This window comes from Euphorbia lathyris, chromosome 4 (assembly GCF_963576675.1).
Source record: "Euphorbia lathyris chromosome 4, ddEupLath1.1, whole genome shotgun sequence".
Lineage (NCBI taxonomy): Eukaryota > Viridiplantae > Streptophyta > Magnoliopsida > Malpighiales > Euphorbiaceae > Euphorbia > Euphorbia lathyris.
Window position 1 is genome coordinate 58,071,490 of NC_088913.1, and position 72,089 is coordinate 58,143,578.

The 72,089-nt window shown below is 37.8% G+C and overlaps 2 protein-coding genes across 3 annotated transcripts; one reads left to right on the top strand and one right to left on the bottom strand.

Annotated features, from left to right (window-relative positions):
• The first annotated feature begins 27,312 nt into the window (after positions 1-27,312).
• On the top strand, positions 27,313-33,247 carry LOC136226483 (OVARIAN TUMOR DOMAIN-containing deubiquitinating enzyme 9). The gene is made up of 11 exons (XM_066014986.1): positions 27,313-27,492; positions 27,892-28,297; positions 28,392-28,591; positions 28,927-29,000; positions 29,505-29,559; positions 29,656-29,730; positions 29,855-29,928; positions 30,315-30,363; positions 32,416-32,500; positions 32,727-32,783; positions 32,882-33,247. Exons 2-11 carry the CDS (start codon positions 28,000-28,002, stop codon positions 32,935-32,937), a joined length of 1,023 nt encoding a protein of 340 aa, XP_065871058.1. The 5' UTR covers positions 27,313-27,492; positions 27,892-27,999; the 3' UTR covers positions 32,938-33,247.
• Positions 33,248-37,525: 4,278 nt separating this feature from the next.
• LOC136226004 (pumilio homolog 4) lies at positions 37,526-49,663 on the bottom strand. Of its 2 annotated transcripts, XM_066014254.1 has the most exons (10): positions 48,710-49,660; positions 46,718-47,555; positions 46,068-46,626; positions 45,839-45,980; positions 45,653-45,760; positions 44,332-44,544; positions 44,143-44,253; positions 38,251-38,445; positions 37,868-38,042; positions 37,526-37,765 (listed from the first exon to the last, which is right to left on the bottom strand). In XM_066014254.1, the coding sequence occupies exons 1-10, from the start codon at positions 49,424-49,426 to the stop codon at positions 37,728-37,730; spliced, it is 3,096 nt and encodes a 1,031-aa protein (XP_065870326.1). In that variant the 5' UTR covers positions 49,427-49,660; the 3' UTR covers positions 37,526-37,727. The 2 variants fall into 2 exon arrangements, 1 of the variants encoding a protein (XP_065870326.1); XR_010687422.1 differs by lacking the exon at positions 37,526-37,765 and having other exon boundaries at positions 37,906-38,042; positions 38,178-38,445; positions 48,710-49,663.
• Positions 49,664-72,089: the final 22,426 nt, after the last annotated feature.

A 72,089-nucleotide genomic window follows, 5' to 3' on the forward strand; every position in this document is an offset into this window, starting at 1 on the left:
TTAAATGATTTCAAGTTTATAATAAAAAATAATCTGGATGATAAATAAATTAATTATCGATGTTCAAATAAGTGCAATTAAATAGTTGTTTTTTCTATTTCTTTTATAAATTTTTTTTTTTTTTTTTTGAGAAATTGCTTGTAATTTCATTAGATGAAAAAAAAAGTACAACAAGCAAAATGTACCACGAAAGGATGAAAATGACTACAAAAAGTAAAAAGAATCCATAAAAAGCATAAAAAACACAAAACAATAATATATTTCTCGTAAATCCAAATTTGTAGAAAGACATCTCCAGTCCAAACTTCATCCTTTAGACCATTCCGAACATTCGGATCTGAATCTTTTTTTTTTTTGTTGCAACCACGTAGATTTATTGATATTTGATTATATGCAAGTAGCCTAGCCAAGATGGGATCATTATCTCAAATTTATTAAATTTAATTTGATAGTTGAAAATATTGAGGAAAACTATTTATGGTAACTTTATAAATATATTAACTCAATTAATTTGTAAGTTTATAAAAACTATGCTACGTACATATATACGTCTAAAAAATTATGATGCATTTCGGGATTGGATGAATTTATGTATTCCGTGCATGGCATAGGTTTTTAAACTAGTTTTAACTGAATTAAAAGTTTATAATTTGCACACAAAGGCTTAAATTGACAAAAAAAAAAAAAAAAAAAAAAAAAAAATCAATCAATGATCAAAGGCTTAGGCTTAATTAATGTATCTAAATAAAAGATTATCCTAATGTTTTTTTTTTCTTTTGCCTATAATCTAGCATTAGAATTTTGACATGTATTGGCATGATGTTAAGTCAGTTATTTTATTGGTACTAATTGAATTTTTGTGATCATAGTAAAATAATGGCAGTAGTTAATAAGCCTAGTAAAACATTGGTAGTGTTTGAGTAAATGTCGATGCTTTAACCTTTCACCATTATATGTTAAATTGAACATTCACTTCAACCCATTTGTTTGGATTATAAGGTGTTATCAAAATAATGTAAAATAAAATGAATAAGGTGAATTATGATGGAATACTATAAAGTATCTAATTGTGTTTAGAATAAATGTTTAATAATACTGTTATGTTTGGTTAGAAATTTGAAATTACATTAAAATCACTATTATATTTCTAATATATAAAAAAAATGTAGAATTAATTAACCGAACTTTTTATGTAAGTTGAAAGGGCTATCAGGACACTTTAAAAGTTTAGGGGTCAATCAAGCTTTTTGGACAAGTTCAGAGGCAAATGATGTATTAAGCCAAAAAAACAACAAAGATATATGTTTTGAAACCTATAACTAGGGCTGTAAACGAGCCGAGCCGAGCCGAGCTTTGGCCTGTTCAAGCTCGGCTCGCTATAAAATTAACGAGCTCGAGCCCAAGCCGAGCTTGCTATAAAATTAACGAGCCGAGCCCGAACCGAGCTTTGGCTTGCTCAACGAGCTTGAGCCGAGCTTCGAGCCCAAAATACTCTTTTGGACTTGGTTCATTAAGAGAATTATATAACCATGAATTGTTTGTGAATAAATTGTTAATTATATTTGTGAAGTTTGCTCGCAAATAACTCTTTAATTGTGTACATAAACAAGCTCACAAGCAAAGTTCGTGAATAAATAAACAAGATGCTTACAAATAGTTCGTCTATTACTCATTTATTATGTTTGTGAACGAACCCATCTAATAGCAAATGAAATAATATTAAGTTTGGATATTTGTGAACTAACACAAAACTATATAGTTTTCTACAAAACAAAAATTTGTTCAGAAATGTTCTAATCGAGCCTGCTCGCGAGCTTTCGAGCCGAGCTTTGGCCTGCTCAAGCTTGGCTCGTTTACGAACCGAGCCAGTAAATCGTGTTCACGAGCGGATCGTTTACAAATCGAGCCGAGCTTTTATCGAGCCGCTCATGAGCAGCTCTGTTCATTTACAGCCCTACCTATAACAAACTATAGGTGTGGTGAAGCAAAGTTTGTAATAGTCTAGCCCAATACCATATATTATAGATATTAGGAGCTTTGGCCCCAAATCCAACGCCTTATAACTTTAAAACGTGTCTGTATATATTGAATACACACCTACTAATAAGTCATGACCGTTCTCTCTCCATTTTCAATGTGTGATTCATTCCAGCCCCCGTCTCCATCCCTTAAGGTCGCTTCGGGCTCATTCTTTCTACCCCGGTGTCATCCACACCGGACCATAGGCCCACTAGATTATGCTTGGTTTGGCCTCGAACCACACATCGTACATGGAGAGTTGGCTCTGATCAGGGGCGGAACTAAGGGGGGGGGGGGGGGGGGTTAGGGGGGGCTCGAGCCCCGGCAGACGGCCGGAGAATTGAGAATTTTTTTTTTTAGTAATGGTGACTGGTAATATTTTGGAAAGAATTATATTGACTCTATGTAGTATTATTTCAATGTTTAAAGGTAGATGAGATGGTTAAAGATGCTTATTTCTATTTGGGAGGTCCTATGTTCGTTTCTTATAACCTCATTTTCTTTTAAAAAATTTTTATTTATTTTTATTTTATTTTTCAATAATTATAAAAACATGTTACCATTATTAATTAATTTAAATGGACTTTTTAATATGTCTTTACCATTACAAAAAAAAAGTAGACATATTTAATATTCATTTTTATTATGTCTTTACCATTAAAAAAAAAAAGTAGACATATTTAATATTTATTTTTATTATGTCTTTACCATTAAAAAAAAAAGTAAACATGTTTAATTTTCTATTAGTTCAATGCTAGTTTCTAAAAAAAATGATAACATTTTTACAGTTTTAATGCGTTGGAGGCTAAAAATTTTTTGCCAAGCCCTAATGGGATGGGCTTTGAAAATTTACCGTCAACCGCACAGTTAATTTTGATTTTTTTTGACGTTTTGAAATTTTTTTTACTGATATTTTGAGCGCCGGGTCATTCGGGGTCCTAGTTTCGCCACTGGCTCTGATACCAATTGTAACAGCCTACTTAATACCATGTAAATTTTGTCCGCTTTGACCCAAATCCAACACCTTAGGTCCTATGGCTTTAAAATGTGTCTACATGAAGTCTCAATCACACTCTCACCATTTTCCATGTGAGATTCAGTTCATTCCTTTCCCCATTATCATCCTTAGGGCTCTCCTTGCCCATATCTTCTACCCTAGCACCACCCACTCCGGATTGGGTTGTTACTGTGTCAGAGATTACTATAAGATCTATGATTATGCCTTAACTATAAGCTTGAACTTTTAGTTCAAACGGGTCCATGACATGGTATCAAAGCCTTTAGGACCAAATGGTCGAGGGTTCGAATCCTGGCAACCTGTTTATCATATGCCATATATTAGCATCGCTTCAATGGCAACATTTTAAAAACCGTTGCCAATGGCCGAAAAAACCATTGCCAAAGTCATTTTTTTTTGGGTACTACTAGTGACTGCTTTTGCATTAACGCCATGTATCTCTGGCTTTGTTTTTTTATGTATCTTTTGATTGTGATGCTTAATTTGTAATGGGTTCCGGGGCAACTACCCATATGAATCATTCCATACATAATATATAAGTGATGTAAGGTTTTCATCTTGAAGTTATTTTGTAAGTGTTGTTGTATTGAATTCAATACAACCTATTATACATTGTCCAGCTGCTTCAGGATCATAATGTGAGATTTATTTTTACACATACTCAATCTCTGACACAATATTGGCTTAAGGAGTAAAAGATAGAATCTATACCAGATCACTAGATCATTTCCTATTAATTGTTATTTTTTTTTTTTAATCTTTTTTCCAAGGTTCATTAATCGTTATTTCATATTAAAAGGGATTAAACGTATATTTTCTGAAGATCTATCTACTGTTGCAAACGAAGTGCCCACATAAAAATCAAACGTCTTCACGAACACAAAACAAAACAAAAGAAAGACGTCAGTAATCAATCCATGAATAGCAATTTAAATCTAAATTGATTGCTTTTAAAGGAATCAACACGAGATCAAAGAGAGAGTAAACGAGAGAGGTAATTTTTCGAGTGGAAATCGAAAGAAGATTTTCTTCCCCAAAGCGTGTGTTAACCGAATTCCTTAGGTAAATGTTATTTATATTATTCCAATTCTTTAACCCTAATCTGATTAGGTTAGAACAATTAATTAGAATCTCGGTCTAAATATGTTTTCTAATTAGATAAATAAATATAATTATTAATATTGTCTGTATGGTGCCTTCTATGGTTACTTTGTTTTTGATAAAGTACCATTACTTGGTGTGTTTTCACCATTGGATGATGAATTAGAAAATTAATCCAATGGTAAAAACACACAAAGTAAGACTTACTTTGTTAAAAACAAAGTAAGCATAGCCTTTACCTTGTCGGTATCTAATATAAATATAATTAATAATTCATATCCTAGTCTCATTAGAATATTTATATTAGGATAGTAATTTAAATCATTAACTATATCCTCTCTCTCTTTCTATATATATATATATATATATATAAATTCACAATTCTAATCAAATTAGAATTTATATATTTCCTAATAAATTATAATCCTATAATTATATTTATCTAAATAAATCAATTAATCCCCTACTATATAAATTTCAGCCTCCATGTGGTTTTCACTCTCAAATTACCATTCCGTCTTTCAATTCGAAGTCCCATGTGACCCAATAGGTTCTTACTGTTGGTCCCATGTAACGTGATAGTATTAGTTCCAATGGGGGAGGGGGCTAGGAACTAATTAAACTTTTTACTTTAAAGGCTAACTTATTTTAATTTTGATGTTATTACTCAGTTTCTAGGTCAGCGCCGCTGAGTGTGTTTTGAGACAGCTTTAGTCAATTTACTAACTAGAGTTGTTTCAGTTGTGAGTTGGGAAGCAACACTTAAGTCAGTTTCCAACTCAGCACTCGGATTAATCAGCTTCAGCGTGTACAGATTATTTTACTGAGCAATGTTAAGCAAGTGATACATACATAAATATATCAAGAGAAAGGGTTAGAAGTTACTCAGCAGACTTATCCTGGTTCGGCCTCTCCGCCTACGTCCAGTCCCCGGAATCCTTCCGAGCTTTTTCAATCCTCTATTGAGCTCTTTAAAGGTAGAGCACAAACCTTTTACAATAGCAACTGAGTATGCAAGAGTACCGTCCTCTATTCGTCTACTCAATCCTATCTACCACTGAATACTATAACCGAGTACTCAGCTTCTCTCTACCACTGAGTACTATAACCGAGTACTCAGCTCCTCTAACCTTTTACAGATGATACAAGAATTGTTATCACTTAATGGAGAACACTTTAGATGAATAAAATCACTCTAGACTTTTACACAATGATTGGAGTTTGGCGTAAGAGCTTGCTTTTTCTTTTCAGACAGCTTCTATTTTGGATTTTGCAAAATGAATTGACTTAGTGAAGATTTGCTTGTCTGTCTATATCTCTTGTAAGTGATCCAAGTGATGAATTGGCCTTTTATAGTGATCTTTGGGGCGCCAATGATTTGAATTCCGACATAGCCGTTGTGGGGAAACGGTCTCCTTTCGTCATCACTTGGTCAGCTTTCAGAGCTGCAGGCCAATCTTGTCTTCTGTTTTAGACAGGAGCCAAGTTTGTCTTCTTATGCCAAATTTGTCTTCTTACGCCATGTTTGTCTTCTAGCAAAAGTCAGATGGTCCATGCTCTTTCTCGAAAAATTCTTCAAGACAGATTTCTGAGGCTTCTGATTTGTTTCAAAAATTTGTCAGACCTTGTCTTCCAAGTTGACGGATCATTGACGCTGACCTGACGACTACTCAGCTTGACTCAGCGGCTTCGCCTTCAAGCTTTTCTGAAGAAGACATTTCTTTCCTTAAAGCTGAGTTGCATTCTTACTCAGCTTCGGCTGTGTGAGTCTTTTCTGCTGACTTCGTCTTGACTTTCTCTTATAGATTCTTAGTTCCTGTTCTTGTTAATTAACTTACTCAACATTGAACAAACTCATTAATACAATTAAATCAAAGCACTTAAATTTAATTATTGGGATATCTTAATCATGGGATTAACTTAAATAATTTTGTCGAATCAAAATCATGTGGAAAGGTGTTTCAACACTTACCGCTACCAGCTGTATACAGTTACTGGAATTAATTTAAACAAATTAATTTCAACTAAATGTAACGGAATGAGTACGCAGACTGTTACTAACAGAACCGTAAACATTCTCCCAGAGCGATAAGAAGCTAGGTTGATACTAACGTTTACCTTTCCATATTAGGTCCAATATTATCCTTCATCAGCTATATCCTTAAACGAATCCGTAAGTATGAAATATATCAAGTTACATATAATGAGACGTTTGTTTTACTTGTCCATGTAAAATTAATTAGACAGGTTAAGTGAAATCTCCATTTCAACTCTTAACACTATCACCTCAAAATGGGGGAGTTTGTTGAAACACATTTCCACACTAATTTTGATTATGACAAAAATATTAAAGGAAAACAATATTCCCATAACAAGTAACACATTAAAATTAAATGTTGATTTATTTGGACTAATGTGTTTGTTAAGTGTTTTATTAAATTAAAGTGCAAGATTAAAAGAAATAGTCAAAGGCCTTAGAAGATGGATCAAAGGCCCATGGATCAACTTCAGCCTTATAGCAAGAAGTATCCAGAAGCTCAATACTATACCTCAAGAGAAGACTTATTCGGAGGACCGAAGATCAAGGCACAAGAGACAAGATCAAACGTTGACTTTTTGAGATTGACATTGTATAACTAAATAAGAAAAGATTCAGAAGCTCCAAACGGCTTGTCCCCTGCTCAATTTGGAAACTTTACCTGATTTGGTTAGACAAACAAACTGCCGCTATTGAAGATCAGAAGCGTGGCACCTCGGACAAAATAACGGAAAAAGAAAGAAGATCATTGGCTTAGGACACCGGGCTCTGAGGATGAAAGGGACAGAAGAGTCATTTTCCTCCAACGGTTATTTCAAAATTCGAATTAGCCAGCCCTCAAGGTGTCACTATAAAAGCCCCATTATTTGCTGCATTTATGGACGACCATCAATGCTGAAATTCAAAGAGAATCTCTATTGAAGTCCCAAAAGTAAAGCAAAAATCATATACACACTCATTGTATTTATTTGTGTAAAAAGTTCTAAGTTCACACATTGTGTTCCGTGTTAGAACAAAAATTATCAATAGCTTAGAAAGTTCAAAAACTCTTTTGTTTGCTTCGGTTATAAGTAGACAGGAAGAGAGGAGAATAGATAGCTGACTGTGGAGTGTAAAGAAAGCTACTTTACAGAACCTTTGTATCTATTGTATGGGGTTGTGCTCTACATGTGAAAGAGTTCGCTAGTGGATTAAAGCTCAGACGAAGGTACTCTGGGGACTGGATGTAGCCAGGAGGTCGAAACAGGATAAATCGTTGCGTAACAATCTCTCTAACCCTTTACTTCTGATATAACATTGCTTGCTTCTGTGCATAAATTATATAACTTGTGATTTTGACTGTTGTACTCAATAACATACTTAATCAAGTCACAGAAGTGCTTAAGTCCAGAAGCAGAATCAAGCTTAGCTTCTGTTCAAAACAGTAAATTATGTTTGCCTCTGATTCTGAGTGCCTTATGCTATAAAATTAATTGTGAGAAAATTTATAAAGCTTTAAATTTAGGGAAAAGTACAAAAATAAACCTTGTGGTTTGGCCCATTTTCGAAGTGCACCCCTATGGTTTAAAAGTTTGCAAGTTGGTGCCTTGAACTTCATTCCGTTAGCAAAGAGGGGTAAATCAGGGAAACGCCGTTAGAAGTGATGATCTGGCAAAAAGGTCACGTGACATGCCGGGGGCACTTTCGGAAGACAAAAGATTGAGTGGTAAATGAAAAGTCTTTATTCCTCTTACCTTTTTCATATTAACTGTCATCCCTAACCTTTTCATTAACCAGAAACCTTTCATCTTCAAGCTTCCATCACATTTAAAGGATCAAACGCATTTGAAAAAGGTAATTCTTTCAAACTCCACATCGCAGACGAACCATCTTTACGAAGAAGAACATGGTGGTTGTGTAAGAAAAGCGAGGATTGTTTTGCTACTGGTTCAGCTTACTCTGTTTTACAAGGTTCGAACGCATACTCTGTTTATTTTTTATTCTTTCTACTTGTAGTGATTGTTTTGCATGTTCGGTGTTATAGATACAAATGGGTTTCAAAAGGGGGGGAATGGGTTTTGCAAGGTGATAATATGGGTTTTGTACAGTGATTAAGTGTGTTACGCAATAATTTTCATTATTGTCGATTGAACTCCTTTTGCTAAATGTTGTTTTTAACTATCGATTGAACCTGTATTAGCCGTTTCAATGGATTAATCGCTTTTTTTTGTTTATCGTTTCAATCGCGATGTTGTTTTGTTTATCGTTTACCGCGATTATCGTTTCTATACTGTTGCTTAATCGATTGAACCTGTGTTTATCATTTCAATACGTTTGATTATCGTTTCATACTTTTGTTTATAATATAGCATGTTTAATGTCTTGTTGGATAAGTGTTTCTTTGTTTCAAGCCAATGGGCACTCTGTTTAATGTTAGTTTATGTTTGTATAGTTGATGATGCTCTATTTGGATATGTGATTATTTGTTTATGTTTACTCATTTTGACCAACTGCTTGTTTGCCTGTTGCTGAGTAATGTGTACTCATATTGGACAATTGGTTATTGCTGAGTATGGACAATTGCTTGTTTGCCTGTTGTTGATTAATGTTTACTCTTGTTGGACGATTGCTTATTACTGAGTATTGATGTTTACTCTGTCTATTGATGATTTATAGTTGGATATCTGTTGCTTTGTTAGTCTTGGTTAATGTTGGTCTTGGTTAATCTCTTTATGGATAATTGCAATTGTGGTTTAAAAATCATGTTTATTGCGTATAGGTGGTGATAATGTTTGAGTATGTCAAGTTAATCATACATCATGGAGGCAAATGGGACATTACAGAGGATGATATAGTCTACAATGGGGGTAGTATCAAGATAATAGAGGAGACGGACATGGACTACTTATCATTATTTGAACTACAAGCTATTGGGTTTGAGCTGGGTTATGCAAATTGCTGTCAGATATGGTTTAAGATATGGGGACTGCGAGGTGAGATAACGTATGAGGAAATAACATCGGACAAAGACATATTCAACATGTTTGATTACAATAAGCCGCTTAAGACGTATGATCTGTTCTACCAAGAAGTAGTGCCTGTTGCAGTTGTCAATGAAAACCAACCAGCCCCACAGCCAAACTATCCAGAGCCACAACATGTTGAGCCACAAACACCAATCCATCCAGAGCCACAACCCCAAGAAGCACAATCACCCCCACCTATGCAAACTGAACCACACTCACCACAACCTTTTGAAACTGAACCACAATCACCTATGCAAACTGAGCCACAAACACCAATCCATCCAGAGCCACAACCCCAAGAAGCACAATCACCCCCACCTATGAAAACTGAACCACACTCACCACAACCTTTTGAAACTGAACCACAATCACCTATGCAAACTGAGACACAAACATCAATCCATCTAGAGCCACAACCCCAAGATGCACAATCACCCCCACCTATGCAAACTGAGCCACAATCACCATTTCATCAACAGACACAAACTGAACCACAAACACCAATTGGGACTCAGCAATCACCACAACCTTTTGATGATCCACATGAAGATCCATCTGAGCAATCAAACAATGATGCTAGCACTGGGGAAGATGATTCCGATGATGGCGACTATGACTATACTAGGGATGAGGTTGATAGTGACACCACTGATGTTGAATTGGACTTGAGTGAAGAGTTTGTGGATCTAGAGGGGAGTGATGATGACATATTCCAAAACTACACAAGATATGTTGATGGAGCAGAGGGAGATCGATAAGAAGGTGAAAGTCAAGCTGGTGCTGAACCTTCCCTGAATGAAGAAGACTTTCAGGAATTCAATGAGAGCCTGTGTGATGAAGATGACTTGCACAGCTTGAGTGAGTCTTCTGATGATGGTAACCCTAAATTTGAAGAATTAAATGAAGTCACAGGGATGGCAGATCCTAAGTTATCTTTGGGTATGAGGTTCTGATAAGGGTCAAAAACCCCTATCTTTGGGTATGGTTTTAGGACGGGTTTTAGCGTTATTTAGTTAATAAGCGAGCAATTCTCGCATTTAAATGCTTTTGTGTGAGTTAGTTAGAATTTGGAAATGTTTTATTTACTTTTCGTTGTTTAGGCTCGTTTTATGATCAATTTAGGAAAATACGGCCAAAATGGCATGCATATTATAATTCCGTTATCTTTTGAAGCTAATTGATCCGTCAAAAGTCGCACCAAACGAAGCGTTTGCTCAAAATAAGCGATTGGCGGGTCAATTTAGCCTTTGGACTAATGTTATCTGGAGTTTTTATGCATACGCATGGATAAGTTCGGACGAAAGACGAAATTATTGGCATTCGGCGACCGCGCGGGGGCATACCGGGCAAGACTGCTCGACGAACTGGCCTATTTAGGCCAGCTCGCTGAGCAGGCCCTCAGGGGCCTGCTCGGGCGAGCTGGCCTTCGTAGGCTAGCTCGCCGAGCAGGCCCTCGTAGGCCAGCTCGCCAAGCAGGCCCTCAGAGGCCTGCTCGGGCGAGCAGCTCGCCCTGCTCGGCGAGCAGACCTGCGAGAATTGGTCAAAAAGACCAATTCCGCCCCCACGACTTCACGATCGGCCCCACTACTTCCTACCTGCATAAGGACACGAAATAGGTCAAGAAAAGGGCCCGAACCACGCCTATAAATAGGATTTTTCCAATGTAAATTAGTTTCTTTTATCTTTTGTAATTTTCTTAGCTTTTCATCTTGAGAAATCCTCTCCACCTCCTCCATATCCTTCAAACTTCCATTGAAGACACCTCCGAAGCTCCGCTCACCGAGGATTGCTCAAGCTCCATCCTTAAGTCCTAGGAAGACGCCTGCATTGGTAGACAGGTTCCCTGAAAGGGATTTTTCTTCTTTTATATTCTGTCTAGCCTCTGATCCATGTTATGAATCCTAGGCTCACTGTATCTTCGTGACAATACCTTCATCTTTGATATATATTATAGTTTTTGTTCATTCAATTGTTTTAATGCTTTAATCTTTGTCTTACGCTTTGTCTGATTGGTTTAACTCATTCGATAATTCCAAAATTAAGTTGGCACATATTGCGAGCTGAATCTGACCTAGTCAGTGCCTATAGGATTGACGACCCTATAGAAGATTAAGCCCAAATTGCTGAGCCTTAGAGCTAGTTTCGGCCTTACAAGGGAATCACGAACTAGGGACCTCAGGAGGATAGGTAGGGTTAATCGCCTCGGACACAAGTGACTTAGATTTTAATTCAATTGCTTAAACAATCTATTTTCATTATCATCGTATCCCTTCGTATTCCTTCAGATAATTGCATTGGTAAAAGATCAATTAGGAGTAGTTTAACTTAATTAGGGGTAAAGTAGCTTAATTAGGCGTAGAATAACTTAGTTAGAATCAGATAACTTAGCTAAGAGTAGTATAATTCAACCTAGGAGTAGATTAACTTAAGAAAACCAACTCAAAACCCCCTAAGCCTAGATAACACCTGAAACCAAGTAACTCGATACTTGCAGAAATAAATCTTGTGGATGATACCTGGACTTTTCCAGAAATTTATTACTTGATAACGACCGTACACTTATCCCTAAGATCGGCCTCACTCATGTGAGGCCGCGTCAAGTTTTTGGCGCCGTTGCCAGGGATTTATTTCTTCTGCAATATCGAACCAAAGGTCGATTTGTTAGTTTAGGCATTCATTGTAAATATCTTTGTTTATATCATCTATACTTGTTTATATTATTTATACTTGTATATACAAATACTTGTTTATTCGTTTATACCTAAGTATATATGACCTTTGTATACTTGTTTATATCTACCCTGTTTTCTCATAACATGCGTAGTTGTTCATACATATTCTTATTTATACTTGTTTATATAAACGTATATTTGTATTTGTTGAATTCATCTATACTTGTCTGTCTGTGCCTGTTTATACCTTTTATACTTGTTCATTCTTATATTTAGGTTTGTTCGTATTCTGATTCATACTTATACATACTTACTATCTCTACTAGTCTGTACCATGTACATCAATTTATATCTGTCAATATAAACCCATAGGAATACTTGTATAAAACTGTGTGACCTTGTAGCATGTGTATAATCTTCTTTCATAGGAAAATTTTCTGTTTTCATTTATTTCTTGTATTTATTTCTTCTCAGCATATGCCTACAAGATCAGCAAGAATACCGTGTGTCCCTCTTAACCCTGAACTTGAACGTACTCTTCGCAGGAGCAAACAGATTGGAAAACTGAAGCAAGACGAGATCATCGAGCCTATCAAGATGACTGACAATGAATGGAACAATGAGAACACTGGGCCAGAAAATGACACTCGTCTGATGAGTGAGATCCTGGCACCACACCGACACCACCATTTGTCCGGCATTGCCGCTCCGAATATTCCGGCTAATACATACGAAATCAAGTCCGGTATAATTCACTTGATCCAACAGACCAGATTGTTTGGAGGGGAAGAACATGAGAGCCCGAATGATTATCTGGATCGCTTCCTAATGTGCGCAGACACCGCGAGAACAAATGGGGTTCCCCAAAATGCTGCTAGGCTGAAGTTGTTCCCATTTTCCCTAACTGGGCAAGCTTTGGAATGGCTGAGAACACTGGAGCCCGGATCAATCACGACTTGGGCAGGATTAGAGAAGGAATTCTTGTCCTACTACTTTCCTCCTTCGAAGACAGCAATGCTTAGGGGTGAGATCACATCCTTCCACCAACCCGAGCACGAAGCGCTCCACACATCTTGGACCCGATTCAGAAAAATGCTGCGCATGTGCCCTCATCATGACATACCTAAGCATCAATAGGTGAGCGTCTTCTATCACGGATTGACACCCACCAACAGGGCTATTGTAGACTCCGCAGCGGGTGGAGATTTGTTTAGGAAGACAGCAACAGAGGCGTATGACATGATTAACGAGCTGGCTAGGAAGAGCGTGCAGTGGTAAGAGGAGAAACTCACTGGCCCCACAAGGCAGCGGGTGTTTGCTGTGGAAGAAAAAGAACAAAATCTAAGTGTTGCGGATATAAGTAGGAAGATGGACGTCCTGTTGGCTAAATTCAGCCAACCTCCCACCTGTGTGCACTGTGGCGGCGACCACCATGGAAAGGACTGTCAGGCAGGAAGCCCTTTCACTGGATATGGGGTGGAGATGGTCAATTATGTTGGGGGGCAACCGAGGTACAACTAGAACTATAACAACTACAACCCCAACAACCACAACTCCTACAACAACAACAACAACAACTATAGGAGGCCTCAGCACCCGAACCTATCTTACGGGAATTCAAATCAGAATGTGCTTCGACCTCCCAGCAGTTTTGTTCAGGAACATAGAGAGCAGGGGCTTGGCATGCCCCCATATCAACAGCAGAACCAAGGGCCAATGCAACCTCCTAAGGAATCTGACGAGGTGGTTACTCTCTTAAAGGAGATCTCGGCTAGGCTTGCAAACAATGAAGCTTTCTGCAAGGATCTGAGCAATCAGGTAGCCCAAATCAATAGGGACAGGCAGGAAATGCCACAGGATTCTCTCCCAAGCACAACAGAGAAGAATCCAAAGATCCTGAGAAAGGATTGAGTAAGGGGGAGAAATCGAGTTCTCCTCGGTTTAAATTCAAAGCTTGAACAATTATTTCTGGATTTTTTTCCTTTCTTTTTGTTTTGGTTAAATTTGGTTGTTAGTTTTTAATTCGTATTTGTATTATATTGTCAAGCTTTGCACCCCATACTCTCTCTAGATTAAAAAAAAAAATGCCCCAGCTCGGGCGAGCAGGGCACTGACGCCCTGCTCGCCAAGCTGGTCGGCAGAGCCAGCTGCTCGGCCGACACAGGCTGTTCGGGATTTTAATCCCGAACTAAAAAAAATAATAATAAAAAAATAAAAATAAAAATAAAAAAAATAAAATAAAATAGAATAAAGATAAGGATAGTCATCCCCTTCCTTACCTTCTTCTTTCTTTCTTTTTATTCTCTTCTTTCTTTCCTTCTCTCTTTTTCTTTTTCACAAAACCTAAACCTCAAATCCTCCATACTAACCCGAATTCAACAACTAAGGTATGTATTCTTACCTATTTTTTATTTCTAATATGTTTCTAGGTTTAGATTTTAGTTTAGGGTGTTAATTTTTGAGATTTGGGACAAAACCTAAGTTTTGAGTTTTTTTATCTTTTTTCTCAAATAACCTTTTACTTGCTTTTAATTCTTGATATTCTTGCAATATATAGTTACATTATGATCAATATGTGGTTTGGGTATGATTTTTGTTCTTAATTTGTGAATATTTGGAGAAATTGCTCGATTTGGGTAAAATCTCCATTTTAGCTCAAAGTTCAACTATTCAGTTTATAGTTGACAACTTGCCAATAGAATTCTATATCACATTTTAGTCACTGGGCATCTCTAATTTTGCACGAATTTAGAATTACGGGTAAATTACTTAGGGACTGAAAGCTTATGGTTTTGGTCCCTAAGTTTCTAAACTATGGTTTTACCTATTTATTGGTTATTTGGAGGTTTATGTTTGTGAAGAAATTCTAACTAGTCCGTTTGGTCTATCTCTCAGGCACTATGGGAAGGAAAGGCAAGGCCAAGATCACAGTTGACAATGAAGCCGACTCTGACATCGAATTCAGTGACGCTCTGCAAGCTAAGTATAACCCACCTTTTGGGCTAGTCGATGAGAGAGAGGGGCTGTTGTATCATTGGTTTTCTAGGCAAGAACTTGCCACTCTAATCATTGTTGACCAGAAATATCTAGCATCTATAGGTCTGGAAAAGGATTTCAATGAAATCCTAAAATTCCACGGTTGGCATAGACTCGCCACAAAAAGGACCCTAGTGTATTACAATTTCACTGTAGAATTTCTGACCACCTTGAAAAAGGAGTTGCCTGTGGGGTGTGGTAAGCATTCTTTCAGACTGAACGGTGTACCCTATCGTCTCAGTGACACTACGTTAGCAGCCTTGATGGGAGTCTATAACCATCCAGAGGCAGTCTCGGGTTTTGAGGAACCCATGACAAAAGATAAAGCTTGGGAATAATTAACAGGCTTATCAGAATTTGACTCCCGCACTGCTAGCCCAATCCACCTCTTAGACCCAGTGTTAAACCTTGTACACAAGTTTGTGGCTCACAACTTGTTAGGCAAAAATGAGAGCAATAAAATCTCAAAGACAGAATTGCTCATACTATGGTGTGTGGCCAACCATAAACCCGTTAATAGTATCAAAGCCATCTTTGAAGGCTTTTCAAGCCAAACAAGTAAAAAATGCGGGTCCGTTGGCCTTGGACATTTGGTTACCAACTTCCTTGATAACCAATTCAAAGATTTGGACATTCAGGAAGATGGTTTCCACCCCACCTTGCTTAACTCCACATTTCTGGGGAAATCTACTTTCCATTCAGTTTTGAACAGGAACCCATCTGGAGGAGCAAGCTCAAGTGGGAGGGCAAGAAAACGGGCAAGAAACCCACTACGACAAAGAGAGGGAGAGCACGATGAACCTAAGGAAGAAGAAGCTGCTGCAGCAGATGACCAAACGGAACACCAAGGGCCGGGGACGGAGGCCCAATTCCAAGCCATTAACACCATGATGGCAGAAATGAGAGACCTTAACCTTCGGACCTTCAATACTGTTCAACAAATGGACCAATGGTTCACTACCTTCGAACAGAACATGGACTGGAGGCTCACGGGCCTTGAATATGTAGCGGCAGACTACTGTGAGCGCTACAACATGCAGTGGCCACCTCCCCCGGCCGATCAGTAAGTTGTCTTCTCCACCCTAACTTTTTACACTTGTTCTTTATGGTTTGTGATGCAATGTTGGAACTTATTGCATATTTTTAGTGTGAGGAGGAGGGGTAGACAAACTTACAAAAATTGTATAATTTTTAAATTTTTGTTGCGTCGTGTCTAGTTTAGTTTTGCGTTTTTCGGGTTTTGTTTATGTTTTTCATGTTTAGGACCTAAAACCGTGAACCTCCTTCGAATCTAAACTTCGTTATTTGTCCTTGAGGGCTGAGAACCGAATCTAAGATTGCATGACAACTAGTTTAGGTGTAGGACACAATCCTTGTATCTGTAAAAGCATGAGCTAAAGTTTGCATTTAGACCCTGCTTTTGAAGAAATGCTAAAATCATTACTTAGGTAGATAACTTAAGAATTGAAGGCATGTGATGTTAAACTTGAGTTTGGGGAGAACTAGTAAACACAAAATTGAAACCCAAAGAATTGTGAGTTGAATTTGAGTCTAAGAGCGAACATCAAAAATCTCTTTTTCTTGACATTTTTGTGTGAATGCTTTGACTTGTGGAAAGATTACAGATTTTGCACCCAATATTGTGTTGAACCTACATGCAATGATTTGAGATGATAAATGATGAATCAACCTCATTAGAATTAACCCTTTTCTTTACCTTATTTTCTCTTTTTCAACCACTCTAGGAAGCCCCTTTGAGCCTATATTTTTGTAGTTTATAGATTTTTCTTTCGTTCTAACCCAATTTTTGCGAACCATCACTTGGTTTGCTACTTAACCCTAAGTTTTTGCAAAGCTCACATCGAGCCTTTGTCGTTCTAGCGCTTTATCTTTGTTTATGGCATCATAGTAGCAAGCCAAAAGGCTAAGAAGTGAATGAGCATCACTATCCCAAAAAAAGAAAAAAAAGAGAGAAAAACAGAAAAAAAAGAAAAGAAAAGAAAAGAGAAGAGACGAACAAAAAGGGGAGAACTTCATTCCCCAGTTCTTTAAATCAAAACGTCTCAAGAAAAAAAAAATAATGAATAAAAAGCTCAGTCACTTCGTATTTGCTAAAGCCATTTTAACTTTGTTTTTTCTAGCGCTAGAACTATTAACCCTTGCTGTACCTTTAACCCTCTAACCACATTACAACCCCAATTCGAGGCTGTTTTTGATATCATCGGAGTCATGTAGCATAGTAGAGGAACTCGGATGAACGTGCAAAATCAACGTAATCCTAAGCAAGAACATAAGCCGAGAGTAAACACTTTAGCCACCAAAAATTGTGTGAAATGAGTGAACTACCTATGGTGAGGTGTTTTACTTAGCGATCCCCTCAAGCTCGTTTAATTGAACATGTGTCCTTTTTCTTAAAACATATGACCTATGATAATTGAAATGCGGCTTTTGGAGATCGTGTCTCTACTTTGTATTTCCGAATGCATGTGATTACAGATGCTCGAAATTGTGTCAAGCACCTAGTCAAACCGGGAGGTTTTCTAGCTTGCTTATGATTGCGGGTTTAGTTTTTTAGTTTACTTGGGGACAAGTAAAGTTTTAAGTGCGAGGAGGTTTGATAGGGGTCAAAAACCCCTTTCTTTGGGTACGATTTTAGGACGGGTTTTAGCGTTATTTAGTTAATAAGCGAGCAATTCTCGCATTTAAATGCTTTTGTGTGAGTTAGTTAGAATTTGGAAATGTTTTATTTACTTTTCGTTGTTTAGGCTCATTTTATGATCAATTTAGGCAAATACGGCCAAAGTGGCATGCATATTATAATTCCGTTATCTTTTGAAGCTAATTGATCCGTCAAAAGTCGCACCAAACGAAGCGTTTGCTCAAAATAAGCGATTGGCGGGTCAATTTAGCCTTTGGACTAATGTTATCTGGAGTTTTTATGCATACACAGGGATAAGTTCGGACGAAAGATGAAATTGTTGGCATAAGGACACGAAATAGGTCAAGAAAATGGCCCGAACCACGCCTATAAATAGGATTTTTCCAATGTAAATTAGTATCTTTTATCTTTTGTAATTTTCTTAGCTTTTCATCTTGAGAAATCCTCTCCACCTCCTCCATATCCTTCAAACTTCCATTGAAGACACCTCCGAAGCTCCGCTCACCAAGGATTGCTCAAGCTCCATCCTTAAGTCCTAGGAAGACGCCTGCATTGGTAGACAGGTTCCCTGAAAGGGATTTTTCTTCTTTTATATTCTGTCTAGCCTCTGATCCATGTTATGAATCCTAGGCTCATTGTATCTTCGTGACAATACTTTCATCTTTGATATATATTATAGTTTTTGTTTATTCAATTGTTTTAATGCCTTAATCTTTGTCTTACGCTTTGTCTGATTGGTTTAACTCATTCGATAATCCCAAAATTAAGTTGGCACATATTGCGAGCTGAATCTGACCTAGTCAGTGCCTATAGGATTGACGACCCTATAGAAGATTAAGCCCAAATTGCTGAGCCTTAGAGCTAGTTTCGGCCTTACAAGGGAATCACGAACTAGGGACCTCAGGAGGATAGGTAGGGTTAATCGCCTCGGACACAAGTGACTTAGATTTTAATTCAATTGCTTAAACAATCTATTTTCATTATCATCGTATCCCTTCGTATTCCTTCAGATAATTGCATTGGTAAAAGATCAATTAGGAGTAGTTTAACTTAATTAGGGGTAAAGTAGCTTAATTAGGCGTAGAATAACTTAGTTAGAATCAGATAACTTAGCTAGGAGTAGTATAATTCAACCTAGGAGTAGATTAACTTAAGAAAACCAACTCAAAACCCCCTAAGCCTAGATAACACCTGAAACCAAGTAACTCGATACTTGCAGAAATAAATCCTGTGGACGATACCTGGACTTTTCCAGAAATTTATTACTTGATAACGACGGGGTACACTTATCCCTAAGATCGGCCTCACTCACATGAGGCCGCGTCAGGTTCTCGAACGTTTATGTGTATAGGAAGGCACTGAAGGAGTGGGCAGTGAAGCAAGGATTTGATTATAAGTTGAGCAGGAATACTAAAACAACTGTCACTGCCATATGCAAGCAGAAATGTGGTTTTAAGGTACATGCATCTTCCATGAGAAGGACAAGGACATTCCAGATAAAAACTTTCAAGCCAAAACACGAGTGTCCAAGGGACAATGTCAATCGATTGGTTAGGTCAGCTTACATTGCTGAAAAGTATAGGTCAGATTTGCGGGAAAATAAAGACTGGAGCGTGGAGGCAATGCAGATGAAGATCCAGAGGGAGTTAGGAACTGAAGTTAAACCTTCTAAATGCTATAGGGCAAAGAGAAGGGCCGCAAAACACTTTTGAGGTGACCTTACATTGCAGTATAAGCGGTTGTATGATTATGCGGAAATGATCAAGGTATCAAATCCTGGAAGCTTGATCAAAATTCAGATAGAGTTGCAGTTTTTGGAACACACAGGTGAAGCAAGTGCATCAAATGTTATACCTAAGGAGATTGTTGTTTTTCAGTACATGTATGTGCGGTTTATAGCTAAAAAATAAGGGTATTTTGCTGGAATGAGGCCATTAATTGGTCTGGATGGATGCTTTCTCAAATCACCAATGGGTGGCCAACTGTTATGTGCTGTTGCTAGAGATGGTAATGAGAACATGTTCCCATTAGCACTTGGATGTGTGGACATAGAGTGCAAAGCCTCTTGGCAATGGTTTTTGGAATTATTGGTTTCTGATTTTGGTACACCACATGAGACCAAATGGGTCTTCATGTCAGACCAGCAAAAGGTACGTCCTTAAATTTGATTGACTATTGTAATTAATTAGATATGAGTGTTTAATGTCATTCATTGAATCTGATTACTTTTGGTTGTTTATTGTTTGGTCAATATTAGGGGTTGGTAGAGGCAATGAACACAGTCATGCCAGGTATAGAGCACAGGTTTTGTGTAAGGCATATGTGGAAGAACATGAAGTTGCAATTCAAAGGGACAGAATACAAGAATCTATTGTGGAGGGCAGCAGGAGCTGGCACTGAACGTTCATGGGAATTCCATATGCAATCAATTAAAAACCTTGACGAGTCTGCTTTGCAATTGGGTTATGAAGCATGATCCAAAGACATGGGCACGATGTCATTTCTCTACTCACACGAAATCGGATGCGTTGCAGAATAACATATGTGAGTCATTTAATGCATATATCAAGTTAGCTAGGAACTTACCTGTTCTTGCAATGTTTGAGTGGATAAGAAAAAGGATTATGAAGAGATACCATATTAAGTCAGAAGGGATGAAAAGGTACAAGGGGGATATTTGCCCTACAATTCAAGAGCAATTGGAAAAGCTGAAGATTGAAGCTAGAAACTGTTTCTGTACTGCAGCGGGTCAAGATAAATACTCCGTGGATTGTTATGACACCACATCTGTTGTGGATTTGGGAGCCAGGACTTGCAGTTGTAGGTTGTGGAAATTGTCAGGAGTGCCTTGCAAGCATGCTATCTCTGCCATATACACTAACAGAGAGAAGCCTGAATCTTATGTTGATAGATACTTCTCCAAGGATGTGTACTTAGGAGTGTATAGTCATGTAATTAACCCTATCCCTAGTCCTGAAGAGTGGGTGAGGACTGAATTACCAGACATACATCCATGGGTTGTTAAGAAACCATCAGGGCGTCCCAAGAAGAAGATGAACAGATAAGCAGATGAACCACGCAACCCATTCAAAGTTATAAGGGCTGGTGGTAAAATTCTATGTGGTAGATGCAAGATGGAAGGGCATAATTCTAGGGGATGTAAGGCAGCCATTACTGGAGAGACAGCTTGGCAGAGACGAATCCGAAAGGAGAGAAATAAACGTTTGGGTAATACCGGAGAGGTACGTGCATATAAATTTGTTTGTGTGGTTTATATGAAGTTGAAATTGTTGAATGTTTGTGGATTAAATGGTGAATTTATGAGTTGATTGCTTATGTTGTTTACATGTATATTTACAAGGTATCTCCATTAAGGAGGAGAGGCAGACTTAGGAGGAACCAAACTACAACTGGCCAATCTTCACATGCAGGGCAATCATCACAGCCAGCTCCAACTGTATCAGGCCATGCTTCATAGCCAGTTCAAACTGCAACAGGCCAAACTTCACAGCCAGTTCAAACTTCAACAGGCCAAACTTCACAGCCAGCTCCAACTGCAATAGGGCAGGCTTCCCAGCTAGTTCCAACTGCAACAGGGCAGCCTTCCCAGCCAGCTCCAACTGCAACAGGGCATGCTTCCCAGCCAGCTCCAAACGCAATGCAGTCTTCACAGCCAGCACGTACCACAAGGCATTCCTCACAACTAACTCCTACAACAAGTGTGTTCAGAAACTTCCGAAGGGCAAGTGAATTACTAGGCATTGCCAATGCTAGCGGACAGAAGAAACAGAAGACCAAGAAAAATTAGAATGTTATATGATATGCTGTTTTGTTCGATTTTGTAGCTACTTTCTAGCTATTTTGGTTCCAATGTGGATAGTTTTTTTGTTTTGTAACCCAAATGCATACTTTGCTATGTTTGGCATGCTTGAATTGTGGGAAAGTCACATGTATTGCGTGGTACCCGTTTTTTTATGTTGAACAGTTGTGTTGAAGTAATGCAAATGGTCATTTCTTATCTTAATTGTGCTGGATATTTGCTCTGTTTTTGGACGAAGCTATGCACAAAGCTACTTGTCCGAATTGTAATTCCACAAACCTATACACAAAGCATCTAAATTGCACAAAAATGAACCTATGCACAAAGCATCTAAATTGCACAAAAATAAACCTATGCACAAAGCCATTACTCTCAAATGTAATTGCACAAATAAACCATATACCATGATCACAAGCTGGACATTAACCATTACCACTAAAGCCATTACTCACAAAAATAAACCTATGCACAAAGCCATTACTCTCAAATGTAATTGCACAAATAAACCATATACCATGATCACAAGCTGGACATTAACCATTACCACTAAAGCCAATAGTCACAAATGTAATTGCACAAAGCTGAATCATAAATATTACCAAAATTCAGATTCAAAACACATTCATCTTGTTTAACACCCTAAACTTTTAGTCTAGCAACTTCTTCATCACCTCTACCCTTTCAATATTAACACCCAACACAATTGCTATTATAAAAATTGCTAAAATGAAATATCCACTAAACTTCAGGCTGTTAACTACATCAAATTTTCTTTTCCTAGTAAACTCCAACTTCAGTGCCTCTGTTTCCTCCATCTTCGTCTGCAGCTCTAACTCCATTTTATGATTTAGAACCTTACACCTATTGAGTTCCACCTCCATCTCCGCCACCCTTGCATAAGCTTCTTCCATCTGTTCCTCACAGTCCTTCATTTTTTGCTTCAGCTGCTGAATAACCTCCCTCCCTCTGTCACATATTGGATGATCTAACCATACGAAATAATCACATTTCGCTTGTTCTCTGTATCTGCCACAACCAACAAATCTTCGACCAAAATTAGCATTAGTTGAAGATGTTCGAACAGGGGATATCAAGCCACATCGACATTTCATTAAATTCTCAGTGTTTGTTCTGCTACCCAAAGACGAGTCAACACTTGAAGCCATTGCAGGCTATCGATTACACGCACCAATTCAAAGACCGTATCAATCATAACCCAGAAGAAGTTGAGAAGAAATCACCAAGTAGTTAAATTAGGGTTGAGAAGAAATTACGAAGCAGTTAAATTAGGGTTTAGCAAACATACCAGTTCGTCCCACCTTCGCTATATGATTTCAGCAGTAGAATCGACTCCGTTGTTTTGTGATTTTTTATTTTCAATTTAGGGATTTCACAGACTTGGATTTAGGGATCCGATTTTCATAAATTGGGGGTTTATTATTTGTAATCTCGTGTATTTATAAGAGTTACCCATATTTTGTCTTCCAAAAATACCCCAAGCAGTCACATGCCTTTTTTTGCCAGATCATCACTTCTAACGGCGTTTCCCTGATTTACCCCTCTTTGCTAACGGAATGAAGTTCAAGGCACCAACTTGCAAACTTTTAAACCACAGGGGTGCACTTCGAAAATGGGCCAAACCACAAGGTTTATTTTTGTACTTTTCCCTTAAATTTATTCATAGTTCCATTCACCCCATTTGGAACTAGATTCTATCACACAAGAACAAGGTCCCTAATCTTAATGAACTCCTTCACTGCATCCATATAACTGCCTAGATATATGACTATCTAAAGTGATAAGCTCTATGTTCACAATAGAAGGCACTGTTACATGTAAGTCTCAACAGTATTATGTTAATCCCTAAACATATTACTTGACTTGGGGCAATTTAAGTTTATCAACTTATTAGTATAGTCTCACTTCATGCTTGTATGAACACTTTATGATTGCTTATATAAACTTGAGATTTTCTTTCATTTAACTTATTTAGTTGTTATAAAAGATCAATGTTTCTATATAGTTAAACATATTATATCTCATAAAATAAATAATAAAAGAACAATTAGTTTACAATTAGTTTATATTCTAAAACAATTGGTTATAGGGCATAAAATCTCAACATCTCCCACTTGGAATAAAGTCAATTGTTTCTAAAAACATCCCCATAAGCGTCCGCATGGCGATCATGAACCTTTTGGGATAAGGCATTCTTTAAATGGATATGCAAGATTTTCCCTAACGGGAACTCTTTAATTCTCATATCTATTCTAGTTGTTATCTCTCAAAAAATATAGTAACGACTGCGGTAGTGTTTGGACGTATTATGAGACCGTGAGCCCTTATAGCTTGTGCAACAGCTCTATTGTTGATCTCATTAACAATGTTAGGTACCACGCATTGTTAAGTAATGAACTTTCATTCCAAACTTCCTTTTTAGCTACTTCCGAAGCTGCTACATACTCTAATTTGGTCTTGGCTCGACTATGGTTCCCTACTTGGAACAATTCCAGCTAATCGTACCTCTCTCCAGAATAAACTTGTATTTTGTGAAATCATTTTTATCTGTTTGATGACTTGTATCTGAAAGTCTGCAACTTTCAAATTTCCATCTCCATATACTCGAAACATACCATTAGTCATTTTAAATACTTAAGAATGTTTTTGACAACAATCCAATGACCATCACTCGGATTGACCTATAATCGACTTTATCATGTTTAAAGCAAAAGTTCAATGTATGTAGATTGGGAGGAGTCAAACAATCTTCTCAATCTATCTCCATAGATCTTAATCCTTAAGATATAAGTTGTTTCTCCCAAGTCCATTATGGAGAATTTTGTCCGATAACCAAAATTTTCACCGATTGCATGATAACTATGTCGTTTTCCATTAGTAGAATATCATAAACATATAAACGATTAAGCTCCTACTAGTTTTCATGTACAAACAAACAAGAGCCTCCTCATAAGTCGTAGGTTCATCGTCTAACATGGAAACCTCTTCGTTGTTTCCTACTAGAAATCCAAATCTCTTTGGGATTTGACGAACTGAACCAGACCTATGAGGTAGTAGTGTCACCAGTACTGGTGCATCCCGTGATATTCCGGTTCCACCATCACTTTCGTTGTTTTAGTCAATCCCTCTTCTTAAACTTCATCAAGTTCAATCATGCTTTCTACTCGTTTATTTTTCAACTATTTTCATTTTAGACTCGTTATTTTTTTAATTGGAATTCATTTCAGTTATCTTTATTTTAGTATGTGAATATATTCATTTTAGACTAGCTTCATTTTTCAACTACTATTTTATTTCAATTGACAGTAGTTTGGCCTTGTTCATTTTTCCACAGCATTTTTCATTTGTCCGGTGGAATAAAGTTTCTTTAGACTTTATATTTTAGAATTAATTTTAACTTTTATTAGAATTAATTCTAAGTAAACGTAAATTATTGTGTGGACTATGTTTTTAGGTTTTTGGGACTTATATTGGCACTTATTATTTTACAAAAATTGTAAAAATTAGAATAAATTGGTTCGGTTTTGTTCAAACCAAATTGAAAACTGAAATTGTTAAGAAATCAAAACCGAACCGAATTAAACTAAATTATAGTTTGGTTCGGTTTTTTTGGTTTTGGTTTTTATTTGGTTTTGCCCATCTCTACGGCCATCCATAAAAGAGAAAAAACGAAAATGTACAAATAAAGAAAAAATTATCAAATCTATCATTTGATAAATTTATTAAATAAAGAAAAAACAAAATAAATCAAACAAGGGATTTAGTTCCTGACTAAAGGAAATTTTCAAAACCTTGATGAAGAAAATGAGATTTTATTGGCAGCTAAACGGGTGTTTATTTATTCAATTTTGTACTTATATTTATCTATTCATATTAAAAATATGAGTTTTAAATGCTTGGTTATAAAGTTTATATTATATGAAAGAAATTTTTTTTGCTTAAAAAAACAATTTTTTTTAATAGCACAACAAACTGTAACGGTAAATTACAAACAGCAACAACAAACAAGAGTTAAATAAATGGATCCTGTAACGGTTTGGTGTTTATGTCTGGAGGAGGGCCAATCAGATCTACAATTTTTGGTTTGCACGCAAAATTAATTGCAATTTTCTGGTCTTTACATGTGGTTCGGGATTATGAGTATCAAAGGATATTGATTGCATCGGATTCAGTTTCAGCTATTAATTTACTTAAAGGTAACCAAGTTCTGTCAAACTGGTTGGGTGTAATTCTAGGAGATATTTATGAGGTTGCTCGAGCATTACCCTCAGTTGAGTTCATCTTTGAAAGACGTCAAGTGAATGCTGTTACACATAATTTAGTTGCTTGGGCGCACTCTCTTTCTCATATGGAAATTCTCATTGAAGATTTTTCTATCTGTCATCTTATATTCGGAATGATGTTATGCTTCTTGCTTTGTAATTGTTTATAAAAAAAGGACCTAAGTTTGACTAACCTTTAACACTTGTTTGTGAGGGGGTTAATGAAAGTAAATGAGAGTAATAGAAAGTTAAATATTAAGTTAATCTTGTTTTGGAGTTGTATTTTCTAAGAGTAAATGAAGGTTAATGAGAGTTAAATGTTTACTTCCTTTAGTCTTTGTTTGGAAGTTTGGAGGTTAATGGAGGTGAGAGTTAAAGGAGGTAATGGAAAGGGGTGGAAAGGAAAGTTAAAAATTAACCTTGTTTAGGAGTTTATAAGATGTAAACGAGGTTAAATGTTTAACTTAGTTTGAGAGTTTAAACATGAAGGAGAAGGAAAGTCAAATTTACTATGCATGGACAAGAAATTTTAAAAAACTTTACGTTACTTCCATTAACCTCCAATTTGGAGGTTAGAGTTTGGAGGTTAGAATAAGTAAACATTTAACCCTATTAATCTTCATTTACTTTAAAAAAATAACTTTCAAACAAAGTTAACTTAATACTTAACCTTCCACTACTCTCATTTACGTCCATTAACCTCCTTCCAAACAAGGACTTAACCTCCAAACTTCAACCTTTAAATTGAGAGTTAATGGGAGTAACGTAAAATTTTTTAAAATTTTTTTATCTTCGCAAAGTAAATTTAGTTTTTCTTCCCCTCCATATTTAAACTCCGAAACGAAGTAAACATTTAACCTTATTTATATTCTATAAACTTCCATCACTTCCTTTCTTCTCACATCCATTAACCTCCGAACTATTAAAAACTGAATATTGTAGTTAACCGTTATAAAGTATGTTATTGATTTTAGGTCTAACCTCTTCCCAGCCCCTTAAACTTGTAACTTTTTTTCATTTAGCCACCTAAACTTAGAGTGTTCCCATTTAGCCACTTAAACTCAACAAATGAGACACATTTAGCCCTTATAAGCCTACATGGCACTTACGTGTCACTTGTTTAAACTTGTAACTTTTTTTGATTTAGTCACTATAACGGTAAAATTTCACCATTTAAAGTATCACAAAAACCCTCAAATCCGGGAAGATTGTTTTATGGATGTCCAAATTATGGGGGTTAGTTGTTTAATAACTTAATTGGTTATGATAAATTAATAACTGCATTTAACGAATTGCTAATTTTTTAAAATTTTGATTTGGAAAAAGAGGCCAAAAGAGTTACAATATTTGAGTTTAAGTGGCTAAATGGGAAGACCTAAAGTAAAAGTGGCTAAATGAAAAAAAGTTACAAGTTTAAGGGGCTGAGAAAGGGTTAGGCCTTGAGTTTAAGTGACTAAATGGAAAGACTTAAAATAAAAGTGGCTAAATGAAAAAAAATTACAAATTTAAGGGGCTGTGAAGGGGTTAGGCCTTTATTTTATAATCCGAAAGTTATTTTCAAACAAACGAATTCTTTTTACACGTGTGATTGACATCAAAATTAATAATACACGTATATATTTAATAACAAAAAATGGATATTTTCAATAAAGAGGCGCTGTTATGTCACCGTATCAATATCTTTTCCGCCTAAACTCTCATTCTCTGTCAATTCCTTCCGAAAAAGCCCACCTTGTTCGACCCTACGGAATCGCCATTCTCTTTCACGGGAAGGGAAGGATACTTTTCTTATTTTTTGAAAATTCTCCGATGCTTACAATCTCTCTACATTTTTCTTATTGACGGTATGTGAAATCCTATCCAAATTAATGGCCTTCATGTTCTTGATCATCGCTTTTCTTTTATCGATTTCAAGTTTATTTTTTCCGGTGGGAAGAATTGAAGCTTTAGGATTATGCCCAGACTTTGATTTGTTTGGTTATTTCTTTTTTTCCTTCTTATTCTTTGTCTCCAGTTCAATTTTATAAATCAGTGGATGTATTAAGGTATAAGAAACCGTTATTTTAGGTTATACTATTACTGTTGTTTCCTTTTTTCCTCTAATGAAATTCACGAGAATCAGCTCTTTTTGGTGGACACGTAGGTTTTGTTTTCATTTTTTTTTAATTATTATAGAGGTCTATTTGTAAAGTGGTTCTTTGTATAATGAATTGATTATCTTCTACTCTGTGTTTATTTTACAGATTTTCTTCCGGTTCCTGAGATTGAAAATTTTGTATACAAGGAAAGAAACCTATATCACCAAGTTTGGTTGTAAGGCTTTCAGATAATTTCTGAATTATGCAATCAAAATGATGCTCCATGATCAAGATCCTGATGTTGTTCGATGGGGTCTCCATACTCTAGTAGATATTTGTGCACTTCCACGTTCTGGCTCATGTAGTAGTGTTACCCATTACGGCACTGATGAGGCTGAAGTTGGTTATGTCATAGAAGGTTATTCTGAACCTGTTACAAATATTGTAGAAAATGATGCAGTTATTGCACTTGCTCTTCAAGAGGAATTATCGCGGATTGCTGCTGCAGAAGCATCTGGCTTTCATAATTCTGCACAAGAATCCATTCTTGCACAGAATTGGCTCGACTCTGGTAGCGTCAAGTTTTTCAACTGCAATCTTAATTTTTGCTTATTCCACTGCCTTTGTTTCTCTGTATTTATTAAGATACTATGTACTGTTTCTAGAGCACAAGAATGATGATTGCAGCAAAAAGGACGATGATAATTCGAGTAAGTGTAAAAGTGAAGAGAGTGATGAAATGCTAGTTTCTTTTCCTTCTCCTGGCACTGGAGAAGAAGAGTCATTACATTCTTTAGAAATAGCAGACGAGTCTACTCTTGATGGAGAAGTGGGCAAGAGGTTAAATCAGATGGTTCCTGTTCCTGTAAGATCCATTGCTGCAAGTTGTTTTTTTTTTTTTTTTTTGTAACTTTCTTCAAGTTCGAGATGGGATTTCTTTCAACAATATCCTTTCAGCATCAGCTGACAATTACTTTTGATTACAGTATAATTACATGCATTTATAGATATATCTTTGATGGCTTGCTGGCATTTCCTTCTAGATCTCTACCATATACACTTTTTGTGCCCGGGCACATATGCCCCTTGTTGCACTTTCTTAGTATCTAAACTTGTGAATCTTATAGAAATACAATAATAGTAGCTTTATTGCATGGACAAGAGAAGTAATTATCTTCACTAACCTTCTATCGTCTGCAGCATGTCCCTAAAATTAATGGAGAAATACCATCAGAAGATGAAGAGGTTTCAGATCATCAACGGCTGTTAGACAGGTTTTTATGTTCCTCCGACTAATGCTATCTATTTTCATGTAACAAATTATTGTCAATTAAGAGATTTATGATTACTGGAGGCTCAAGTAATTTCCCTCATGTTCGCTACTTATTGCATTGGCCTATGATTGGTGTAGCTTCCATCAGAATATCATGAATACTGTTGAATGTTGGATGGATCTCTTAAATTCTTCATAGTTTGTTGACAGCGTTTTCAGCATTTAAAAATTTGAGGCATTGGGTTTGGTTCTAATATATGGCTATGGTCTTCATAGTAACTACTAACTATACATTTTATCAGCATAATATAACTGGTTATGGTAATTCTACATTTTTATTTTTTAAGTTCCTGCCATTATCTCACTTTGCCATTGTTATTCTATATGTTTTTTGTGAATTTTGTATTGTGGCCTCAGTTAGAGACGCATGTGTTATGGATATATTAGTTTGAGTATACATTTTGGCATGTTTATTGCCTTTAAATATAGACTTCATTAATTGTAGGTTGAAGCTATATGATTTGGTTGAAAATAAGGTTCAAGGTGATGGAAATTGTCAGGTTGGTTGCTCCTAAATTTAGAGTTAACAGTTTGTGCAATGTGTATATATGCTTTCAGCCAACATGATATATCCTTTTTGTTACATTTTTTCTCAGTTTCGTGCCTTATCTGATCAACTGTATCGCTCCCCTGAGTACCATAAAGTTGTGAGGGATCGTATCAATTTTCAGGTTGGTTGGTAAAAATAAGTGTACTTCAGTGTAAATGAACTTGTATCTTCTTAATGCTGTGACCATGATTGAACATATACTTACCATGTTTAGTTTGTTATTTTTGACATATTAATATCATCAGCTAACGTCTCAGCCAGAAAAGTACGATGGTTATGTTCCTATGGCTTATGGTGACTATTTAAAGAAAATGAGCAAGTATGTTGCTTTCCTCCATTTTTCCTCAATTTAACCCTTTTTTGTTTTGGATAAAAGGTCAACTTGGCCCTTCAACTTGACTTCAGATTTCAATTTTTTTCAAAATGAATTTCAGGTATCAATTTAGTTTACAACTTGACATTTAATTTTATCAAATTAGCCAAAAGTGACAGGTGTCAACATATTATTCGTTGTTCTTTGACATGTGTCAATTTCTAATGTCCACAAAAAATGTCACCTTGAAGGACCAAATTGAAACCAAAGTTATTTATAGGGAAAATTGACTTTGGAGCCAAGTTGAAGGTCCAATTCAACCCTTAATCTCTTTATTAATGTTGATTCTTATTTGCACCTTTTTTTCTCTCATTACGTGTGGATAAAATAAGGAATGGTGAATGGGGTGATCATGTCACCTTGCAAGCTGCAGCAGATTCGGTATGTGCAATGGTTCAACTCTTCTATAATCCGTCTTCTTTTATTGCTTTACCCCTCGTGAATCCTTAGTTGGTTCTTTTATCACTTTGCAGCATAATCCTTAGTGGTTTACTTTTTGTCAAAACGAGGATTGAGGTTTTCAACTTTAGCAAAATAAGGACTTTTTCGATTGATACTATTAAAATCACCCTTGACGACTTCAAAAATGGCATTTTAAGAACTACTAATATTTTAAGCAACTTTAATTCTTCAACTTTTTTATTTTGAGATTATTTAGATGAAGTTTGGTAAAGAGAGAGAAAGTTCATGTTTAGAGAGAGAAAGTTCCAAAAAAGATGGTTTTCAAAAATCGAAAATGTAGTTCCATAGAAAATATGACATTGAACAACTTTAATTCTTGAAAATTTTCATTTTCAGGTCGTTAAAGATGGTTTTAATAGCATTAATCCAAATGCGAAACCTCAATCATGGTTTTGACAAAAAGTAAACCACAGTCCTTTATCTGAAAATTAGTGAAACCACATGGGTTTTATTTGAAATTTACCCTAAAAAAAAGGTGTATGACATGATTTTTGAATCACATGCCTTTTAATTCATTGTATAACTAATGGCTACCTATTATGCTATATATTATATACTGCATTATTTTAAGTCTATGTTGCACGGACATGGACACGGATACGGTATCCGACACGGACACGGACACGGGAAACGTCATTTCTATAAAACACAGGACACGGATACTTGGGGGACACGTGTAAATATTAAAAATATTGGGGCAAATTTATAAATATTAAAAATATATCCAATCTCCAAGCAAAACAATTAGAAATTTGAGTCGGAACAGGAACGTAAGAATTTAGAATGTTAGCAGCCCTATTTATATAGATGGATGGAGAAGTTTGAGAGTTTTTGTATTAATGGCATATTAATTCCCCCTGTCCCTGTCCTTTGGAGTTTCTGACTCTCCAATGGAATAAGAATCAATCGGTTATTGAAGGAGATGAACGGAATCCGAAAGGATTTTTCGGTTTTGAAGGAGATGAACGGAATAGGAAAGGATGTAATCGGTTATTGAAGGAGATGAACGGAATAGGAAAGGATGTAATCGGAATCGGAAAGGATTTTTCGGTTTTGAAGAATTAGGGTTTTTTTCCTGGGACACGCGTATCCTTCACTGATACGCGTGTCCAACTTTCCGAAATTACAGACACGGCCCCGACACGGTGTCCCTGGAGTGTCCGGCCGTATCAGTGTCGGAAACGTATCGGACACGCGATACGTGATGATTCCGAAGTGTCCGTGCATCATAGTTTTAAGTTCCTAACTTCAAGTACAGCTATTTTAGTATGTAATGCTATTTGCCAAAACATGACTGGAGTTTTTTTTTTTTTTTTTTCTTATGACATGAAGTGGCTGTTATGGGCCATTACAAGTTATTCAACTGAATTATAAAACTTTTTGCATAATAAGGATCCGTTAAGGCCTAATGTCCAAGAAAAAGATGTTTTTGTGTACATTTTCAATGTTAAGTAATTGAATTGGCCATTTATCAGATAAAGCAATTTTAATCACTTGTTAATAGTACTCTTGTACTCAATAGTTGATTACTTCAATCCTTAAGTGAATAGCTATTACTGATGTGAAAATAATTAGTATGAAATATTGATTTGTAGGAGTTCAGAAAATGTCTAAAATTGGCAGAAACTGAAAGAATAGATCGAAATGAGAATATATTTGTGTGTGATGGTTTGGATATTTTTCTATCTTTGTGGATGTCATGGCTAAAACTAAGAAAAACTTGAACATGTGAGGTACAAATTGGTGAAATCAAAAGAATAGATCGAAATGAGAATATGTGAAAACTTTTGATTTTTTGTGGTAATACACTTTCTTACTATCTATTAATAATTATAATTTCTAATATTTGTTAATTACATCACTATCCTTGAATCTTACTTGCATATTAGTCCTTCAAATTGCAAATTGTTACGTAATTTTCATTACTTGTTTTTGAATTGATAATTGACTAATGTTGTTATGTAATTGCAGTTTGGTGTGAAGATATTTGTGCTAACATCATTCAAGGATACATGTTACATTGAGATCCTTCCGCACACTGTAATGTCTGAACGGGGTAAAAATTTGAATAGCTTTTTATTTTGTGTTTTACATGAACCATTTAAGTGCATGGAAAATGACATGAAAATATTGAACTCTTGAGGAAAAATGATTGTCTTCCAGGCTGTGTGGTTGTTCATTAAAAATCTTTGGGTGTGTGGTATCATCACTTATAAAAAATATGTTTTCTGCGCACTTCTTTTTCCATGCCTTGTGTAGTTTGATAATGTCTTTCTGTGCAGTAATTTTCTTGAGTTTTTGGGCTGAGGTGCATTACAACTCTATTTATCCAGAAGGAGGTAAGCATTTTCATTTTTGTTCTTGAGATTATATGATGACGTGTGATGTTTATATTGTTGTTTAATATTTTAATTGTTGATGTTTTGTGGGCATATAGAGCTACCATTTTATGAGACAAAGAAGAAGAAGAAATGGTGGATGCTTGGAACATAACTAGGAGAAGAAAGAATAGAGTTAGATTAGTAGCTCGTATGTATATATAACATATAACGTAGTAAAAATTATATTAATGTCTCGTCTCCTCTAATTTTATACTTTATTAACATAAAAGTTTCTTAATCTTTAATTATTCTAATAGAGTGTAACATTTTATTGTAGAGCTGATGAAAATTATCTTTTTGTATTTTGAGTAAAAACTTGATGATTTGTTGAATTTGCTAAAGCAAGGAACATAATTGTGTCATATTGGTGACAAATTTGGAATAATGAAATATATGTTTAGAGTGACCATTTTTAATACCAACAGTTCAATTGATTAAGGACTCGAATTATTTACCCTATATTTATATATAGAAAAATTTTGGGTTTATAAGGTTTCATAATTTTTTTTTAATTATTCTTAGTTGCTTCAATAATAAATTTGTTCATCTTTCGTGGAAGTAGGCACAAATTGTCCGACGTAAATATTGTGTTTTGAGGTAGTTTACAATTTCATTTTTATATATCAAGATTGTCTAATAATAAAAAAAGATTGTCTAATCAATATCGGATCAAATCCCAATTCGTAACACTTAACAGATTTTATAAGCGTAATCATTCATCATTAATTGGATTGTAACAGTCATTCTCCCTAACTTTTAGGGTCTGTTTATATTACCCACTGTTTAATGTTGCTGTTTGTTGTTGGAAAAAGCCGGTTTTTAAAAAAGCAGATATTCTCTGCTTTTGTAAAAATCTACTTTTTAGTTGTAAAAGACAAACATGATATGACTAACCAAACACCTAACTCTCACTTTTAAAGTTAAAAGACAAACATAAGTATGAAAATAAACGGTTATTTGCAATCAAAATCAAAATCTTGCTGAAATTGAATTACAGTATATATATATATATATATATATATATATATATATATATATATATATATATATATATATATAAATAATCAGCCATAAAGCTAATTATCCATGTATCGGTTTCATCCACATAGCAATGTAGGTATCCATTGTTAATGTCAACGTGATGAACATGTCATGACTTTGTTGCTGCTATGGCAAGAAAAGTTCTAATTGTTGGTAACAAGAGAGAAGCTTTCAATGTAATCAACCCTAAATTGTTAATTATAACCTCTAGCTACCAAACGTGCCTTAAATATCTCCACAGACCCATATGTTTTATATTTAACACGGAAAACCCATCTAGACGACGAGATTGGTCGTTTCCCTGCATGTAAATCAACTACTGTCCATGTCTCATTGGCCTCCAAAGCTTGCATAGCTGAAACCCATGCAGGTGTTTTACTAGCTTAATGGTAAGACTATGGTTCTTTAATTTTGGCTACATTTTCCAAACAAGCATGATGAGCCATAGAAAATTTCACATGTTTTGCCTTGACAATTAATTTTGGCTACAAACTGGTGGATTTTTTATTCTGGTATATTTACTAGGATATTGAAGTAGAGGTGGAGATGATTGAGAAATAAGTTATTGAGAATCCTAATCAGAGGTACTCTTAAGATGTGTAGATAAGTTGGACGAAGATGTTGATTTTAAAGAAAGGTTTATAATGGAATAGAGATGTGGAGATTGAGACACATGGCTAGAATTTGAGATTTGAGGTAAAATATTTTGGTTTGAGGTGGAACAGTAAGATCTATTGTGTCAGAAAGATTAGAAAAACTTTAGTTTGTGAGGATGAACATTTGTTATATAAGAGCATCCACAATGGTTAGTAACAACCATTGTGACTTTGATGTATCTAGTAAGAAGGCCAAGTAACATCTCACTAGAAGAAGGATTGTGTCTTTTTAAAATATTGTGGAAAAAAAAAATTATTAATTAACATGAGTGACCAAAATGGTAATTATCCATGGGCAAAACAGCATTTTTTTTACCTAATTTACACAGCAAAAGCTGCTGAATTTGAAGCCATGCCTGGCGCGTGTAGTCCACGCGCCAGATCCAACGCTCCAGCGCTCCAGCACTTGGCGTGGCCTTCAATTAAGTCACTCACACTAGAAAATGGTCTAAAACAGACAATAAAAAATCTAGCTTGTTTTGCTTTATGACAAAAATCACATGAAACTTCAGTCATATGTAAAACATCAAGAGCTAAAATTTTATTCGATACGCCTATAAGAAAACGTCCTAGTCTAGCACGTCAAACTTTGAGTTTAAAAGAGTGGAAGAGCTAGAACGAGGATGATAAGAAATAAGAGTTGATCTCTGTGTGTACCATTGTTAAAAAAAACAAAACCTCTTGAACCATTTAGGTCCCGCTTAGACGTTCGAAATCGAGAATCCACCCTGATTTTCTCCAATAAGTCCCTCTGGACATTTTTTTGGTCCCTACGCGATTTTTAGCAATCTAGGCAGCCTAGGCGCCGCCTAAGTAACGTTGAACAAAAGTATTTTTTATTGTGAATTTATTTTTGCTTTATTATTTCACATTTGAGTTAGGCTTTGTTGTTGTTGTTGTATTTCACATTTGAGTTGTTGCAATGATACTGTTGTTGAAATGTTGATGTTTGTACATTTTTAAATATATATATTACAAATATACGTGTTTTCTATATTAATTAATTTTATATTATTACTTTTAGATAGTATAATATATGTTTTAATTGAATTTATACAACAATTTGTTTATTAACAAATAAAAAATAGAAAAATACAAATCTGATTAATCCCCAATTAATCTTTGAGGGCTCTGTCTGTCCGACTAGCGCCTAGCGTTTTTACAACTGTCTTATTAGAGCTACAAACTGCATGCATATTATCTTCATCAATGTTATCATGAAGCCATGAATTTGCTTCTTTACTAACAAGAGCATTAGAGACATGTGAAACACTATAAGATATCTTTCCCTTAAACCAATCTGGATATCCGTATAATAGGAAACGTTCTTCCTTAGTATGCCTTAGTTTTCTTACAATGGGTGCAAAACTTTTATGCTTTCACTTTGAAACTTCTTTGCGACGAGGATCAATTTTCGAACCATTTGTATATGCTGCTAAATGAGCTAGATCAATAAGATTTTCTGAAACATAACCGCGTTGCTTCGGAACATGCTGAGTCATTGAATAAGAAGTATCAACAATTGGAATATGATCCATTAGCAGAAGCTGGCTACAAACATGCTCATACTCAGCATTAAGACAAGACAAAAACTGTATCACACAATCTTTCTCATACAAATCGCGGAGTAAGGAAATAGCCTCTCCACAAGCGCAATTCATTAGAGGTTCCAAAACATTGAGAGTTACCTTGCATAATTTTGATGAGTTCTTGTTTTAGGTGGAAAAGTAGTAAGCCAATGTTTTCTCCTAACCTCTTTTGAAGTTCTTTGTGGAACACACGAGCAGAAATATCTTTGGAGATTGAATTGAGTAGCAATGAGAAAACTAGTTGATCTCAGACCAACATTCAAACTCCAGTGAATTCTTATCAGGCTCCACATCCTAAAGGATACAACTAATGTGCCTCTTAGCTCGCAAAGCGTGAGTCATCGCATGACTCCATGAGGTGTAATTGTTGGTATCCAATTAAAACGATTGAAACAAGGATCAAACTCGAATAATCAGTAGTATACGACATGTATTTGCTCGAATCGGAGTTAAAATTGAAAGGAGATTTTGATTTCTTCTAAAAATTTGTATCATAATGTTTCTCTGAATCGGTGTTTGAATCGTGATTGACAAATTCTTCACCGTTCTTCTTGTTCGAACCAAATCTATTGCATGTAGATTGAGATGAATCTAACATCTTCTCTTCAGTTGTGGGTGCATGAAGATAACTAGGTCGTGCCATTCAGAGAGAAGAATCAAGGATGAAGATCAATCATTCCACGACTCTGATAGCATAGATATTTAGAGAAAAGGAAATAGGAATGCAACTTTCTATTATTCCTCTTATTAAGTAATGGATACAATATATGATATTTATACTAGTTACTAAAATTTATAATTCAAATAAGATTTGTTACAATCATGTCATTAACTATGTTAACTATTTATTTCTTACATCTTACTTCTTGGCAACCGGGTGACTCAGGAGACAAATCATGCCTCGATCCTTATTATTTAGAAAAATGGAAAGAACATGTCCACTCTCTACCCATATGACCATGTTGAAACCATTTCCCTCATTGCCTTTCCTGCTTTTCTTGGGACACTTAGCTGAGTGATTTACAATATATGAGATATTTTTACCCTAAACTAATGTATTCAGTAACAGTTTTATTGGTTATTTGATATTTCTTCTAAATAATATTACAGTTAAATATAACAATAGTTGTCATTATCATTAGAAAAAATAGTCATAATAATAAAAAATTACAATATCAATATAATATTTTAAACTAGTTAGCTAAACGGTATTATATATAATACAGGTATTCTACTAATAAGAATGTTATGATTAAGACTTATCTGAATTCTAGTGCCAACTGCAAGACCATAATTAAACAATTTACACTTGATACCTCCTTTACAAACTAGTAGATATTCGGTTATCAGAAAGATTAAGCAACTGTAAATTGCTCTTTTTCTGATGTATTCTACCTAAGTAATTTAATTCACAGAGAGCTGAATATATATATATATGTATAAAGATATCGACAAAAAGATCTTATTCGTTAGGCCTGAGTATTGCGTTTATCTACAATTGTAATCTTTTAGAAAGAAAAAAACAAGATGGGATCATAACTTGTGAAAATTGACTGCCATCTTACCTGTACAAAAAAGCTGTCTCTCCGGTCTGTAAAAATTGCATTTCTTGGATCTTAAGACGAAAATGATGATATCATTCCAATGCGCCTTTCTGAAGATGACGAAAAATAGATTTGTAAGCAAGTCACTGGCATGGAAAAGCAAATACCAAAAACCCTTTTTAGCAAAGAGTATAGGGGAGGAAATTCCTCACCTCCGGTGGCAATGAGCTTCTCGACACGAGAAACTATATGTTTACCATAAGTATACCGCTTCAGTGCAGTTAAATGAACCTTTATACGAGAAAGAATCAACTCAAGACTCCGATCATCGCAGGTCTCAAGGACTTTTTGTACAACATAATTTCCAAATGGATCTTTCATCATGACCTGCATATTGACATTCCATAAAATTCGGTCATGTAATGACAGAACCAAATAATATTAGTAACACTATAATTCAAGGGCTATAAATATACTTCATTGATCGAAAAGCATGCAAAATCATTGTCTTTCATCATTTACCTATCAACATAAAGTAGCCCTTTCTCCTAATCCAAATAAAAACAACAAAACATTAGGCAAGGATGGCATAGACCTGCAAGGGCTCATTTTCATCAGTAGAACCAAGCATCTCAGTCACCAAAATTTGACGCTCCTTGGGACCACCAAAGCTTAAGCACTTTTCCACAACATTAGAAGCAAATTTCTGCTGACTCATTTTTACAATTTGTCCAGCTAGTTGGTTGATGATAGCAGATCGTTCGTGCAGTTTTCCATGCTCAAGGACATGCTATCAAGCAGAATAATAAACATACAGACAGTAAAAATGATGTGTAACACCTATATCAAGATATGTCAACAACAATGCAATTAATTGAAAGTAACAAAACATGTTGTCACATATGTCCGAAGAAAGAAGGACTAGTTCAGCAATTTACCAATTATGTTAGTTGTTGAATTGCATTAGTTAATTAAATCTTATTTGCATTCTGTTGCTTTCTGTTTTGAATTCCCTAAATAGGTCTGGGAGTTATATAGTTTGTTAGGAATTGTTATTAGCGAGCTGTCTTATGGTACAGGTGTGTAACCATTTCTTTTGTCTTATTCTCTATATAAAGAGAATATTTCTGTACTAGCTATTCATGCAAATGATCAATGAAATCACTCTCTCTCTAATTCTATTCTTTCTCTCTCTTCTCTCTATTTCTTATCTCATCCTTCTACCTCATTTCTGATTATTCTCTATTTAGAGTTCTAGATCTAACACATGTTAATTAAACCGACGATATTGAAATTTAAGAATGAAAATTATCAAGGCAATACATTGATCAAAATCAGGCACCAAAGCAATATTAGAATTGATTTCCAAAAATAATCCAAAGACTAAAATTTAGTCGACATGCTAAATTTTTCAGTTGCAGATTATGAAGAACTAGTGAAAAAAGCTCTATGAAAAACTTAGGTATGTAATAATATGTATCTTAATGGTAACTGACATAGATTAATATAAAAGCTATTATTGGTCTCAACTATAAGTTTAATCTTTTTAGTTCAAATGTCAATAGTGCAAGTATACAATTCCAAATACACATGCACTTATCAGGCTACAAATATCCAGTATATTAGTTGTTGGGAAAAACGACCCTTTGGGCCCTGAACTTGACAAAAAAGTTGACTTTTGGCCCCTGACCATTTATTTATCAGATATAGCTCTTCAACTTTCTATTTTGTTAAAATGTACACCCTAACACATGGAAATGTCATGTTTGGGATCCAGGAGCTAAGGTATTTTCTAAAATAGACCTTAGAGCAGAATACCATCAAATTAGAATGAACCCTGCTGATGTACACAAGACTGCCTTTAGAACTCATTCATGGCACTATGAATTCAAGGTTATGCCTTTTGGTTTAACAAATGCCCCGGTTACTTTTCAATCCTTGATGAATACTATATTTGCACCCTATCTAAGGAAGTTTGTTTTAGTGTTCTTTGATGGCATTGTAATCTATAGTCCTACAGAGCATGAGCATTTCAAGCATTTGCAAATGGTATTTCAACTACTTGTGCAACACCAGTTATTTGCTAAAGCCTCCAAATGTGACTTTGGTGTTTCCCACATAGCCTATTTGGGTCATATTATCTCTGCAGAAGGCGTATCTACTGATCTTGCTAAGGTCTCTGCCATGTCTAATTGGCCAACACCAACTTCTCTCAAAGGGCTAAGAGGCTTCTTGGGTTGGATTGGGTCCACAGAAGGTTTATTAAAGGGTATGGTGAAACAAGCAGACCCTTAATTGATCTTCTTAAAAAGGATCAATTATGTTGGAGTGATAAGGCTAAAGATGCTTTTCTCCAACTCAAAACCATCATGACCACAACTCCGGCCCTCCCTGATTTCCATCAACCTTTAGTATTGGAGTGTGATGCAAGTGGAGTTGGAGTGGGAGCAGCAGGGTAGACCCATTTGTTACATGTCAAAGGCTCTCAGTCCTAGAAACCAAAGGTTGTCAGCCTATGAGAGAGAACTCCTGGCTATATTACAAGCTTGTACTACCTAGCACCATTATTTGGAAAACAACACTTTCATAACCAAGGCAGACCAAGAAAGTATTAAGCACCTACTGGAACAAAAACTGCATACATACTTGCAGCATAAGGGAGTCTCCAAGCTGCAAGGCTTAGACTATACCATTCAATACAAGAAGGGGTGGATAATAAGGTTGCAGATGCCCTCTCCAGACAACAAGAAGAGGTCCTTAAACCTTCTAGTCAAATTTATGCTTTGTCAATGGCTATTCCATCCTAATGCAGGACATACAACACTCTTATGTGGACGATGTTGCAGCCCAAACCTTCATACAACAGCTCTTAGTCAAGCCTAACACACAATTACCTTATTCCTATTCTAATGGTCTTTTGAGGTATAAAGGTAGACTCTATGTGGGTGCTAATACCAATCTAAGGCAGCAAATCATTGAAGCCTGTCACAACTCCCCAATTGGAGGTCATTCGGGCATCAAAGGAACACTCACCAGAAACTTCACTTTCATTGGCCACAGCTTATTCAGTCAGTTACTACTTGGGTGAATTCCTTTGACACTTGTCAGAGATGCAAAGCTGACCATTCTGCTTACACTGGTCTGCTACAACCTCTGCCCATTCCAGAAGGAGCTTGGCAAGATATGGATTTCATTGAAAAGTTGCCTACTTCTAAGGGGTTTGACACCATATTGGTAGTGGTGGATAGATTCTCTAAGGGTGGTTATTTCATTGCCTTATCACAGCCCTTTACTGCTATCACAGTTGCCAAAGTTCTCCTTGACAACATTTTTCGCCTACATGGAATGCCTAAACCTATTGTTTCTGATAGGGATAGGATATTTACTGGAATTTTCTGGAAAGTGTTAATAAAGCTATCGGGCACTCAGCTGAATTTTACAAGTGCTTATCACCCTCAATCAGATGGTCAATCTAAACAATTGAATCAATGCCAGGAGAACTATCTCCGCAGCATGTGTTTTTTGTACCCTAAGAAATGGAGTTCTTGACTCAGCCTTGCAGAATATTGAATATTGGTACAACTCCTCCTATCATAGTGTCATCAAGATGAGTCCCTTCCAAGCCTTGTATGGTACTGTTCCTAAGTTGCCAATTCTTCCCCAGCACTCCACTACTGTTGCAGCTGTTGATTCCTTCCTCCAGGAAGGTGCCAAACTAACTTCTTATCTGCAGGATTGCCTCTCTGCTGCTCAGAACAGAATGAAGCAAAATGCAGAACTCAAATGTAGAGTTCAACAAAGGTGATTGGGTATTCTTGAAACTCCAGCCTTATAGGCAAACTTCTCTATCCCTTCGCCGCTCTATGAAATTCTCTGCTAAATACTATGGGCCGTTTCAGATAATAGAGAAGGTTGGCAAGGTTGCCTATAAGTTGCAATTACCCCTGACTTGTCGGATTCATAACGTGTTTCATGTTTCATGTTTCCCTACTTAAACGAAAGGTGAATTCTTCCACCTCCCCTATTACTACTTTACCACCCATCAAGGAGGATGAGTTCTACATCTAACCTGCCAAGATATTGAATTCAAGGCATGCTTATACAGATGGTGAATCTGTTCCTCAGTTATTGGTGCAATAGGTTGGCATGCCCAGTATTGATCCACCTGGGAATCTGAAACTATGCTTAAGGCTCAATTTCCGGAATTCATGCATTCTTGGGGACAAGAATGTTGTGATCGTTGGTTTTATTTTTTATTATTTAGTGATTTTTATTACTTAAGAGTCTTTATTATTTAGGAGTCTTTTATTAATTAGGCAGATTTACTTTGTTTTATTATTATTTAAAAGTCTTTGTTATTTAGGAGTTTTATTATTTAGGAATGTCTTTAGTATTTATCGGTTAGAATCCTACTTTGGGTAGAATCCTAGTTGGGATAGGATACCTTATTGATCAGGAATCATTGTACCTCTATAAAAGGGGGATTTTCATCGAATAAACATATCGAGAATTTTAAATTAGAAATTGATACAGGGAGTTTTAGCGATCTCTCACAAATCGCTATCGAGTTTTCAAAATAGGTTCTACGAAGAACAGGAGCAACAAGGGAATTCGAAGGAATTTTCCGGTGAACAGACCTGTGACGAGATCCTATTCGCGGGCACATAACAAAGAATGTGCTCATGGAGGGGGTATTGTGACATGTCCATAGAAAGAAGGACTAGTTCAGCTATTTACCAATTATGTTAGTTGTTGAATTGCATTAGTTAATTAATATCTTATTTGCATTTTGTTGCTTTCAATTTGAATTCCTAAATAGGTCTGGGAGTTATATAGTTTGTTAGGAATTGTTATTAGCGAGCTGTCTTACGGTACTCTTATGGTACAGGTGTGTAACCATTTCCTTTGTCTTATTCTCTATATAAAGAGAATATTTCTGTACTAGCTATTCATGCAAATGATCAATGAAATCACTCTCTTTCTAATTCTATTCTTTCTCTCTCTTCTCTCTATTTCTTATCTCATCCTTCTACCTCATTTCTAATTATTCTCTAGTTAGAATTCTAGATCTAACACATGTTAATTAAACCCACGATACTGAAATTTAAGAATGAAAATTATCAAGGCAATACATTGATCAAAATCAGGCACCAAAGCAATATTAGAATTGATTTCCAAAAATAATCCAAAGACTAAAATTTAGTCGACATGCTAAATTTTTCAGTTGCAGATTATGAAGAACTAGTGAAAAAAGCTCTATGAAAAACTTAGGTATGTAATAATATGTATCTTAATGGTAACTGACATAGATTAATATAAAAGCTATTATTGGTCTTAACTATAAGTTTAAACTTTTTAGTTTAAATGTCAATAGTGCAAGTATACTATTCCAAATACACATGCACTTATCAGGCTACAAATATCCAGTATATTATTAGTTTTTGGGAAAAACGATCCTCTGAACTAGACAAAGAGTTGACTTTTGGCCCCTGACCGTTTATTTGGTCAGATATAGCTCTTCAACTTTCTATTTTGTTAAAATGTACACCCTAACACATGGAAATGTCACGTTTGGATCCACATACTGTTAACTAACGGATGTATAAAAAATAATGCCAACTTTTTTTATCAGATTTTGACACATAGTATCCAAAATAACATGGCATTTTGAATTCTACGAGTCAAAATTAGGTAAAAGAACTTAGAAGACATTGCATTATTTCTAACACACGCATCAGTTAACAGTGTATGCATCTCACGCACGACAGTTCTGTCAGGGTGCACATTTTAATAAAATTGAAAGGTCAAAAAGGCTAAAACTCACCAAATAAAAGATGGGCCAAAAATCAAACATTTTGACAAGTTCAAGGGCCAAAAGTATCATTTTGCCTTGGCTGTTGGATGGAGGAAATTTACATTATTAACGGGATAAAGATAAATGAAGACATCTTGCTTGTAGAGATTATTACTAGGTATGCAGGTAAAATTAGGTGTTCATTGTTCACTCTATCCACCTCTCATTCTCATATCGTAAATATCTTCATATGCCACAAGAAATCATTTGCCTAATATTATTACTCTTTTTGTTTTAATCCATGCAACCTCATATTACACCATACTTCATCTACTAAATGAAATCATTTTCCCTAGATTCCTAAATTCTTTAGCTCACCAAGCTGAAAATGTAGCTATATATTGTCATAGCTTAAGTTTCGTATATGCCAAAAATAATTTAATAACTAAAGAAAACAGGCATAAATAATGTGAAGAAGGTCAACAGCTCCAATCATTGTAAATTCGTGTGGCCAGAGTGATTTTTACCGCTCAAATTTCACCCCCATTCACAATAACGGTCATCAAGCATAAATTATGCTCTGCTTTCACTTATAAGCCATGGTATTAGAAAATTAGCATGAAAGAATAGGAATGAATTCATTTACCGATAACATATATCCAATGGAACATATCTAAAAGTGATTTCAATTACCTGAATAACATAATTCCCATACTGATCTTGTGCCAGAATGCAGACAGATTGCATAATTTCATCAATAATAATTTTCTGTGTGTTCAAGTTGCCAGAATGTTCCAGGACCCTCTGTTACATCGACGAAATATTTTATAACCAAGAATACTCCAAAAAATACATAGAAAATAGAAACACTATCTGTCTAACCTGAATAACGCGGCATCCATAAGGATGGGTTGAAAGTGTCACAACTTGCCCATAGAAAGATGAGATGATAAATTGAATTCGATGTTCAGGTACACATTCTATACATTTCTGAATAACATGATTACCATTCTGATCACGAACACATTTCATAACAGAACCATCAAGCTCTGCCACCATTTTGGTCTGTTGATCTACATCAACCACCTCCAATGCCTGTTGTCATATCTATAGCATTAAGTGCTTTCCACAGCCAAAATCAACAAAAGTGACAATGATCATCCTCATAATATAATGTCAATTTTTTTATTTATCTTGTTGCGGAAGTAGTTGAAATATATTAGGTGTAAACAAGGATGAGGGAATTGGGATTGAAAAGTCAAGGTACTTGTTTGGCACAGGAGTTCATTCTTGTTTCTATTTGTTTTGGAGTCTTTTTTACCAAAACATTACATGTATATATATATATATATATATATCCGCATGAGATAATGTGGTCCATGTTATATAATTTAAAATGAATTTTTTATTTATCTTGTTGTGGAAATAGTTGAGATATATTAGGAGTAAACAAGGATGAAGGAATTGGGATTGAAAAGTCAAGGTACTTGTTTGGCACAGGAGTTCATTTTTTTCTATTTGTTTTGGAGTCTTTCTTTACCAAAAAATGACATTTATATATATATATATATATATATACATATCAACAAATTCAAGGTGGCCCTTTCCCAACTAAACCTACAATGTCAGCCAAAAAAGCCCACACTATGATTACCCTCCTCATAATATAACAAAACTCCTTTCCTTCCATAGGTACCGTATTATAACATAGTTTTCATGAGCGATACTTGTGCTTTTGAAAAATCTAAGTTCCTGACAATGATCAAGTAGAACGAAGAATTACATGTACAGACTAACACATCACATATCAAAAGTAGCTTAACGATTTGTTACACTTAATTGATGATAACTGCAGCTAAGTATCCAAAACAATGATAAGAAGGTAACAAAAGAATAATCACAAATGCAATTTAATGAGAACAGGAATTTCAGGGAACCATTGCAAGATCTCTTGAACGACCATAACTGGGATAGAACTCAGGGCTTAGTGGTTGCTGCAGGCATGTCTGAGAGCAAAGTGCCTTAACTGAAGAGAGATGCTATGTAATGCAAGTACAGATTTTAACAGAGAGGAGGCACTAATATATTCACAGAGTAGGGAAGTGGAAGCCAGAAATAAGATGTCAAGCAAAAAAAACCCAAAATTTTGAGTTGTTAACGCGAAGATATGCATATATGTTTAAAAAAGGGATTAGAAATGCACCTTCTGAATTACTCTGCAGCCATACATTTGAAGGCTGAGAGGTAAAACATGACCAGCTAGCTGGCTGGCTAATTCAGTTCTGTGACTTTCTCTGCCATGCTCAAAAAACTGTGTTCAAATTTCAGTTAATAAATATTTTAAAGTGTAAAACTACAGCTGAGAAATTCAAAAGCATGAGTATAATACTTTCTGTATGACGTAATTCCCAAACACATCAGTCATCAAGGTACGAGCATGAGGAATAATTTCAGGGAATATCTTGTTCTTTTCTTCAACAGTGGCAGTTTCTAGTTTCTGCTGAATAAAACGACTCCCGTACTGATCCGTGCTGCATAGTATGAATGGACATGTTAAACTTAATACCTCCATGCTGCACTAGTGCAATAAACACACCAAAGCAAGCACATAATTATACCTGAATTCAACAACATGGTCAATGATGTCTGAGAGTTCAAAAGACCTGGCCTTGTTGTTCTTGAATTCGTCTAATAAGGATGATGTATAGCTTCTTTCCATGTTATTTCCAACATCAGGGTGCCAAGTCCCAATGGATCCAACCATTGGGTTTCTCATCATAGAAGTGAAGTGTCCAACTTGCTCGTTCTGAAAACTTCCAGATGCAACAGAAGGAAGTACAGGGTTTGCAATTGCATTCCCCACATATGGCATACCATGGCCATATGATGAATTCCTATGATACACCTGGTTCAGACTGCTAGAATTAACCAGTGCTGATTCATATTGTTGGTTTTGTTGAGCAATCAATGCCTCAAGGTATGCTTTCTGAATCATGTCCAAATTCCCACGCGGAGTGCTGAAACAGTTCCTTACCTGACTATTTGTATGTGTTGAATGATTAGAAGTTCTTGGGTACTGAGTATAACGCGAGTCCATAACTGGAGAAAGAAGATCAGGACCAGCTTGACTTCCCACCCCATTGAAAGGTGCGATTCCGTTGCTTCGCAAAGCTGAACCTGATGTAAAAGAAAATCTAGAACTGGTAACACATAAACACACAGATAGAATTGGTTGAGAAAAGCTTCACAAAGGAACAACAGAACAGACCTTCGTCAAGATGGTTCTTGAGCACAGAATCCAGCTTCTGGTTGATTGAATAGGCACCAGCTACATGGCCAGCAAAATCCCTACTTGGAATACTTGCATTTTTATGATGACCATTTGATCTTTCTAATCCTCCAATGCCTAAGGCATTTGCTTTTGGATGGAGATTGGAAAAAGAAGAAGTTCTTTTGGGAAGACTAACTTCTCCATTCAAATTGAAATCAGAAGCACTGAGGTTCGGCACAATACCATTCTTCGTTGCTACATCAATATAGTTGTTAGGAAAAGAGAGATTTTCTGCATTTGATTTTTCAATTATTTGCTGATGCAGATGATTGTGACCACTAGATGTGTTAAAAAGAAAATCAGGCTGATTTTCCACTTCTATGTTAACATCTTGCTTTGAATGCCCAAGTTTTGATAGGTTCAGAGAAGATAACGTAGCTGTAATTTCCCCAAGCTCGGTCATGCCAGAAGAATGACCATTGTGGACAGCAGGGCATACAGTACTTTTCTTTTCAAGAGGACCAACTCTGCTCCCCACAGGAGGAAGACCAGAACTTGAGGACCTCCCAACTAGCTGATGCTCAGGTGTTGTACTTCTTGACAGTGATGAGCCAAGTGCAAAAGAATGAGAAACAGTCATGCCATGGTTTTGAACTCCTATAGAGCCAGGGGAAGCTGATCTAGAATGCAAACCTTCTAAGGATTCCAATCCACCACCAAACCCAACTGAACGGGGATTAGCTATCCCAGTTGTCCCCACAAGATCACCAAAAGCATTATGACTGGCAGGGCGCGATAGATGCCCCGATAAGGCAGCAGATCGATCAAGTCCTTCCTGCAAGCATACTGGGTTCAATTATCACCAAAAAGCAATAAAAGAAAATATCATGATATAACATTTTTTAAGTGTTCAAGTCTAAAGAATATAAAAGCTTTTATTTTGAAAGCCACAAAACAAAATGAGCAGTTTAAATAATACTAACAAAATGTCTTAGGTATTCATTCTTATAAATGAAGCTCTCCAGAGGGTGTTCCAGTTACTATTTGAATTTCCTTTCAAATTTACCACAGCAGGCACTTAGCTGGTGCATTTTCTTAAAAGGTGTATGGATCAACAAAATGCAGTATGCATACAGCTGCTTAATCAAGGAAGAGACCAAACATCCTTCCATTTTGAGAAAAAGGTAAAAAAATGTCAGGAAAATAATTTTTTAAGTATTATGGCAATCTCATTCCAGGAAGCAACCAAAAAGGCATGCTGCAAACACAATTTGCAACCCTAAACAAGAGCATGATAAATATCAACTAAGCCCCCGTACCACAATCCAAAACCAAATAGCCAATGAATAATTTCAGTAAACTGAACTCTAGCTACAATAAATACACAATTTTTCATTACAAGGGGAAGCTCATGTTTTTCTTTAAGCAAAAAATCCCGCCATATAAAAACACCACGGAGCATGCACCTATATTTTATTTGGTTGTTCGGGTACATGCGGCAATTTCTTGTGGCTGTAGGAAGACAAATAGCAGATTAAGCATGTCAAAGAAAAAGCATATGAGACACATCTACATCCATCTAAAACCAGCATATATGCATCAAGAAGAGATGACATCTTGAAGAGTCAACCTAGTGGTAACTACTTAGTGCTCATTGTAATAAATGGGTTGGGTTGAGGTACAAGTTCTTATTCCTCAGGCATAAAGCAGCATTTCACAATCTGAATCACATCCTCAAAACAACAAAATCCAATTATTACCAAATGCAAGTAAAAAAAATTCTACGTAATCACACAGCATATTAAATTTATGAAGTCTGAAATCCGTAATAAAAAGGATAGACCAATTTTAAAACGGGTTGCAACAATTGATTTTCAAGATTCCTCATACTAAACAGATAAATAAATAAATAATAATAACAATAAAGATAGAAAAATCTGTTGTGTTGTGTGTTAACACATACATAAACAGTAATGAGAAGAAATGAACCTGAAGAATGTCAGCAAAACTCTTCCTCCTAGAGCCAAGCCCAGCACCCTGAGATCCAGCCAAACCTCCTGAAGTCCTATCAAGCCACCCAACTGAGTTATGCAAAGAGAGAGCATTTCTATTTGTATTCCTTAATTCCATGAAATCATCCTCCAGCTTCTGTACAGAATGCACTGGCTGAAGCGAAAAGAGTGATGAACCATCAACCTCATCAATCAACTTCTTCTTCCTCAAGTCCCCCGTACCTCCAATCGATGACGGTCCACCAACTTGAAATCTTTGGGCAATACGCCAATCCTCCTTAGACAGCAATGGCGGGGGTAGTCTTGGATTCATGTTATCATGAGAATAATAATATGAGAGATATGCTGGATGTGATCGGATCTCATCATCAGTCAGAACTACATTATTACTAGGGCTACTAATGTCGCTAAAATTGGGGTTCCTAAGAAGACTGCCCACAGCACTTAACGATCCCTCAACAGTTGGAGGGGCACTTCCACTCCTATATATATTGAGATCCCTTTCTCGTTCAAGAAAATGATGATTGCGGTGTGCTTGCAGTATGAGTTCAAGCTCAGTTTGTGAATGATTTTCCAAATTACCATTGGGACCTTGCAGATGATCATCTAGGCTCAGTAACATATCTATGTTGCTTCCGGTGACCATCTCTGAATCTGAAAATTTCTCAGAATAAATAAATATATGAAGAAACATCAACACAACAGATACGTAACAATCTAAAAATCTTCATGCCCCAATTTCTATTTGATTTCCCTCCAATAAATTCCTTCTAAAGACTGAAGGAAAACCTTGAAATTCTTACGGCAACTATCCTCGCAAACCTTACAATCTAAAGTAGAAAAATAACTTATCTATACTATATATATAATTGTGGGAGGAGAGAGAAAAGAAGTTGTTTAAAGAGATCTTTTTATAGAAAATATAGAAGTTGTTTGAAGAGGTCTTTTTGTTGATGTGGAAGGATGCTAATAATTTAGTTTTTTTTTTTAATTTATCTATTATAAAAGTTTAATATAACTAAAACCTAAACTTTTGGTCTATTTTTCATTTGCCTAATACACAAATAACCCCTGAACTTATCTAAATATTGCAACTGGTCCCTCTAATTTTCAATTGTAACAATTTACTTCTTAAACTTATCCAATTGTAAAACATAACCCCAAATTGAAATTTTTTTTACCCCGTACTTGAAGCAACCATAAAAACGTTTCCCCGGATTCGTATCATGCCAAAGATCTGATTATCACACTCCACGAACGTTGCAGTATTTGTATTTCACGTGTTTCTTCAATTGCAGTCCATGTCAGCAATTTGGGGTTATGTTTTACAATTGGACAAATTTAAGAGGTAAGTTGTTACAATTGAAAGTTCGGAGGAGAGGAGTTGCAACATTTGAACAAGTTCAGGGGATTATTTATATATTTGGCGTTTTTCATTTAATACAAACTTTTCTCTTCATCGTCATTTAGTCTCCATTTCATATAATTGTTATTGCTATTTCCTTTTTTACAAAAGAAGAGTTGACATGTACATTGATCTCGTTCTTTTTTCCTAATTGCTCTTTTTTTATGTTGATTTGCTCGTAAAATGAAATTCTCACTGTTCTTCTAATCGTGTCTTTGATGATAGGTCATTCCTTCATAGAATGCCTTTCTGGATCGAGTCACAGAACCGTCAAACAACTCTGCCATCTTTAAATGCCAGTTGAATATGTTTCTGCTAACCGAAAAAGAGAGTAGAAAATGAGGAGTCGTGGTATACTTAAATCATAATCAATTTGAAACTATTTCTCCTTAATAACTATTTCTCCTTAATCTTTTATCTGATCATCTGATCCTACTTTAATAATGGCTGCCATTGAGTAACTTTCGCCATTTACTGTTTATATTTCAATTTCGATTTTAATTTATTCACCTTTCTCAATTTTTTCTTATGTTGTTTAAGTTCAACGACAGCGTACTAGAGACTTTGCTTCCATCTTTGGATGCTACCTCTGATCAACCTCCTCCTCTTTTCGACAGATCTATTAGGTGATTTTTTTCCTTTTGCTTAGTTGACGTAAGCTTCTGCTGGTAACTTTGTTTTATTTGTTGATTTTTTTTTCCATTTGAAGGTTATATATATTCTTAATCACCATCTTCAAAAGATATCGTACCATAACCTTTAATTTGAGTTGTAGCCACCCTTTTTAGCCGTTTCTCTTTCACTCTTTTAGATATACCATTGGGGTTAGTCTTCCAATTATATATTAATCTATTCTATTGTCTACTAGGGAGATGAACAACCAGACAAAAAACACAGTTGTAGACACCGAGTCGGAGGACCTGTGACGAAAACCTGAAAACAAGACGGTTGAAGCGGTTGATTCCGGAAGTTTTGAAAAACAAAAAAAAATAAAAAATAAAAAAATAAAATAAGGAAGGAAAAGTTACAACGGGTCGCTGTTGTCGATCGGATGGCTCGCGAGTGCTTAGCAGCGTGGTGCGAGCGCCTAGCGACAGCCGACGCGCGTCCGACGACAGTCGGACGCCCGCTCGACAGCACGAGGCGCACGCTCGGCGTCCATCGGACGCACGCGTCCGACCGCGAAGGGCGCACGTTCGACGTCCGAGCGACGCACGAGTCCGGTAGCACGGAGCGCGCGCTCGTCGGCCACGGGGCGTGTGCGTCTGGCAGCGCGGAACGCGCGTTCGGCGGCCACGGCACATGGGCGCCCGGCAGCGCGGGACGCGCGCTCGACGGCCACGGGGCGTGTGCGCCCGACGGCGCGAGACGCGTCCCGGCGGCCATTGGGCGAGCGCCCAACGACGTTGGGCGAACGCCCAACGTCGGCTGGGCGCGCGCCCAACGATTGTTGGGCGGCCGCCCAACCCTTTTGGGCGACGCCCGATCTTTCTCGGGCGTCACCCATTTTCTCCGGGGATCCAAATGCCTATAAAAGGCACGGATCCCCATGCATTTTGGGGGAGGGGGATTTTTGGAGCCTTTCTCACTCTAGACATTTTTAGAGAGAGAAAGTGATTTTTTTGAGAAAAATATTTTTTTTCTCAAAAATTCCGAATTTCCCAAAGTTAAATTTTTACTAAAAAAAACACAAAAAACCGAAAAATCACGACTCGTGGAATCAATCGGCTTCGACTGTCAGATACCGAACTTGAGGTATTATCCGAGGACTAGACTCGTTTTATTTTATTTAATTTATTTCTTTTCCTTTATTTATTTTTATGTTATAATTTTATTTATTTAGCTATTTATTTATTTACCACGTTTTATTTAATTCTTCGTATTTATTTAATTCCCGTCTCGTGTTAGTTAAACATTCGGTTTTGTTTTGAAGTGAAAACCTCGTTTTGATATCCCAATACGAACCGTGATCCGATTAAAAGGTAGTCCGGGTATTGAAAACGTTGTAATTATAAGTTTTAACTAAAGAAATTTCCAAATAATGTTTTAAAATAAAAACGTCGTTTTAGGAACTTCCGTTATTGACTATGATCCATTTTTGGTAGTTCGGAAATCCAAAACGATTGAATTAGACTTAATTTAAAGCTTTTGAATAAATCTGGAAATAATTGGAGTGCTGCTGTAATTTTCCGTTTTCTGTCACTAAAGGCTGTTTACCGACGGAATTTCCGTCGGTAAAGCTGCTGAAATATAAAAAATGCTGTTTTGGTCCCTCTTTCTCAACTTTTAAGCTTTCAATCCTTTGTACATATATGTATATTTATGTAATAAACATTTTCAAATTATTTTTGGATAATTGGTGCATATAGTTATTTAGAATATTTATATATCATTTTTTTAATTTAATCTAATATAAGTATATGTATATATATATTTTCTTTTTTATTCATTTAAGTGATAATGGGTTTTATTTTAGAATGTTATTTACTTGGGTGTTTTGAAAGTAATTAATTTGTAGATATTTTGTGGATAAATGGATATTATTTTGATATTTAAACTACATTATGTATGTATATATATAGTTTTGGACTATTTGGGCTATATTAGTTATTATTAGATAAAACTGTTTTGGGGACAAATAATATTTTCTTATTTAGAGGTTTTATTTATTATTTTCACATATTTAAAGTAAACATGTATTATACTTAGTATTTTCATTATTATTCCTTATATATGTATTATATAGTATCTTTTCACTTATCCTTATTTCATGTTTTCTTTTTTGGCTAAAATGTATATATATACCTATATTATTTTCTTTATTCTTTGGACATTTATGGGTCCATGTTTCAAATGGGCTTTATTTGGGAGTGAATTTTGATTTAATATGTTTATTGTTGTAATTATGACAAGTAAAGAGTCCATTGAGTGAAAAGGGGAAAATAAATCACAAAAAGAGTTTTCAATTTAATTATTTAACTAATGGATTTTTAGAGGTTCCTAATGTAAATAAATAGTGTTTTCTTGACATTTCAAATCGTTTCTTAAAACACCACGTTTTAAAACCTTAGTCCGTTCCAACGATGGATTAAGCGAACCTTGTAATTAAAATCGTTTTCATTGTGAATAATAGAGTTTTTGAATCGTTTTCTTAAATGATTTATATAAAATAAATTGACTTGTATGCTTAACCACGTTTTCTTATTAAAGGTTTTTACCTTAACGTTTTCAAACACTCGAGTCGTTCCAACGGCGATTCGGGTGAACTTCATCAAACGGGGTTTTAAAAACGCACCTAAATCATTCCAACGGCGATTAAGGTGCGAATCATGTAAATAAACTCGTTTTGGGGAAATGAGTTAGTATAGAATTAACATGTAACACGAAATGTAAATCACGTGGTAAATAAATCACTTCTTCCTTCCTCCCCTCTCTTTTATATGTATATTGAACTGATGTAAATAGGTGATTCTTTACTAAAGTGGCTTTTCAATAATATATGCTCAAAACGGTTTCCAAAATGAGAAAGAAAAGGTTTCAAATGAATTTTAAACTTAAAGAAGTATACGATTAGTCCGTTATCGCCTAACATGCTGAGTAGGAGGCCGGTGGTTCATAACCGGGCGATGTCGGGGTGCCTAGTAGCCTTTCTCCGGAAAGGAGCTAGCCTTCTCGGCTCGTACCTAAGTTTTCCGAACCCACACCGGTCTCCCGCAAGGGATCCAATCCTCCAACTTCTCCACCGCTTCATCTCCGTCTACTTTTCGGGGAAGTCGGAATCCACCAAGGTCAACAAGGACGAACTTTTGGCACTCTATTGTTGTGTCAACAACCGTGCCTATGACCTCTCCTATCTTGTGGCCATCCAACTCCACCACATTTCCACCCGAAAGCGGGGCAAGATCGGGTTGGGCCATCTAGTCACTCTTTTCGCCACTTCCGCTCTTGGCGAGGCTACCCTTGCTCGCCTCCCAAGCCTTTTGCCTCGGCCCATGGAGAAAAATGCTTTTAAGTCCCTTAACCGCCCCACTTCGGGCCCGGGAGAGACTTCGGGGGCGGCTCATGCAAACGAGGAAGGGGGTTCGGCTTCGGATTCAGATTTGGGTCTCAATTTCAGTCCTCCGCCTAACCATGACTTCAATGCCATTTATGCTCGGTTTGATATCTTAGAGGATAACCAACGCCGGGACCGGATTCATTATGAATCCCAATTCGCCACCCTCAACACCCGCTTCGACTCCATCGAAGCACAACAATGGGAGGATCGGGTTCATCTCGATGCTCGATTCGATGCCCTCACCAACTCCTTCGCCTCCTACTTTAACGTCCATGGCAATCCGCCTCCCCCACAATCATAGTTCCCATTTCTTTTCTTTTCATGTTTTCTTTATGTATTTTCTTTTTGATGTTGTTTTTATTATTTCCTATGTTGTTTTTACGTTTTTAATGTACGATGTTGTTTTTAATTATAATCGTTAAGTTCCGTTGGTGTTTTGTACTTTCGCTATTTTCGTTTTTTATTGTTTAGAATAACACCACGCAGGGCGTACCCCATGGTACGCCCCGCGTACCCACCATTTTTGTGCTTAAAATAAGTTCAGAAACTCAAACACGCGGGGCGCCCTGTTCATGCGCCCGCGTATTTGAGTCTCTGACCCCAAAAACAATAAAAACGCCGCCTTACGCGGGGCTCCCTCCCTATTACGCCCTGCGTATTTGAGTCTCTGACTCAAAACGCATTAAAAATACTACCCTACGCGGGGCGTCCCCCTGGACACGCCTCGCGTAGGGCCCCTGACCACTAAGGGTCTTCTTTTCCTTCCTTACCTTTATTTTATTTTTGTTTTTGTTTTAACTTCTTTTTACGACGCCCTTGGAATAGGCGTCATTTTAAATAACGCGGAGGGCCGTGCAACCCCGCACTTTTAGTTTGGTTTGCACTACCAAAAACAAAAATAAAAATAACAACAAAATAATTAAACTCATTTATTGACTCTTTAAAATTTTCCCGACACGCTATCCCTCCTTCGGAAATTAATTAAAGTTCCGTTATTTGTCATCAAAAAATAAAAGCGTCGGAACATAAAGGGATGATTCAATTAAGAGATTTTAGTCTTGATCTTAAAGTTAGGGAATTTGTGCAAAACTTAGGATTAGTACTAAACTAAGACATTGAGTCTTAACCCAAATGTTATCTCCATAATAAACTTTAAAAAGGCAATAAAAACGGGATAGTTGAGAATTTAGCGAAGACTTGATAGTACACAATTTAAACCCGAATCTTTGTGAGGTACTCTTGAGCCTAAAAGAGTTCGTACGAGAACTCTAATTCTTTCACAATTTTTTGAGAACTTTGACTTCACTCGACTCATAGAATTCGCATCCAATACCGGGTTAAGTACACTTATTTTTGGTAAAAAGGCAATAGATGATAAACCGAACCCACTTAGGCTAATTTTTCTTAATTTATTTTTCTCGTTTTCATTGAACATTAGGAAACCCCTTCGAGCCTATTAACTAACTTTTTTGTTAACACCTTCTTAACATTTAACCCTTTTTCCTCTTGTTCGATTACCGACATAATCAAGTTGCACCCGAATTACCGGAAATAAGTCACGGCCTTAGCAAATGAGCACCATAAGTCCTCAAAATATTGTTTTTGTGCCTCTATCAAAACAAAGGATACGATAAAAATAAAAAGGCATTCTCAAGCTCCACCCGAGCAATTTTGAAGTATATTTTGTAAAATTCGCCAAGGCCGAAATAAGCAATGGTACGGTGCAATCACAAAACGGTATTTTTTTGAACTCGAGTTTCTTTAAACTAACCACTAAAGAAGCCACCCACATTACAACCCCCTCCGGGTTCATTTTTAATATTGCCTAACCATATTTTAGGAGGAAAAACCCGGATGAAAATGTAAATTCAACATGATCTCGAGTAAGTGCAAAGATGAGTGCTAAAACACCGACCCACCTAAAATTGAGCGTAAGAGCGAAATCCCTTGGTGAGGTACTATCGGGTTCTCAAAAGATAATCAACCCCCGTTAATATTGCATATTAAATCTTAATCATGGAGGTTTCAAACAAGTTTCGTACTCAATTGTTTGCGTAGGTACTTACCGAAACCTTTGCACAAAACCATAACTTTGAAATCACGCACTTGGCAAAACCAACCTTCGGTTTGTTTCTTAATTTTCTCAATCCATTATCTTTCGATTTCTTTTACTTGTCAAGTAAAACTTTAAAGTCCGAGGAGGTTTGATAGGGGTATTTTACCCCTATCTTTTAGCGTGATTTACAGGTTGATTTTGGATAAAATAAATAAGTTTAATTACAAAAATAAAGCGTTTTGATAAAATAAAGAAATAAGAATAAATATCGTACCTTCAGTTAATTTTCCGTGTTTTTGATTAGTTTAGGAAATAAAAACGTCAAGCTAACTCGGCTCTTAAGATTTGTATTTCAGGTACGAGCAAGGAGCAAAAATCTACTCAAATACGCGGGGCGTATCATCCCTTACGCGGGGCGTAAAACATGGTGTCAGCAATAATTGCCTTATCCGCAGACGCCATATGGAATTGACTCGGCATACGCGGGGCGTATGCCACCCTACGCGGGGCGTATGACACATGTCAGAAATAATTGGCCTAATCCTGAAAGTCAGACTGCACTGTCTCCCCGAGTCAACTCTCCATACGCGGGGCGTACCACCATATACGCGGGGGCGTACCAGGCAATTCCTCAATGATAAAATCTCAGAAACTCATTTACGCGGGGCGTACTTCAGCTACGCGGGGCGTGTTTGAGACAACAAGACACGGAATAGGTCCACATGCAAGAGATTTCTGACGGAATGGGCATATACGCGGGGCGTATCATGGGATTTCTGCACCAAATAATGTTGCTCCATACTTGTACCTTATGAAGTTACAATTCTACCCCTAGATTGATGTATAAATAAGAGTGACTAGCACTCATTTAGACACCTTCTACCTTCTACCTTCTACCTCTTGATCTCTTGACACCTTGTACATAGCTACATTTTACCTCTTTTGATAGAATTCTTGTTATTTTAGTTTTAGATTCAGATTTTGTAGCAAAAACTCTCCCACCTTGAGAGCTTGTTCGTTCATTCTGACATTTCCTCGAAGTTCCGTTCCACCTTCGTTCACCAAGCTCGAGAGTTCCACCTCCAAGTCCTAAGGGACGGCCTTGAGTCCGGTTAGCTAGTTCCGAGGGTGAATTCTTCCCTTATCACTTGCTAATTAGCTTGTACTCTTCCTATGTACTAGGCTTGGTTGTATTATATATTTTTATTCTCCATATTTATAATTTATGATTTGCAATTTCCGTTTCTATATACGTGTTGATGCTTATTGCTTGTTTTGATACTCGTAATTGATTATCGTGTAGGGGAACGCGATTTCCGACGCCATTCGGGCTATCTTTAGGGATTCATATAGGTGTTGCCTTACCGGAAGTGACAAACCGAAAACCGTAGGAATTGACACACCACGGAACTTACGGGCCCTAGTTTCTGATCCCCAGCATTAGACACGCCTTGACTAGGAACCACGTAGTCTAAGCACTTCACGGGTCGGCAGAACTACACGTAGTCGTCTTTGCAAGAGTAAATCGTCAACCGAATATATTCGGAGTTATTGCATGTTATATTTATAACTTATCGTCACCCATATCATTCCGTGGAGTTTTCCGTTACATAAATCTGTCTCACCAATAGGTTAGGAGTAGTTTGTAGTTGCGTCCCACACCAACTCAAAGTATTCACCGCTTAGATAACGTATAAAACCGAGTCGTCTAATACTTGTCGTTATAAATCCCGTGGATTCGATACCCGGTCTTAACCGGATTATTACTTGATACGACGGGGTACACTTGCCCCTAAGTAGTCGTAGCGTCTAGTAGAGTTAAGAGTAATTTATAAAGATCACATCCATAGATTTAGAGTCCGCACTCATAATATATACATTTCGTCATTAGAAAACTCTACCTAGACGACACCCATCAGTCCGACGTTCGACGACGCCGACACCCCTCGGGCCGCGTCCAATGCTCGACGAGCGACGCCCATCGTCCGACGGGCAATGTTTCACACCCGGCCCATCGGGCGGGCATTCGACGCATCGCGCCCCCTTTTCCTTTTTTTTTATTTTTTTTTTAAATTTCTTAACCAATGGAATCAACCGCTTTAGCCGTTTGTCGTGGGTTTTCATCACAGGTCCTCCGACTCGGTGTCTACAGTTGCCCCTACTTTTCTATTTTGACAGTGATGTGTGTGTTTTGAAAACTTTTTTTGCTAACGCAGCACATGCAATGGAAATATATTAAAGTAAAAGACACATATAGAGTAGGAGGAAGAATACCTGATCTCCGTGCCGCGCGCTCCAGCTTCGTCTTCCGTCTTCACCGTCCTTGCCTTTGAATCGGCTGCTGGTGGATGCTTTTCTTAGGGACCCTAGCCTAAATCGACCGCGGGTAAATGGCTCTTTCTAGCGACCCTAGTCATCGACCGCGGGTAAGAATGGCTCTCTTTAGCGACCTTGGTCATCGACCGTAGGCAAAATGGTCATTAGCAACCTCGGTCATCGGCCGTAAGTAAGATGGCTCAAAAGCAACCTCGGTCGTCGACCGTAGGTAAGATGGCCCAAAAGCAACCTCGGTCATCGACCGTAGGTAAGATGGCTCAAAAGCAACCTCGATCATCGACCGTAGGTAAGATGGCTCAAAAGCAACCTCGGTCATCGACCGTAGGTAAGATGGCTCAAAAGCAACCTCGGTCATCGACCGTAGGTAAGATGGCTCAATAGCAACCTCGGTCATCGACCGTAGGTAAGATGGCTCAAAAGCAACATCGGTCATCGACCGTAAGTAAAATGGCTCAATAGTAACCTCGGTCATCGACCGTAGGTAAGATGGCTCAATAGCAACCTCGGTCATCGACCGTAGGTAAAATGGCTCAATAGCAAAAAAAAGGCTCTATCTAGCAATTCTGAACTTCAAAACACTATCGTCTGTATTTTTACTGGAGCTATCGTCTCGAGTATTTGAGTTGTGGATAGGAACGTCCTTATCCTTTTGTCAGGAACACTTTCGACTAAAAATTATTTTTCGTTGACTGTTGTCTGTATTTTGACTGGCGCCACTGTTCTGTAAAATTTTGGCTGTCATTTGGGGGCATATCCTTGGGTATTGGTCACCGCCTGGCTGAAACGCAGGCTGAAACGGACTGCAAATCGGAGGTCTGTGCATCTGGTAATTAATTATTTACTTTTTACCTTTATGTCACGTCGTACCTTTTTCGCTTATTACGAAAATGCCATTCCCTTTCTTTATAAAAGGGTGGTGGGGTTCATTTCCAACCCCACACCTTCTCTCTCTTCTTTCTCTCTCTAGCACTAAACTTAGAGCATTCTTGTGATGGGTTCGGATAGGCACGATGGCACGAAGGGTATGGAAGCGGGTTTCGAGGATTTGACTAGAGTGGCTCCCTTTCAGAATCCTGATTCTCACCTGAGCCGGACCAACGTCAATCCGGTAAGTACTCCCTTGTTTTTACTTGTCAAGACTTCTAGGCTTTAGCTGCCCCATTTCGAACGTCGTTTGCATGCTAACCTTTAATCTGCTTAGAAGCCTTTTAGTTAGAAAACGCGAATTTTTATGCACGTGAGCGATGTTTTTTATTTTTTCGTTTGTTGAAAGAATGTGAACTATATGCATGTGAATAGTAGAAAATACGAATAATGCATGCCAATAGTAAAAAAACGTGAATAGTGCATGCGAATAGTAAAAACGTGAATAGTGCGCGTGAATAGTAAAAACGTGAATAGTGCACGTGAATAGTAAAACGTAGAAATGTACATGAATAGTAAAAAATGTGAATAGTGCACGTGAATAGTAAAACGTAAGAATGTACGTGAATAGTAAAACGTAAGAATGTACGTGAATAGCAAAAACATGAATAGTGCATGTGAATAGTAAAAACGTGAATAGTAAAACGTAAGAATGTATGTGAATAGTGCACGTGAATAGTAAAAACGTGAATAGTGCACGTGAATAGTAAAACGTAGAAATGTACATGAATAGTAAAAAACGTGAATAGTGAATGTGAATTGTTAAAACGTGAATAGTAAAAATTGTAAAAGAAACTAAATGCTTTTAACCCAAGCTTGAATTGGATTAAGCTCCTCGTAAGCACACGGGAGAGTGGAACACCAAAGAATAATGAATTAATCAAATCCTATACAAATGATCCTACGAATGAAATCTCAACGAGTAACGATCCTAACCGAAAGGAATTTCTATGTTAGATTTAAACACAACCGAAAGAATAACTAGCTTAACGGAATTCTTATTAGATGTACGTATAGAAGTGAGGAATAATGACTTTAGTTTAGCCTCCTGTCTTACCCGCACTGTTCCTTCCAGGTTATTGGCATTAGTGGGACCACCGAGGGTATCCATGCCCGGTATGCTATGCTTAGCCCAGAGGCCAAAGCCCGTGTTCGAGGGTTGGGTTTCGAGCCCTTTATTCTGGCGCTGCCTCGCGCCACTAGTGTGTGTGATCGACACGACTTGCGTGCTTTATGTGAGAGGTGGGTAGACTCGACTCACACCTTTCACCTTCCATTTGGGGAGATGACGATCTTTGTCTGACTTTTCTTTTGTTTTTCAGATTTCGTTCAGATGGGACGACCTCGACTTCGGTCCCGATTACGCTTATGTCACCCGCATTCAGGGGCAGCAGTGTGTGCTCACCGGACCGTGCGTGCGAGCATGGTATTTGGGCGACCGGAGCTTTACCGGGGTTAGCGCCACACATTAGACACCAGGCGAGATCCCTGTGTCCATGTTCGCGGTGAGGGTCATGCCCCTGCAGGAGATACACGGTGAGCTGACTCGTCAATTTGCACCTCGGGACGTGTGGGACCACACGGGGGGTCGCGCCCATTATTTATCGACACTGTTGACTCCGTTGGACCCTCCCGAGGTTGCGATGGACGTGGATCCTGCGGATGACGTGTTCTCAGCGGCGGCCGTTGCCGGGGTCTTTGGACTAGAGGAGGTTCCGGTAAGTGCTTGACTTATTTATTCTTTTATTTGTGAGATAGTCAGGTGTATTCATTTTGTCTTTGCTTGCAGGAGGGTTCCTTGAGCAGCGCTCGGACGTCGGACTTTTTCGATGGTACCCGAGCCCGGACATCCGCGAGCGAGCCTTCTTATTACGTTAGCGAGTCCTCAGGCGCTGCCCGACCAGAGCGGCTCCACCTTGGCGCACCTTTCCCGCTTCCAGGGAGAGAGTATTCGACGGTTCATTATGGCAAGGCGGGCGTGGCATACTCCGGTATTGAGATAGCCCCTCCGGTTTTCACCTCGATGGTGCCGTTCGATCCCCCCGATGCCCTCCATTCCTCGAGGGAGACGTGCACTGACCTCGTGGGATTGTCTGATTATTTGAGAGAGCAGCTCAACCTGCGTTGCGCCAGCCACCTGGTGAGTATTCTTATTCTGTTTTAGTGTAGTGAAATGTATGCGTGTGATGCACATATGTATGTATGACTTCTGTTGTTGTCTGTTTTGGTGTTTTTTTTTCTTTTTTTTTATTTGCAGAGCGATCTTCATGCAAACGATCAGTGGTTCAGCGAGTCGCAGCGGGATGCTGATGCAAGGGTCGGACATGTCTACCGAGAGAGAGATGCTCATTGGTCGGAGATGATGCGAGTGGAGACCGAGGGGCGCCTTACCGTGGAGGAGGGTCGTCGGGTTGCCGAGGAGGCCTTATCTGCGGAGCGGGCTTCTCGTCTGAGGGACTTTGAGGACTTCTGGGATTTTCCTCCTCATTAGGCCCATTATTTGTAGTTTTTTCATTAGTATTACCCCGATGTATAGCTTGTATATAGGGAGAGGGGTGGATAGGACGTAGGCTTTTTATGTGAAAGAGGTAGGAAATGTATAACTCATGATTCATAATACAATACATTCAGTAGATTATAATGATTCCAATCATCCTCTTCAAATATATTCATGCCTTTATTTATTTACAACCAACAGAAATACTTAGCCGCTTATACATTATTTTCATAATTACTCAAGATATAACTACTGTTACTAGGACCCGCTTTTTTCGGTTTTCAGATCCCAGCGATTTTTCAACTCTCCTTTTATTATCCCGGAATTTTCAAATGAGTGCCCTTTCGGGTTTTCACCCATTGGGATGTCCCTTATTGTTGCATAGGTCGCCCTTTGCAGGTTTTCAACCTATCGGGAATTTTCATTTCTTTTTTTTTTACGAAAAGTATTTCTTAAGCCTATCCAGATTGGTAGGTTCGGAGAACTCCATGTCGTCCATAGTAGTAAGCTTCACCGCCCCCTTGCTTAGGATCTTCTTCACGAAGAACGGTCCTTCCCAGTTTGGCCTAAACTTGCCCCTAGGGTCAGTGTGCGTCATTCGGATCTGTTTCAGCACCATATCCCCTTCTTTGATAGGGCTGGCCTTGACCTTTTTGTTGAAGGCTCGGGCCATCCTTCTCTGATATAACTGCACATGGTAAAGAGCCTCCATCCTTTTCTCGTCCACCAATGCCAACTGTTCACATCGCTTCTTCACCCATTCCCTCTCGGGAATCTCTGCTTCTACTGTGATTCTCAACGATCGCTTTTCAATTTCAATTGCGAGAACGGCTTCTACCCCATATACTAAGGAGAACGGCGTCGCCCCAGTTGATGTTCTAACCGTCGTGCGATAAGCCCATAAAGCGAGCGGAAGCTGCTCGTGCCAATTCCGATGCGACTCCACTATCTTTACGAGGATCCTCTTAAGGTTCTTATTTGCGGCTTCCACTACCCCGTTAGCTTGCGGACGATATGGAGAGGACCTATGATGCTCAATTCCGTACTCCTGGAAGAGACTTCTCACCTCTTCCTGAAACTGGACCCCATTATCCGTGATCATGTGATGAGGCACTCCGAACCTGGTGATTAGATGCTTTTCAATGAACTTCCTCATCTGCTTAGATCCCAACCTGCTAAACGACTCCGCCTCTACCCACTTGGTGAAGTAATCAATGGCAACATCAATGAATTTGTGCCCATTCGATGCATTAGGTCTCACTTCTCCGATGATATCAATGCCCCAAGCTGCAAACGACCAAATGGGTGCTAACACATGCAGTTCCATAGCTGGCAAGTGATTATAATCTCGATGGATTTGACAATCATGGCATTTCTTCGCATATTCGTTACAATCTCTTTCCATGGTGAGCCAATAGAAGCCTTGCCTTATGATTTTCTTTGCTAGCGTTGTCCCTCCCATATGGGCTCCACAAATTCCCGAGTGTACTGACTCCATTGCCTCACGGGCTTCTCCCTCATCCAAGCACCTCAATTGTAAACCATCGGTGTGTCTTTTGTAAAGCAAGTCATTGTGGATGACAAATTGCTGAGCTAACCTTCTAATCACAGCCTGATCCCTAAGTTCTGATTCTGCCGGGTACGTTCCATTTTTCATGAAGTTCATAATGTCGAAGTACCAAGGCTTCTCGTCGACTCCCAACAACATTACGTCTTCATAGCATGGTTTGTAGGACCTCCTCAACACCAAAGGCTTCGAGGCAAGGTTCCGAGGATTATCCCACACCGACACCAAAGTGGACAAAGCATCCGCTGCTTGGTTCTGTGCTCGAGGAATGTGATAAAAGCGGCACTCGCTGAATCTCTGTGCTAACCCCTCCAGTTGGTCTAGGTATGGATGCAACCTTTCTTCCCTTACTTCCCAGTTTCCCTGTGCCTGTTCGATGATCAGTTTTGAGTCACCCCAGATTTCAACATATGATGCTCCCAGCGCTGCTAACGACTCTAACCCGTAGATGCACGCTTCGTACTCGGCCATATTATTGGTGAGAGGGAACGACAACTTCTTCGCCATTGGAATCCTTTCTCCTTCCGGTGAGACAAGTAGCACTCCTACCCCGGCTCCATTCGAGTTAACCGCTCCATCAAAGAACATTTTCCATGGTATAACTTCTAGTGCGTTCAAGTGCTCATCGGGGAAATCATAGTTTATCTCCTCCTCTTCCGCATTTAGAGGCTGATTGGCCAGGAATTCCGCTACGACTCTCCCTTTGATAACCTTTTTCGTTACATATTCGATGTCGAATTCTGACAATAACAACAACCATCGAGTTAGCTTCCCTGTCAGGGACGGAGTTCGGTACAGATACTTCACGGGATCCATCCGGGAAATGATGATCACTTTGTACGACTGAAAATAGTGCCGCAGCTTCTTTGTTAGCCATACTACTGCCACGCACGTCTTTTCGATCATGTTATACTTAAGTTCGTATTCCAAGAACTTCTTACTCAGATAATGCACCGCATGCTCCACACCGGTGTCTCCTTCCTGGGCCAACGTTGCCCCAATTGATCGCTCCTCAATCGCTACGTATAGGAGAAGTGGTTTTCCAAGTTTAGGCGGTCTCAAAACCGGTGGATTAGACAAATAGTTCCGGACACTCTCCAATGCTTGCTGGCACTTATCATTCCAAACCGTGGGTTGATCTTTTCGTAGCAGCTTAAAGATCGGCTCGCAGATCGCAGTGAGTCGTGCTATGAACCGACTGATATACTGAACCTACCCCAGAAATCCTCTCACTTCTTTCTCATTTCTCGGTGCTGGCATTTCCTGTATGGCCTTTACCTTGTCGGGATCCACCTCGATCCCCTTGTTACTGATCACGTAGCCTAAGATTTTCCCCGATGAAATGCCAAAGAAGCACTTCTTCGGGTTCAACCTTAGCTTGAATTCTGTAATTCGGGCCAAAAACTTCTCAAGTGCAGCGAAATGCCCCTCTCTTGTCTCCGACTTGACCATCATGTCGTCCATATAGACTTCCACCTCTTTGTGTATCATATTATGGAACAGTGCTATAGCCATCCGTTGATAAGTTGCCCCGGCATTTTTCAATCCAAATGGCATTACTCTATAACAGTACGTTCCCCACTCAGTTGTGAACGAGGTCTTTGCTTTGTGCTTTTCGGCCATCTGAACTTGCATGTAGCCCATGAAGCTATCCACATTCGTGTGCAAGACGCTCGATGCTGCATTGTCGATCAATACATCGATGTGAGGCAATGCAAACTCATCTTTGGGGCACGCCTTGTTGAGATCTCTATAATCGACGCACATTCTCACTTTGCCGTCCTTCTTCGCGATTGGCACTACATTTGCGACCCAAGGGGGATAGTCGATTACTTCGATGAAACCGGCTTCTAACTGTTTCTTCACTTCTTCTCTGATCTTATCTGCCCATTCCGGCCTCATGCGTCAGAGTTTCTGTTTCACGGGTCTAGCATCGGGGTATGTTGGAATACGGTGAGTTACGATTGATTGATCGATTCCTGGCAAGTCTTCGTATGTCCAAGCAAATACTATTTCGTATTTTTTAATTATTCTCTCAAATTCTTTCCTCTCTTCAGTAGTTAATTCTTGAGCAATTTGTATAAGTTTAGGATTTTCATCCGTGCCAAGATTGAAAGTTGACATTTCTATTGTATTGATTTCAAATGTAGGCATGTTATATGAATGAGAATGCATGGAATGATCAGAATCAACATCAAGCAAGTAAGCAAAATCAGAATTCATTTCATTGATAGTATTGGCGAGTACATCATCAGATTCGAATAAAGCAGTAATACAATTATCATCATCGGGGTTCTCGGGTTTCTCATAGGCCTTGGAGGTACCGGGCTCGTCCACCGCTCCCACAGTGGCTTCCATTGTGATGTCCTGCTACTCGGCATTAAGATCTAATATCATGATCTCTTTGACGAAGCAGCTTGCTTCCTCTTTGCCCCAGCCGGTGACATCGTTGAAGATCTCAAAGCCTGGCAGAATCTTTCCTTCGGTGCCCACAGCCATTTCCAGCTCATCATCAGACTCATCCCAGATATTGATCGGAGCCCTTTGATTGATACCTTCCTCGTCCGAGGAACTTCCCCAGATATCCACGAGTATTAGGTCCATCACATGAGGGACATTCGGATTCACATAGGAGGGGTCCGATGATCCATACAAAGCCCAGCCTATCAGCTCGTCGTAGTCCCTGAGGAACACCCCATTCATTCTTCTAGCCACGAGTGGAATAGCACCCTTTCGAATGCACATGAGTTGCTCCTGATCGCTCAAGGTGACCCGACATGAGGCATACTTGAACCTCCATCTTCTAGCATAATCCACGAATGCTTCCTCGGGAAATTGCTGGATTCTTTCTAAATACTCCAATAACCCTGTCCACGGAATGTACATCTCATACCTTTGCACAAAGGCCTCCATGAGGGATCCCCAGTCCCCTTTTGTCTTTGCCGAGAGCATTCGGTGCCACATCAAAGCTTCCCCTATGAGTGTCTTTGGAAAATGATGGACCAACTCACTTCGGTAGAGTCCCGTGTCAAACATGTAGGCACGGAAACGGTTTATGTGATCGATGGGGTTCTCATCACCCTTGTACTTGGACATGGTTACTACCGCCTCAGGTGTCTCCTCTTCGGGTAACGCAGGCACTTCCTCTGGACATTCCCATGCGGTGTATTTCTTGATGAATCTCTTAGTCACTTCAGCCCAATTCACTTTAACGTTCATCGGAAGAGACATATACCACACTAGAGACTCTCCTGCCAATGAGTTGCAAAACAAACTCGTGATTTCGTCCTCTTTGAAGCCCAGAGGACACATGGCAGACAGGTAAAGATGCAAGTGCTCCATGGGGTCCTTGCCTTCATTATACTTGCTGACAGTCGGAAATGGGCGTTTGATAGGCCCAATTTGCATCGCGCTATGTTCCCCTGCCTGTTTTTTGGCTTTTCGATACTTCATCAAAAACAAGCTTGACATCAGTGACCAATCATGCTTAGTCGAGTCAGGTAGCGATTGAAACCACTTCAAAGGTTCGCTCACCAGCGAAAGATAGAACCATGGAGCGACTTCTTCTACTTTGTATGGCTCCCCAAACATAGTACACATGTATTCATACAAATGAGCTTCGGGGTCTTCTACCCCACTGAACAATTTCAACACAGGCATGATCCTCCGAGATGATACCCCCTCGATTTCATCAGTTTTAGTTATATCGTCCATCACTTCTTCCGTTGGCTCTTCCTCCAAAACAGACACGTACAAACCATTTCCCACGTTCCTCTTCTCATCGGAGTCCAACAACTCCTCTTCATTTTCCCCGAAGGATTCCATAACCAAACTCTCTTCGAGCCCAGACCCGATCATGCTCACCCTATGATTAGGCAATGGATTACGCCTGGTGGAAGGGTTCGCTGATGAAGGATCAACTATTTTCTTCTCCTCAATCAAATCTTGGATCTCGTTCTTCAACCTCTCACAGTTCTCAATATTATGCCCATAATTACTGTGGAACTCGCAGTACCCCCTAGCTTGTATCTGCGGAGTAGGTGATGCTTTGTTGTAAGGAGTGAGGGCTTTCAATAATCCCTTTTTCTGCAATCGTTCGAAAACTTTTGCGTAGGTCTGATCAAACTTGGCAAACTGCCTTTTCTCGACAGCATTAAGTTCAAGCACTTTCACCGCAGCAGATTTTGTACTCGCGCTTGGCCCTCCGACACTATATCCAGACTTCGTCCACTTGGTATAAGCTTTCTTCGGCTCGCCATCCCCCTCTACTGTCAAGGCGCAACTATACATCTGATTAAAATCGGTAAAAGGCATATACCGCAGCTCATTCTTAATATACGGCAAAGTGTTGCCAATTACCATTCAGATCTGATCCTGCTCAAGTGGCTTCTGCTTCATAACTGCCGCCTTGGCTCTCCACCTCCTTACAAAATCGGACAAAGACTCACCAGTTTGCTGCTTAGTGCTCTCCAGCTCTTTCAGCGTAACCTCAAGCATAGTGTTGAAACTATATTGAGCGATGAATGATTTCGCCAACTCCTTCCAATCTCTCTTCGTCACCAATGGCAACGCATGAAACCACACGAGGGCAGCCCCCTCCAGGTAAGTATTGAAAAGTCCAAGAACTTGTTCCTCAGTCAAGATCGTGTGTTTCGTCACAGCAACATACTGATTCATGTGAGCGGTAGGATCCCCAGTTCCATCGAACTTCTTCATGTCAGGGAGTCGGAATTTCAAAGGCAAAGCAGTTGCCGATAAACAGTTCTTCAAGTTATAAAAGTCCTGACTCCCGGAGCTTCCCCCATGCAGATCCTGCACTTCATGAGTGATGTGTTGCTTCCATTCCTCTTCCTTAGCTTTCTCCTTCTCAAGCTATTTTTGGATGTAATCCTGATAGTCATCCTCATTCCCGAAGCGGGGACCAGTGTTCACCTCATTCTCAGCGCGTTTACTGCCACTCTTGTTATCCTTCAATGCCAGCTCAACTAGCTGGGCCAAAATTGCGGCCAACTGATCATTAATGTTATTCACAGAGTTTTCCAATTCGGCCACCTTTTCATGGGTTGCAGACATACTGGGTGAAGACTGAGTATACTCGGACGAAGATGATTCAGAAGCCACAACTGCCAATTCGGAATTGTCAATCTGTAGCTGATCAAACTGCCTGACTAGCCGGTTACTCTCGCGAAACCACAACCGCTTAATGATGAAGTTTGCGCGAACGGCATCCATTAGTATGTATGCATGATTTTATATGCATGATTCGTGGTGTGTGCGTTTATTTATTTACGGATATATAAGATAAGAAGAACAAACGTCAGTCTAATTACACATATCACAACATCTCTCTTCCACCCTTATTCCTCCACACACTCGATGGTCCAAGTCTCTTTCCTAGGATTTTGGTTTGGGGCTCACATTGCGGTCCAGGGGACGCGTGATGCCGACGATTATTGTGGAAAAGTAAATCATCCATCAGACAATACAGTTCGTTTTGACGTATCAATATTCAGTGACTAATATATCGACCAAATTGGATTGTCCTTTCGAATAACTCGTCTTTTGTTATTTCGCGAGACGCTTTAGTTTGGGTTTTGATTCCCTTTTGAGCGTATCTCAGATTTAGACGCGGTACGAGTTATTCTTCTGGTTCAATCGTTCGTTATTGACAATGACTCGTTCCCTTTTATTCGCGTGGGTTCGTGTCTCGATTTTTGGATTATGATGGGATCTTTTGGATCTATCGAGAGACGTAACCACGTGTTCGTTTAGTGATGAAATCACTTTTTGGATTTTATTTTAGGGAACGGACTCATCGCGTAACGTGTTTGTTTTTAGCATCAAGAATCCGTTTGCTCATTTTGGCTATGTGAGAAGACGGCGAGTCTTATTTGAGCGCACGGTAATCTTTCGGCTAGCCACAAATTTTTATTTCTTCCAATTTACGGGATATATCATCCTAGCGTGGTTATAGAAAATCAATGTTTCGTTTAATCGTATGCTTATTCGAAGCAGGGATATTACCATTCTTTTTCACTTAGGCACGAGTCAAGCAAACACGCAGATCGGGCCATACTTCTTGTAGTTTTGGTAACGGTCAAAATGATCAAGCCATTAGTCAAACCCACAGTCTCGTCCATATGGTGCAATCATACGGTTTTTTAGCTTAATTCGGCTTTGTGATTTTAAACGGTGTATATACCAGTTCGAGGCACGTATTTAACGGCATTAGTTCATTTTCTTTAACTACTCTCGGGATTGACATATATCGTAGATACGGAATGATTTTGGTCATTTGTTTATTTTTATTTTTCTTAGTCACTTTTACGGATACCTCCATTTCTCTTAAGAACAACACAAGGCGTAACGTAAGAGCTCATCTTTTATTCAGAAGGGACGGGCCATGTTTGCGAAACTCTTTACGTTACAACGGGGTCGTTCAAAACAGAAATGTTCTTCGTTTTCGTTTCGTCATAATCTCGCTTTATCCCAACGTATTTAAAGAATGTGAATAACGACTATCGTTTAATATGGTCTTTTGAATCGAGATATAACTATCCGTAATACCAAACTGATTCACATTAATACGTGCTTACGTCATAACGCATTTCCTGAACATGTGCCTTCTTCGGGACACGGAAAGGGACCAGGCGGGTCGCACAAGTTCATTCATGTGAGATGACTAAGTCGTCTTTAGTTCGAATCGTTTCGATGTTTTAGGGTAGTTTATATATCGGTTCAAGAGTATATATTAACGTATCGTCTCATTTTCTTTACGTAGTTTAGGATTAGACATGTATCATGGCAATTTGAAAACACGAACTGATTCATTTATCACATCAAAAATGGTAACGGGTAATCCTATGGCAACTTCTAAGGCTACTATATGCTGACACGGCTGATCGCGGGACCTCACAGAACTGCACAAATTCGCCCCTAACGAATGGATGGGGACCCTTTGGCGCCTTACTGTAAGGGGGAACTTACACTAGCCTCTTTCGAGCGACGAATGGACTCTCGCTAGAGGTTTCGCGGAAATTACCCAAAAGGTTTGCAATAATGCTTATGAATGCATACGAAAAGAAATAATACGATCCGTCCCCGTTAAGGGCTTAATACACGCCTTCCAGAATCAAATTTCTTGCTTCCCCAGTATAGTCGCCACTTGTAGGTGTCGCGGCCTCGCCCGGGCGGACCGGGGGGTGGACACCGTTGACGACAGATGCTGTGATTGGCGCCAAAAGCAACCAATCGCGGAATCAAGCTGCTCGAAAGGGCCGGAGCTCGGAGTATGGAAGAGTCGCCACCCACGAATGGGAAAATGAACACCGATCCCTTGCGGGAGACCGGTGTGGGTTCGGGAAACTTAGGTACGAGCCGAGAAGGCTAGCTCCTTTCTGGAGAAAGGTTACTAGGCACCCCGACATCGCCCGGTTATGAACCACCGGCCTCCTACTTAGCGTGTTAGGCGATAACGGACTAATCACATATTCTTTTAAAATTCATTTGAAACCTTTTCTTTCTCGCTTTGAAAACCGTTTTGAGCATGTTATTTGAAAGCCATTTTAGTAAAGAATCACCCATTTTGCATAAATTTAAAGCATATAGGAGAGAGAGGGGAAGAAGAAAGAATTAATTTATTCACAGTGTGATTTATGCTTCAAACTATACACTAACTCTAAGCTAATCTCATTCCCCAAAAACGAGTTCATTTACATGGTTCGTACCTTAATCGCCGTTGGAACGATTTAGGTACGTTTCAAAACCCCGTTAATTTACATGACATCGACTCGAATCGCCGTTGGAACGACTCGAGCGTTTGAAAACGTTGAGCAAAAAGTTTTAACCCAAAAAATATGATTAAGCATACAAGTCCATTTATTTTTCTACAAAACCGTTTAGTTTGGAAAACGATTCAAAACTCTATTATTTAGAAAGAAAACGATTTTAATTACAAGATTCGCTTAATCCGTCGTTGGAACGAATTAAGGTTTTAAAACGTGATATTTTGGAAATGGTTTAAGGTGATAAAAAGGCCTTTTATTTACATTAGGAACTTCTAGAAAACTTAAGTTTAAATAAGCAAATTAAACTCTCTTTTTGTGGTTTGTTTTCCCTTTTTTCTACTCAATTAACCTCTAATTACAACAATTAACAAATTTAGTCTAAATCCACCCAACCCAAATACCTTTAAAGAATATATACATATAGAAAGTCCAAGAGGAGAATAAATATATATAGTTATACATATATACAAGCGTGGTAAAAATAGTAATAATATATATATATAGATCAAATATATGATAAGAAAAATAATAATACATATATAAGTGAAAATAAAGATAATGCTAATAAAAATACACTTGGATTTTGATTTAAGAAACAATGTAAAGATAGAGAATAAAATTCATAAATAAGAAAATTCAACATAAACCAAAATATATTTTTGTACATAATAATATATGGAGAGTAAACCACTCAAAACAATAAAAGGAAGAACATATACATATACAT

Bases quoted from the DNA above. Each gene is read 5' to 3' on its own strand.
- LOC136226004 (XM_066014254.1), bottom strand. From the start codon at position 49,426: ATGTTTCTTCATATATTTATTTATTCTGAGAAATTTTCAGATTCAGAG. The intron at 45,761-45,838 runs GTATTATACTCA...ATTTGAACACAG, and splicing joins GGAATTACGTCATACAGAAA to TTTTTTGAGCATGGCAGAGA. The intron at 44,254-44,331 runs GTTAGACAGATA...TCGATGTAACAG, and splicing joins ATGGATGCCGCGTTATTCAG to AGGGTCCTGGAACATTCTGG.
- LOC136226483 (XM_066014986.1), top strand. From the start codon at position 28,000: ATGATGCTCCATGATCAAGATCCTGATGTTGTTCGATGGGGTCTCCAT. The intron at 29,929-30,314 runs GTATGTTGCTTT...GGATAAAATAAG, and splicing joins TATTTAAAGAAAATGAGCAA to GAATGGTGAATGGGGTGATC. The intron at 32,784-32,881 runs GTAAGCATTTTC...GTGGGCATATAG, and splicing joins CTCTATTTATCCAGAAGGAG to AGCTACCATTTTATGAGACA.